The 70,977-nt window shown below is 48.7% G+C and overlaps 3 protein-coding genes across 3 annotated transcripts; 1 reads left to right on the top strand and 2 right to left on the bottom strand.

Moving 5' to 3' along the window:
* Positions 1–28,675: 28,675 nt before the first annotated feature.
* Positions 28,676–32,554, bottom strand: LOC124677654 (protein N-terminal and lysine N-methyltransferase efm7-like). Its single transcript, XM_047213617.1, has 8 exons — positions 32,452–32,554; positions 32,251–32,318; positions 31,215–31,334; positions 31,069–31,142; positions 30,701–30,752; positions 30,499–30,600; positions 30,289–30,397; positions 28,676–29,255 (listed from the first exon to the last, which is right to left on the bottom strand). Exons 1-8 carry the CDS (start codon positions 32,541–32,543, stop codon positions 29,135–29,137), a joined length of 738 nt encoding a protein of 245 aa, XP_047069573.1. The 5' UTR covers positions 32,544–32,554; the 3' UTR covers positions 28,676–29,134.
* A 231-nt stretch (positions 32,555–32,785) lies between these two features.
* LOC124679408 (10 kDa chaperonin, mitochondrial-like) lies at positions 32,786–34,918 on the top strand. Its single transcript, XM_047215169.1, has 3 exons — positions 32,786–32,938; positions 33,634–33,776; positions 34,680–34,918. The coding sequence occupies exons 1-3, from the start codon at positions 32,828–32,830 to the stop codon at positions 34,726–34,728; spliced, it is 303 nt and encodes a 100-aa protein (XP_047071125.1). The 5' UTR covers positions 32,786–32,827; the 3' UTR covers positions 34,729–34,918.
* A 4,895-nt stretch (positions 34,919–39,813) lies between these two features.
* LOC124676215 lies at positions 39,814–46,295 on the bottom strand. Its single transcript, XM_047212289.1, has 6 exons — positions 46,168–46,295; positions 45,025–45,078; positions 44,911–44,950; positions 40,626–40,666; positions 40,145–40,204; positions 39,814–40,068 (listed from the first exon to the last, which is right to left on the bottom strand). Exons 1-6 carry the CDS (start codon positions 46,231–46,233, stop codon positions 40,009–40,011), a joined length of 321 nt encoding a protein of 106 aa, XP_047068245.1. The 5' UTR covers positions 46,234–46,295; the 3' UTR covers positions 39,814–40,008.
* Positions 46,296–70,977: the final 24,682 nt, after the last annotated feature.

Here is a 70,977-nt window from a genome sequence, read left to right as displayed (position 1 = left end):
CATATTCAGTTTTTGATGAATTTGGGCTTGTTTTAAAGATAGAAACAAGCTCCAAAACCTCACATAGAGAAATACCAAGAAGAAGAAAAATAAGGGAATGCAAAGTATGCAAGATATTGAGCTCCCAAAGATGATGTGATCAAGCTACCCAACCAAAAGCCTCTCTTGATAGTGCGGCTATTTATACTAAACCGATCTACCAACAACCACCTTGAGACTGGTAAAAGAAAAACCTAGCAAGACCATACCTTTGCCTTGCGCTCCATTCAAACCAGAATGCTTCACTCGGTCATTGTTGCTTCGTGAAGACTCACAAATTGCTCCCCATACACCACTATGGGATTGCTTCATTAATGAACATCTTCACACGTCCATTATCACCAAATAGATGACAAGGTTAAAGTATATTATGATCTTCTCGAGATGCTCATCTTGAACTTTCCCTTCTCAACCTTGATAACAGTAACCACTAGATGTCATCCTCTCATGGGCTATCTGGGATCTTACTTTTCATGCATGCCCATGAAAACATACCTAACCCACATAGAAAACACGAAGACACACATATGATGTGTTAGTTCACAAAGCATAATTGATAAAGCATAATATACCACAAGATCACATGATCCCATGTGGTATATTCTTTATGTTTCATGTGTTGACCAATTTGAATCCAATCTTCACTCTTTGTATTGGTCAATATTGTATCTTATCATGGTGCTCTATCACATTATCTTGAGGCATATAAAGAACCCCTCATTTGATTGCATGCTCTAAATCTTGGTAAACCATAGCTCAACTCATGAGTCTATCATGACGTCGAATTTAGAGCCATGTCTGAATTCTTCTTTTGAAAAAAGAACACTCAAGATTTGTATAATCCATTGCCTAATACTTTATCTAGAGTGTAGAAAGATTGATTCCCACACAAGAACTCCGTCTTCTTTCTTCGTCTTGATATCATATTCTTATCTTCAATTCGATGATCTTGATGCCAATACTCAAGATATGCCATTATCTTCATGAAATCCATACTTGAATCCAACACATGCACTACATGCATTACCTATGGAATATTCCTTCAAATAAACTTAAAGAAAACATTAATCCATCGGAATTGTCATTAATTACCAAAAACACACATAGGGACAATGTACCCTTACAACAGCTCCATCTCGGTTGCCTATCATGCACATCTCCTAGCCGAGCTTCACCGCTCCCGCATGCTGCAGCTACCACTGCGCCTAATCCCACCACCGTATGTTGCCCCCCAACCTCAAATCCGCCCACTACGCGATGAATTTGAGTGCGATGAGTTGGTGAAGAGCTGGATCTGGCAGCAGCCATGCGGGATGGAGCTTGGAAGGCCAGCGGTGGCATCCATGGAGCGCGATTTCGTGGCGCGATCGGGGGCAGTCGCGCGAGGCAGGAACGGGGAAAAAGACAAAGTGATTGTTATTGGTTGTCGTAGGCACTGGAATAGCCTTTTTTTTGTTTACATCACCTGTTGCATATTTTTGGGCATGCTGTAAAAGTTTTGGGCCGTTTTTTTCTGTTTGCATCCCCTGTTGGAGCTCTTTTTTTCTCCAAGGTGACGTATATAACCTTTTTTTTGCATTTTCATCACCTGTTGGAGATGCTCTTATAACAGGAAATGCATTTGTTGAAACTTGAAAGTACTTTATGCTAGCAGTTTTCCCTAATTTAAAATTCAGGTATTATATTTTCAACAAATCCCTTTCAGGTACTTGAAGATAGAGCCCTTAGAGCATCTTCAGTCGCGTCCCCCCAAACCGTCCTCCAAATGGCGCCGGATTGACCGTTTGGAGGACGTGTTTTGTTCGTGCCGCGTTTGGGGGACGTCGCTCCCCAGTCGCGTCCCCCAAATAAAATTTCAGAAATTTAAAACTTGAGTGAGATTCGATTAAATTCATCCAAACTTGGCATATATTACATAGATTCGAACGAGATTCGACTAAATTTAAACTAAACCTAATCTAGAAGTACTTGCGACGGCCGGAGGCGTCGTAGTATTGGTGGAAGTTATACATGTCGTCGGTGACGACCTCCTGCTTGACGCGCTCGTCGGGCTCGTCGAAGGGCCCGTCCTTCACCAGGCCGCTTGGTCCTGCCTCACCGTCATCGGTGAGGTCCACGAGCGACTTGCCGGTGTCGCGGATGGACATGGCGATCGCCGTCTCGAGGTCGCCCCTCCAGGCGTCCTTGTCGTTCCGCGACGCCAAGTACGCCGCTCGCAGACCTGGGCAGTCCTCGGGGTCGTCGCTGCTGGCGATGAGCCGCTGCTGCCGCTCGTACTCCACCAGCAGCGCCGCCTTCGACGCTTCCTCGTCGTCCTGCTCCTCCTTCACCTCCGGCTTCGGGATGAGGAGGGCGCCGCCGCGCCTCAGATTGACGGGCGTCATCGGCTCCTCCTTCACCACGCGATTGGGGACGGTGTAGGGCACGAAGCAGTACGATGAGGACGGCATCGATTGGGTCGGTCCTGAGGAGGAAGAGTTGGAGGAGGACGAGTACATCCTCCTCGGCTGCCATTGCGCTGCGGGAGACCGTGGCGGTGAGAATGGCGCCTCCAACCTTGGAGCGCCGTTGTGGATGCCGTCGATGATGTTCTGTAGGGTGCGCCCCGGAACGCCCCAGAACAGGGCGCGCTCATCCCTGTTCCAGCTGTTCGGCCCGCCGACGAAGTCGGTGGTGTTGCGCATCTCCATGTCGTACTGCGCCTGGAAGTAGGTGTCCCACCAGGCGTCGTTGTTTTTGGCAGCCCAGGTCGGATCGGCCCGCTCCTCGGCGTCGAGTGTAGCCCGCCGGTGTTGGAGATATACCCAAGAGGCAATAATAAAATGGTATTATAATATATCTTTGTGTTTATGATAATGTTTGCATACCATGCTAAAATTGTATTAACCGAAACATTGATACATGTGTGTTATGTAAACAACAAGGAGTCCCTAGTAAGCCTCTTGTATAACTAGCTTGTTGATTAATAGATGATCATGGTTTCGTGATCATGAACATTGGGTGTTATTAATAACAAGGTTATGTCATTGAGTGAATGATGTCGTGGATGTAACCATGGCAGGTACTACCAGGGGTAGCACTTCGTTGATACGGGGGCAAGGAGACACAGCCATCTGCGGGTCGAGGTGCACAAGACGCAAGGGTTTTACCCAGGTTCAGCCCCTCCGGAGAGTAAAAGGCCTACGTCCTGCTAGATCTTATTGCTTAGTGGAGAATTACAATGGGGGGGGGGGGCTCAGTCGGCGGCTACGCCAAGAGCTTACAGGGAGAGATTGGATCTCTGGTAATGTGTCCTCTAAGGTTTAAGGTCGGGGGTTTATATGGGCACCCCCGATGTAGGGTTACAAGGAGATAACTCCGAATCGTATCAGTTGCTACTAATCCGGGATACGCTGACCCTCTTACAAGTAATCTTCTTATCCAGTCGCACAGGTCTCCTCCTTGGGATCGCGGCCCAGTCGTCTTAGGGCCCAGTCGCCTGGGCGACTGGCGATCCGCCTGGGCCTCCGTCTTCACGGCCAGTGGGACTGGCGACCCACCCCCTATGGGCATATCCCCATCAGTAGTCCCCGAGCGCGGTGGTGATGAGGCGTAGATCCAGAACGAGTCTTGGAAAGGCACGGTGATGGATCAAGGCGAGTCGCCATCGGGCTCCCGAAGATAAAGTTGCAGGGTCGACGCCAGTCTCTAGTCGCCAGTACTTGGTCAGCCAGTCGGCGTTAGCCAGTCGTCGTTTGTCAGTCGGCGTTGGCCAGTCGGCGTTGGCCAGTCGTCGTCTGCCAATCGGCGCGCATTCACCGCAGAGACACGTGGAAGAGCCAACGGCTAGATTTCACGTTGACCAAGGCATGAACCGTTTGCATGTTGTTGACCGTTGGGCCTGATGTGACCGCTAACGGCTAGTTTAACGGCTATTCAGCCGGAGCCGGCGCAGATCTTGACCGTTGATTGCGGGGCGACGATTCCGGGGCGGATTGACGAATGGATTTCCTCCTTACTCCGGATGAGTGCGGGCGGTATAAAGAGCTGCCCCTGGGATTAGGGCTCACCCTTCCTCCGCATTCTTCTCTTATCTTCTCTTCATCTCCTCCTCGCTCCGAGCTTCACACACATCCATGGCGGCGAAAGGCTAGGGCAAGTCGAAGGTCACACGGGAGTCTCTCCTCCCGTACGTCGCCTCCGGGGTTATCCCGGAGTTCAAGAAGGAGCGATGGCGAGTTCCGGCGGCGAACGAGGTGGAACCCCTCCCGCGGCCCGGGGAGTTCGTGATCTTCATGAGTTTCCTCGACCGCGGGTTCGCTCTCCCCACCTCCAATTTCCTCCGACAGCTATTGGCCTTTTACAACATCAAGGTCTCCGACCTCGGGCCGCACAGCATTCGGCAGATCTCGCTGTTCGTGGCGCTGTGCGAATGCTACTTGGGCTGTCCGCCCTACTTCCCCCTGTGGGTATCGATCTTCCACGGGCGAGCGACCAGAGCCAACAAGGGCGACCCGGCGCTCATCCCGAATGGCGGAATCACCTTCCAGGTGAAATTGGGAGAGAGCTTCATCGACATGGCACTCCCGAAGAAGGCGCAGTCGCAGTGGCGCCGATTCTGGTTTTATGCGCAGGAGTACACGCCGCCGGGTGGGGTTCGCCTTCCCCAGTACACGTCCGAGCCGAGCGTCCCTCGGCGCCTCAACGTGCGGTCGTTGCCGCACGACCAGGAGGAAGTGGTAAAGGAGATGCGCTTGGCGATCCAGGCGCTGAAGAACGACGGCCTGTCAGCGGCCGACATGTACAATTGCTGGCTCAGCCGCCTTATTCCCCTGCGCTGCCGAGGGCACTTCATGTGGGAGTATCGGGGGCAAAACGACTGCACCCGATCGACGGCGACTGAGTGGGATGAAGCCGAGTACCGGAAGGCGCTCGCCAAAATCACCACGGCCGCTTTTACTTCCTTCGAGGATGGATTGCAGCCCTTCTCGGAAGACAAGCCAGCGCCTCAGGTAACTTGTTGTCCTTTGTCAATAACTTTTGGGTGCTTGGTTGGAGTTAGAGTCTGCTGACGCGCGTCTCTGCCGGAATGCAGCGGTGGCAGAAGGTCGCCAACCACCTCCCCCCACTCGCGGGGAAAGAGCCTCCGGAGATGACCGAGGGCGGGGACGACGAGGCCGAGGATGAAGGAGACCGCACCGAGTCGGACTCCGAGGTGAGGGACTTCGTCCGACTCCCCCACGGCACGAAGAGAGGGGCGACCTCCTCATCACAGGACGCGCCGGGAGCGAGCCCCCCGGAAGATGACGAGGGGGAGGAGACGACCTCGCCCCCTGAGGGAAAAGGGCCCGCAGAGGGGGGTGGCGAGCCGCGGCCTAAGCGACCGCGTCAGACCATCCTTGAGGGCGCCGCCGAACTGCGGCGCCCCCTGAAGGACGCCCTCGAGGCCGGGGCCCGAGTCGGCCCAGGTGCAAAGGCGATCCCGACGGTGAAGTAAGTGCCCATTCTTGGTCCTTGCTCCACCATCAGGCCGGCGAGGAGCTCACATCGAATTCTTTGTAGGTCGAAGAAGAAGGTCTTGTCGAGGCCGACTCCGATCGGCGGGGTGGCGGCCACGAAGGCCGCCGAGGCGAAGAAGGCGACCGAGCTGAAGAAGGCCGCCGAGACGAAGAAGATGGCGCCTGACCCCGCGAGCATGACATCGTCGCGGGGAGAGCCCGCCACCGCAAGCAAGGCGGTGGGTGCCACCGCCAGCTCAGTCGGGCCGGTCGCCGGGAGCGGTCCTACAGCGAGCGCGAGCAGCAGCGAGGTGGCAAAGACAGGCGTCAACTCGACCGTGGCACGGGATTCAGACGCCACTCCCCTCGCCGTGGAGGAGGAGATAGCAGGCGCCGACTCGGCGGCGGCTCAGAGCCCTGGTGGCGCCCCGCCCGGAGCGAATAAGGAGCAGGGCGCCGCGGAGGGGGGTGGCCTGTCGGCAAAGATGAAGGAGCGCCGAACCAAAGCCGCTCGGGATCATGCTCACCCCATCAGCCCCGAGGCGCCGGCCGAGGAGACGCCATCGACCGAGGCGATGGTGCAGGGGGGCGGGACGCACGAGTCGCGTCGACCTCCGCTGTCATCTTTATCCTTCACCGAGCTTCATACGGCGCTCAGTGAAGTCCATGTGGTAAGTTATTCTATTTGTGGTCCGGTCTCCCCCAGTCCCCGAGGGTCGACTTGGGCTGAAGGGGCGAGTCGAGCCTTCTCAGTTTTTATTTGGATCCGGACTACAACCTTCCCTTTCACTGACGATTGCTTACTTTGTTCGTGCAGGCGGAGGTGAGGCGACTGACGGCGCTTGTGGAGGAGGCAGCGAAGAAGAACCGCCAGCTCATCGCCATTGGCAGTGAGTTTCTTCCCCCCTTTTTTTTGCATTTGACTCTTTATGTTTTCCGCTTGGTGTGGAATTGATCTCACTAGCCTCCGTTTCATATAGCAGAGGCGCAGGAGAAGGCACTTGCCGAGGCCCGCGAGGGGTTCGTGAAGGAGTCCTTCTATCGGGAGGCTGAATTCCGGGCGACCCAGGCCGAGGAGGCGAAGAAGAAGGCAAAGACGGAGGTCGCGGACCTTACCAAGGTCCTGGAGGACAAGGGTAAGGAGCTGGAGGACGTCATCGCCGAGTATAAGGGCAAGCTTGAAGCTGCGGCGAAAGACAGGGACACGGCCCGGGGAGCCGCAGCGGCGCTGCGGGAGGAGATTGCGTCCTTGAAGCAGCAGCATGCTAAGGAGCTCGCAACGGAGAAGGAGACATCGGAGGGTGTTGTCTTGGCCATACAGGCCGAAAAAACCAGCTTCGAGGCCTTCGTCCGCGAGATGTCGCGGCAGCTTCTTGGTGAGTCTTCTTCTTTTGTTCTCGTTTTTCTTTTTGGTGAAAACATATGTCGACTTTCGTGTGGATTCCAACCATGGCGAGTCCGTCTCGCGGGACCAGTCCCCGAGCGTGGCGAGTCCGTCTCGCGGGGCCAGTCCCCGAGCGTGGCGAGTCCATCTCGCGGGACCAGTCCCCGAGCGTGGCGAGTCCGTCTCGCGGGGCCAGTCCCCGAGCGTGGCGAGTCCGTCTCGCGGGGCCAGTCCCCGAGCGTGGCGAGTCCATCTCGCGGGGCCAGTCCCCGAGCATGGCGAGTCTGTCTCGCGGGGCCAGTCCCCGAGCGTGGCGAGTCCATCTCGCGGGACCAGTCCCCGAGCGTGGCGAGTCTGTTTTCTCTTTTTTGTTTTTGTATGACGCTGTCGCTGATGTTGGCTTTGTTTGCTTTCAGGCCAGTGCGAGCTCGTGGAGGCGGCAACCCCGCGGGAGTGCCTGGAGACTGCAACCACGCGCATCATCTCCTGTGCTGGTGAGATCCTGGCGGCGCTCCAGTACCTTAGTCCGCGGGAGGTGATCCCTCGCCGACGCGCCGTTGGTCTTCAAGGCCGTCTCTGACATCCCGGTGGTAGTTGACTGGCTCCGCCAGTCTTCGTGCTGGGTGGGCGTTACCATGGCGTTGAGTATGGTACTCGCCCATTATTCGGAGGGCTTTGATGTGGAAGAGGTGACGGCGGGCTTCCCATCGGAGACCGGCGAGTTCGATGTCGCCGAGGTGCTGCGGCTGATGGAGGTGGTGCGCCCTTATGCCGACCGGGTGCTGGCGACTGCGGACTTGGAGTCGCACATCGTCAGCTAGTCTCCTTCTGAAGACGCGGGGAAGGAGGTGGGTCCAAAGGACTTCCCTGCCGAGCGCCTGTTCCATGCCGCGACCACCAACGCCTTGTCGACGTATCCCGTCGTCCGGTACACGCCCAAGTTCCGCCATGGGGATGATGGAGCCGAGCCGGTGATAGAGGAGAACCCGGGGTCTTCCAAATAGTTGGTCATTTGTGCGGGGGCCCCCTTATGATCTCTATGAAAAAAGACTTTTGTCCCTGCGAGCGTGAGACTCGTGGGTGTTAGTTGTACATAAGTTATTTTCTATTTTGCGCACTGTTATTTGTCGCTTAATGTGTATGCTATTGCGTGTTTTATGTGTGGCGAGCCGACTCTCCGTGGCCAGAGGGGCCAGTCGCGGTGCGACCCCGATGAAGGCTATCGACTTGACTGTTTTCCTTGTCGAGCTGGGCGTCCCCAGTCGCAGTACGTAGTCATTATTAGTACGAATAGCAGCCTCATGGGTGGAGGAGTGGGTCGTTTTTGTCTTGCGCTGTTTTGTAGTAGCGCGCCTCTCGTCGTGGCTCGGTGAGCCAGTCGCTTTGGCGACTCCAAAGGGGTTCTTGGTGTGGTGTTGTTCCTTGGCGAGCCGCGGGTCCGTTTTGCGGAGTCCCTGGTCGAAGTACTTAGCCTTTCAAGTCACCTGCCTAAGGTAGAGGAGGGCATGTTGGCGTGCTGTATAGCATAGCACTGTACGATTGCTAGGGCCCGGAGGGCTGGTTGGGCGGGCGACCCTGCTGGAGGATCCAGTCGCCGTTTTCACTTGTTGGCGTAAGGGACTTGGGGTTGTCCGGACCTGGTGTTGCGACCGGCTTTCCCCTGTCGTGCCCTTGTTAGCCGAGCTACTTGGCTGATCTGGAATCTATTCTGCCAGCAGCAGCAGTCGAAGGTCTCCCAGTCTCGGGTCGTGCGTTTTAGCGACTGACCTTGCTAGCGCGAGATGGGAGATAAAGTTGTATGGCGAATGACGGCGAAGCGATCGGCGAATGCGACTTTTGACATGGCGAGTTTTTATTTGATACTCAGGAAATTCTTTACATGCCTTTTCTAAGTGTAGAACCGACGGAGGAGGTTGACGTTCCACGGTCGCTCGACTTCCCTGGTGAGCGGCTCGCCTTTGTCATCCTTGCGAACATCGGTGAGGTAGTATGAGTCGTTGCCGAGCGCGCGGCTGATGGCGAATGGCCCTTCCCATGGAGGGGAAAGTTTGTGCATGCCCTTCTTCTCCTGTATTAGCCGCAAGACGAGGTCGCCTTCTTGGAAGGAGTGGCTGCGGATGCGGCGACTGTGATAGCGGCGGAGGCCTTGCTGGTAGATGGCGGTCCTGGCGAGTGCGAGATCGCGTGCTTCGTCGAGGAGGTCGACGTCATCTTGTCAAGCGCACTCGTTTTCTTCCTCGACGTAGTTGGCGACTCGTGGCGAATCATAGGCGATGTCCGTGGGCATTATAGCTTCGGCGCTGTACACGAGGAAGAAAGGCGTGAAGCCAGTCGACCTGTTGGGTGTTGTGCGGATACCCCAAAGGACGGAGGGGAGTTCCTCTGCCGAGCATCCAGCTGCGCGCTCCAGAGATACTACTAACCGTGGTTTGATTCCATGGAGGATGCTCTGGTTTGCTCTTTCTGCTTGCCCATTCAACTCGGGATGTGCGACTGATGCGAGGTCGAGTCGGATGCCCTTGTCCTCACAGAAGTCGGCCATTTCTCCCTTGGCGAAGTTGGTGCCGTTGTCCGTGATGATGCTGTGTGGATAGCCGTATCTGTAGATCAGTTCGCGCAGGAATTTGGTGGCCGTTTTACCATCGCACTTCTTGATGGGTTTTGCCTCCACCCATTTGGTGAATTTGTCCACGGCGACCAGGAGGTGAGTATAACTGCCGGGGGCTGTCTTGAACTTGCCCAACATGTCCATGCCCCAAACGGCGAATGGCCAAGTGAGTGGTATGGTCTTCAGCGCCGAGCCCGGCATGTGCGTTTGACTTGCGTACCTCTGGCATCCAGCGCATGCGCGGACGAGGTCGACTGCGTCTTCGAGGGCTGTTGGCCAGTAGAAGCCGTGCCGGAAGGCTTTTGCGACGATCGAGCGTGCTCCTGCGTGGTGGCCGCAGTTGCCTGCGTGGATGTCGCGCAGGATGTTGCATCCTTTGATGTCTACTTCCCCCTCCTTTTCCTGTAGACAGTGTTGGGCCTCCAAGAGCAGAGGTTTGTAGAACAGCAGCAAGTTTTCCCTTAAGTGGATCACCCAAGGTTTATCGAACTCAGGGAGGAAGAGGTCAAAGATATCCCTCTCATGCAACCCTACAACCACAAAGCAAGAAGTCTCTTGTGTCCCCAACACACCTAATAGGTGCACTAGCTCGGCGAAAAGATAGTGAAATACAGGTGGTATGAATATATATGAGCAGTAGCAACGGTGCCAGAAAATAGCTTGCTGGCGTGTAGTTGATGGTGGTGGTATTGCAGCAGTAGTAATGCAGTAAAAACGAGTAAACAAGCGAGCGATAGCGATATTTAGGAACAAGGCCTAGGGATTACACTTTCACTAGTGGACACTCTCAACATTGATCACATAACGAGAATAGATAAATGCATACTCTACACTCTTGTTGGATGATGAACACATTGCGTAGGATTACACGAACCCTCAATGCCGGAGTTAACAAGCTCCACAATTCAATGTTCATATTTAAGTAACCTTAGAGTGCATGAAAGATCAATTCGACTAAACCAAGTACTAACATAGCATGCACACTCGTCACCTTCATGCATATGTAGGAGGAATAGATCACATCAATACTATCATAGCAATAGTTAACTTCGCAATCTACAAGAGATCATGATCATAGCATAAACCAAGTACTAACACGGATGCACACACTGTCACCATTACACCGTGTAGGAGGAATAAAACTACTTTAATAACATTGCTAGAGTAGCACATAGATAAATTGTGATACAAATACATTGCAATCATAAAGAGATATAAATAAGCACTTCACTATGCCATTCAACAGTGAATAAGTATTCTGTGAAATATAGCCTAAGAGACCCACACGGTGCACACACTCGTCACCTTTACACACGTGGGACAAGGAGTCTCCGGAGATCACATAAGTAAAATTCACTTGACTAGCATAACGACATCTAGATTACAAGCATCATCATATGAATCTCAATCATGTAAGGCAGACTTATGAGATTATTGTATTGAAGTACATAGGAGAGAGATGAACCACATAGCTACCGGTACAGCCCCGAGCCTCGATGGAGAACTACTCCTCCTCATGGGAGCAGCAGCGGTGATGAAGATGGCGGTGGAGATGGCAGCGGTGTCGATGGAGAAGCCTTCCGGGGCACTTCCCCGTTCCGGCAGCGTGCCGAACAGAGACTCCTGTCCCCCAGATCTTGGCTTCGCGATGGCGGCGGCTCTGGAAGGTTTCTGTGGGTTTCGTCGAACGTATCAGGGTTTTCGCGACGGAGGCTTTAAATAGGCGAAGAGGCGGCGCAGGAGGGTCGAAGGGGTGCCCACACCATAGGGTGGCGCGGGCCCCCCCCCTGGCCGCGCCGGCCTAGGGTTTGGTGGGCCTGTGCCCCCTCTCTGGCGGCTCTCGGGTGTTCTGGATGCTTCCGGGTAAAATAGGAACCTGGGCGTTGATTTCGTCCAATTCCGAGAATATTTCTTTACTAGGATTTCTGAAACCAAAAACAGCGAGAAAACAGAATCGGCACTTCGGCATCTTGTTAATAGGTTAGTTCCGGAAAATGCACGAATATGACATAAAGTGTGCATAAAACATGTAGATAACATCAATAATGTGGCATGGAACATAAGAAATTATCGATACGTCGGAGACGTATCAGCATCCCCAAGCTTAGTTTCTGCTCTTCCCGAGCAGGTAAACGATAAACAAAGATAATTTCTGGAGTGACATGCCATCATAAACTTGATCATATTGTAAACATATGTAATGAATGCAGCAATCCAAACAATGTAAATGACATGAGTAAACAAATGAATCATATAGCAAAGACTTTTCATGAATAGTACTTAAAGACAAGCATCAATAAGTCTTGCATAAGAGTTAACTCATAAAGCAATAATTCAAAGTAAAGGTATTGAAGCAACACAAAGGAAGATGAAGTTTCAGCGGTTGCTTTCAACTCGTAACATGTATATCTCATGGATATTGTCAACATAGAGTAATATAACAAGTGCAATATGCAAGTATGTAGGAATCAATACACAGTTCACACAAGTGTTTGCTTCTTGAGGTGGAGAGAAATAGGTGAACTGACTCAACATTAAAAGTAAAAGAATGGTCCTTCAAAGAGGAAAGCATCGATTGCTATATTTGTGCTAGAGCTTTGGTTTTGAAAACAAGAAACAATTTTGTCAACGGTAGTAATAAAGCATATGTATCATGTAAATTATATCTTACAAGTTGCAAGCCTCATGCATAGTATACTAATAGTGCCCGCACCTTGTCCTAATTAGCTTGGACTACCGGATCATCGCAATGCACATGTTTTAACCAAGTGTCACAAAGGGGTACCTCCATGCCGCCTGTACAAAGGTCTAAGGAGAAAGCTCGCATTGGATTTCTCGCTATTGATTATTCTCAACTTAGACATCCATACCGGGACAACATAGACAACAGATAATGGACTCCTCTTTTATGCATAAGCATGTAGCAACAATTATTTTTCTCATATGAGATTGAGGATATTGTCCAAAACTGAAACTTCCACCATGGATCATGGCTTTAGTTAGCGGCCCAACGTTCTTCTCTAACAATATGCATGCTCTAACCATAAGGTGGTAGATCGCTCTTACTTCAGACAAGACGAACATGCATAGCAACTCACATGAAATTCAATAAAGAATAGTTGATGGCGTCCCCAGGAACATGGTTATCGCACAACAAGCAACTTAATAAGAGATAAAGTGCATAAGTACATATTCAATACCACAATAGTTTTTAAGCTATTTGTCCCATGAGCTATATATTGTAAAGGTGAAGAATGGAAATTTAAAGGTAGCACTCAAGCAATTTACTTTGGAATGGCGGAGAAATACCATGTAGTAGGTAGGTATGGTGGACACAAATGGCATAGTAGTTGGCTCAAGGATTTTGGATGCATGAGAAGTAATCCCTCTCGATACAAGGTTTAGGCTAGCAAGGTTATTTGAAACAAACACAAGGATGAACCGGTGCAGCAAAACTTACATAAAAGACATATTGAAAACATTATAAGACTCTACACCGTCTTCCTTGTTGTTCAAACTCAATACTAGAAATTATCTAGACCTTAGATATGCAAACCAAATTTTAGCATGCTCTATGTATTTCTTCATTAATGGGTGCAAAGCATATGATGCAAGAGCTTAAACATGAGCACAACAATTGCCAAGTATCACATTACCCAAGACATTATAACAATTACTACATGTATCATTTTCCAATTCCAACCATATAACAATTTAACGAAGAAGAAACTTCGCCATGAATATTAAAAGCTAAGAACATATGTGTTCATATGCAACAGCGGAGCGTGTCTCTCTCCCACACAAGCATGATGTAATCCAATTTATTCAAACACAAACAAAAATAAAAGCATACGGACGCTCCAAGTAAAGCACATAAGATGTGACCGAATAAAAATATAGTTTCAAGAGAAGGAACCTCGATAATGTTGTCGATGAAGAAGGGGATGCCTTGGGCATCCCCAAGCTTAGACGCTTGAGTCTTCTTGATATATGCAGGGGTGAACCACCGGGGCATCCCCAAGCTTAGAGCTTTCACTCTTCTTGATCATAGTATATCATCCTCCTCTCTTGACCCTTGAAAACTTCCTTCACACCAAACTTCTCATAAACTTCATTAGAGGGGTTAGTACATAATCAAAAACTCACATGTTCAGAGGTGACACAATCATTCTTAACACTTCTGGACATTGCTCAAAGCTACTGAAAGGTAATGGAACAAAGAAATCCACCCAACACAGCGAAAGAAGCAATGCGAAATAAAAGGCAGAATCTGTCAAAACAGAACAGTCCGTAAAGATGAATTTTTAATAAATAGTTCCGTTGCTCAGATCAGAAAACTCAAAACTAATGAAAGTTGCGTACATATCTGAGGAATACGCACGTAAATTGGCATATTTTTCTGATTTTTCTACAGAGAAAACAGCCCAGATTCGTGACAGATAGAAATCTGTTTCTGCGCAGAAATCCAAATCTAGTATCAACCTTCGATTAGAGGCTTCACTTGGCACAACAAAACACAAAACTAAGATAAGGAGAGGTTGCTACAGTAGTAAACAACTTCCAAGACACAAATATAAAACAAAGTACTGTAGCAAAATAACACATGGGTTATCTCCCAAGAAGTTCTTTTCTTTATAGCCATTAAGATGGGCTCAGCAGTTTTAATGATGCACTCACAAGAAATAGTATTTGAAGCAAAAGAGACTATCAAGAGGCAAATTCAAAACACATTTAAGTCTAACATGCTTCCTATGCATAGGAATCTTGTAAATAAACAAGTTCATGAAGAGCAAAGTAACAAGCATAGGAAGATAAAACAAGTGTAGCTTCAAAAATTTCAGCACATAGAGAGGTGTTTTAGTAACATGAAAATTTTTACAACCATATTTTCCTCTCTCATAATAACTTTCAGTAGCATCATGAGCAAACTCAACAATATAAGTATCACATAAAGCATTCTTATCATGAGTCTCATGCATAAAATTATTACTCTCCACATAGGCATAATCAATTTTATTAGTAATAGTGGGAGCAAATTCAACAAAGTAGCTATCATCAAATATAGGAGGCATATTGTAATCATAATCAAATTTAACCTCCATAACAGGTGGCAATAAAAGACTACTATCATTATAATCATCATATATAGGAGGCAAAGTATCATCAAAGAAAATTTTCTCCTCAATGCTTGGGGGACTAAAAAGATCATGAAAACCAGCTTCCCCAAGCTTAGAACTCTCTATATCATTATCAACAATGGTGTTCAAAGCGTTCATACTAATATTACTACCAGCATGCAAATAAGATTCCATAGGTTTTTTAATTTTCGCATCAAACAATCCATGTTTTAAATCAGGAAATAGAATAAGAAGCTCATTCTTGTCCATTATGCCAAACTAGTGTAAACAAGAAACAAAAAGATGCAATTGCAGGATCTAAAGGAAATAGCTTTGAGTACTTACAATGCGCCGGAAAATAGCTTGGTAGCCGAGGTCCGGAGTGTGAGTACCTTTTACCTTTCCTCCCGGCAACGGCGCCGGAAAATAGCTTGATGTCTACTTCCCCTCCTTTTCCTGTAGACGGTGTTGGGCCTCCAAGAGCAGAGGTTTGTAGAACAGCAAGCAAGTTTTCCCTTAAGTGGATCACCCAAGGTTTATCGAACTCGGGGAGGAAGAGGTCAAAGATATCCCTCTCATGCAACCCTGCAACCACAAAGCAAGAAGTCTCTTGTGTCCCCAACACACCTAATAGGTGCACTAGTTCGGCGAAGAGATAGTGAAATACAGGTGGTATGAATATATATGAGCAGTAGCAACGGTGCCAGAAAATAGCTTGCTGGCGTGTAGTTGATGGTGGTGGTATTGCAGCAGTAGTAACGCAGTAAAACAGTAAACAAGCAGCGATAGCAGTATTTAGGAACAAGGCCTAGGGATTACACTTTCACTAGTGGACACTCTCAACATTGATCACATAACAGAATAGATAAATGCATACTCTACACTCTTGTTGGATGATGAACACATTGCGTAGGATTACACGAACCCTCAATGCCGGAGTTAACAAGCTCCACAATTCAATGTTCATATTTAAGTAACCTTAGAGTGCATGAAAGATCAATTCGACTAAACCAAGTACTAACATAGCATGCACACTCGTCACCTTCATGCATATGTAGGAGGAATAGATCACATCAATACTATCATAGCAATAGTTAACTTCGCAATCTACAAGAGATCATGATCATAGCATAAACCAAGTACTAACACGGATGCACACACCTGTCACCATTACACCGTGTAGGAGGAATAAAACTACTTTAATAACATTGCTAGAGTAGCACATAGATAAATTGTGATACAAATACATTGCAATCATAAAGAGATATAAATAAGCACTTCACTATGCCATTCAACAGTGAATAAGTATTCTGTGAAATATAGCCTAAGAGACCCACACGGTGCACACACTTGTCACCTTTACACACGTGGGACAAGGAGTCTCCGGAGATCACATAAGTAAAATTCACTTGACTAGCATAACGACATCTAGATTACAAGCATCATCATATGAATCTCAATCATGTAAGGCAGCTCATGAGATTATTGTATTGAAGTACATAGGAGAGAGATGAACCACATAGCTACCGGTACAGCCCCGAGCCTCGATGGAGAACTACTCCTCCTCATGGGAGCAGCAGCGGTGATGAAGATGGCGGTGGAGATGGCAGCGGTGTCAATGGAGAAGCCTTCCGGGGCACTTCCCCATTCCGGCGGCGTGCCGGAACGGAGACTCCTGTCCCCGGATCTTGGCTTCGCGATGGCGGCGGCTCTGGAAGGTTTCTGTGGGTTTCGTCGAACGTATCAGGGTTTTCGCGACGGAGGCTTTAAATAGGCGAAGAGGCGGCGCAGGAGGGTCGAAGGGGTGCCCACACCATAGGGTGGCGCGGCCCCCCCCCTGGCCGCGCCGGCCTAGGGTTTGGTGGGCCTGTGCCCCCTCTCTGGCAGCTCTCGGGTGTTCTGGATGCTTCCGGGTAAAATAGGAACCTGGGCGTTGATTTCGTCCAATTCCGAGAATATTTCTTTACTAGGATTTCTGAAACCAAAAATAGCAGAAAACAGCAACTGGCACTTCGGCATCTTGTTAATAGGTTAGTTCCAGAAAATGCACGAATATGACATAAAGTGTGCATAAAACATGTAGATAACATCAATAATGTGACATGGAACATAAGAAATTATCGATATGTCGGAGACGTATCATCCTTCATCAGCGGTGACGCATCGCTGGAACACTCCAGAGACGCTGCGTTTGTAGAGCTCGTTGTTGATGATGGTGAAGGACTTGCAACGGCGTATGAGCGCACGTGCTTCCGTTTCATCCGCTGGCAGTGCTTGGCGCTGGAGGTAACCTAGGTATGGTGCCGTCCAATCGTCAGTGTCCGAGGCGAGTGCGACTAAGGTAGAGTCGGGTGCGGGTGGTTCGGCGATGTCGATCTCCCGCGGCGCGCGCACCGACGGGTGGTTGAGGATGTCGAGGAAGACGCCGGGTGGTGGCGGGAGTCGCTTGGAGCCGAGCCTCGCCAGTGCGTCCGCTTCCTCGTTCTTGCGTCTGTTGACCCACTCGACGACGTGACCGGCGAAGCTGGCGCCGGCCTGGTCGACCGCACGCTTGTAGGCGATCATGTTGGCGTTGGTGGCGTCGCAGGTGCCGGATGTCTGGCTGGCGACGAGGTCGGAGTCGCCGAGGCAGCGTAGCTGTGTCGCGCCCATCTCCTTCGCGACGCGCATGCCGTGGAGGAGCGCTTCATACTCGGCCATGTTGTTGGTGCAGGGTTCGAATCGGAGTTGCAGGACGTACCTACGGTGTCGCCTTTGGGCGAAGTGAGGATGACTCCCGCTCCCGCTCCTTCGAGGTTTTTGGAGCCTTCGAAGTGCAGTGTCCAGTGCTTGAGGTCTGCGGGAGTGTTTGGCTGCTGGGCCTCCTCCCAATCGGCGAGGAAGTCTGCGAGCGCCTGGGATTTAAAGGCGTGGCGTGACTCGTACGTGATGTTGTGGACGCCGAGTTCGACTGCCCACTTGGCGATCCGACCGGTTGCGTCGCGGTTGCGGATGATGTCGGCGAGTGGCGTTGAAGCGACCACCTTGATGGGATGCTCGTGGAAGTAAGGGGCCAGCCGCCGTTGAGCCCTGAGCACTGCGTATACCAGCTTTTGGTAATGCGGGTAGCGCTGCTTTGACTCGATGAGGGCCTCGCTGATGTAGTAGACCGGGCATTGTGTTAGCTGGTCTTTCCCTTCCTCCTGGTGCTCGACGACCATTACTGCACTGATCGCGCGATTGGACGCGGCGACATATAGTAGCATTGTTTCGTTTGGGAGCGGGGCCGCAAGGACGGGGGCGTTCCGCAGAACGTGCTGGAGTTCTTCCAGGGCTTTCTGTGCTTCGTCCGTCCATTCGAACGACTCTAATTTCTTCAGGAGGCGATAGAGCGGAGTGGCCTTGTCGCCGAGCCGGGGTATGAAGCGACTGAGGGCCGCGACTCGCCCGGCGAGTTTCTGCGCGTCGACCAGGCATGTTGGTTGCTTGGTGCGCATGACTGCCAGAGTTTTTTCCGGGTTGGGCTCGATGCCGCGCTTGGACACGACATATCCGAGGAGTTGTCCGGATGGAACCCCGAAGGTGCACTTCAGGGGGTTGAGTTTTATCTGGTAGCGCCGAAGATTGGCGAATGTCTCGGCGAGGTCGGCGACTAGATCATCTTGTCGAGTCGATTTGACTACCACATCGTCTATGTAGACGTGTACGTTGCGACCGATTTGGCTCTCCAGGCAGTTATTCATGCATCGCTGGTAGGTCGCTCCAGCGTTCCTGAGGCCGAAGGTCATCGACGTGTAGCAATAGGCGCCGAGTGGCGTGATGAACGCCGTCTTCTCCTGGTCTTCTTTGGCCATCTTTATTTGATTGTAACCGGAGTAGGCGTCGAGGAAGCATAGCGACTCCGACCCCGCGACCGCGTCGATGATCTGGTCGATTCGCGGTAGGACGAAAGGGTCCTTGGGGCAGGCGCGGTTAAGGCTAGTGTAATCGATACACATGCGCCAAGTCTTGTTCTTCTTCAGCACTAGGACTGGATTTGCCAGCCATTTCGGGTGCTTGATCTCTATGATGAAGCCGGCGGCGAGGAGCCGGTTCACCTCTTCGGCGATTGCGCGCCGGCGCCCTTCGCCCACGGGTCGCATCGCCTGCCTAACGGGGCGAGCGGTGGGGTCAACGTGTAATTTGTGCTCAGCAAGTTCTCTCGGGACACCCGGCATGTCAGATGGTTTCCATGCAAAGATATCTCGATTCTCACGGAGGAACTTGATGAGCGCGCCTTCCTATTGGGCGGACAGGCCCGTCCCAATGGTAACTTGCCTACTCGAATCATTCTCTACAAGATCTACTTGGCGAGTGTCGGTTGTAGGCTTGAAGGTAGCGATGGGCGAGTCGAGCTCCGTCGGCTTCTCGAGGATGGCGGGGTCGTTGCGGTCGACTGGGTACTTGGCGAGCTCGGCGTTGTGGTCGTGTTCCTCGGCGATGACTGCGTCGGCGAGCTTGGCGCTGTTGTCTATGCACTCCAGTGCCATCTCTGGGTCGCCGTGGACGGTGATGACGCCACGGGGCCCGGGCATCTTCATCATGTTGTAGGCGTAGTGGGGTGCCGCCATGAATCTGGCGAACGCTTGGCGCCCAAGGACGCAGTGGTACGGGCTTCGGAAGTTGACCACTTCAAACGTTATTCGCTCGGTCCGGTAGTTCACCGGTGTACCGAATGTGACCGGTAGCGTGACCTTGCCGATCGGGAAGGCCTTCCGTCTCGGGACGATGCCGTGAAACGTCACCTTTGTGTTCTCGAGGCGGGAATCTGGCAAGCCGAGCCGCTGGAAGGTCTCGTAGTACAGGATGTTAATGGAACTCCCTCCGTCCATCAGTGTCTTCGGCAGCCAGTAGTCGGCCACCTTGGGCCGGACGACTAGCGCCACCCGACCGGGGTACTTGATGCGTGGGGCGTGATCTTCGCGGCTCCACGTGATGCTCTGCTCGGACCAGTTGAGCCAGCGGGGGATGTCGTCGAGGATGACTGCGTGGACGGCCACCGCCCTTGTGAGGACCTTCCTGTCCCGTCGGTCGCCGACCCCGGTGAAGGTATGGAGTGAGCCGGCGCTGCGGCCGAAACCATCTTCCTTATGCTGGTCTTGGTCCTTGGAGCGGTCCTTGTGCTGGTTGTTGCCGTCGGCTTCCTTGGCGCAGCGAGCTTTCTCTATCTACTTCAGGGAGTAGCAGTTTCCCGTCGTGTGTGTTGAGGGCTTGCCCTCCTTGCTGTGGTAGATGCATGGGGCGTCCAGCAGGCTGCGAGCGTCGAATCGTTTGGGTGGAGGCCGATCCCCCTGTGGCGCGCGGTTGTCGCGGCGGAAGGACTTCGGGTCGCGCTGCTCATAATCGGCGTTGGCGACGAGCTCGGTGTGTCCGCCGTCTGCGCGGCGCTTGCCGTTGCTTGACCGGCCGCTGAACCGGTAGTCGCCGCGGCGATTGTCGGGCTGAGCGGGGCGGCGATTGCGCCGCTGCCCATACTCATCGTCCGAGTCGACTGCGGGATCCTCATCGGCGTAGCGCAGGGCGATGTCGAAGAGCTCGGCGATGGAGATGTTGTCTCTGCTGATGCGGCGGAGCTTGGCGCTGAGCGGCTCATACCGACAGCACCGCCGGAAGCAGTAGATCGCCGTGTCCGTGCTGATGCCACTGGAGGTCGTCCACATGTCTTGCCACCGTTGCACCCACCGGCGAGTCGACTCGCGTGGGCCCTGAATGCAGCGATCCAGGTCCTCTATGGTGGTTACCCGGGTGTACGCGCTGGCGAAGTGCTGGATGAACGCGGCGCGGGCTTCCTCCCAGGAATCGATGCTGTTGGGAGGGAGGGTGTTGAACCAGTGGCGATTTACGCCATCCATCATGAGGGGAAGGTAACGGGCGACGAGTAGCTCGGAATGGCCCTGGATGCCCATGGCCATGGTGTACGAATCGATCCAGACCGTGGGGTCGATGTGGGTGTCGTACTTTTCGATGTCGCGAGGTCCCTTGAACCCTACGGGGTAGGACTCGCCTCTGACCATGGGGCCGAAGCACGCCGGGCCGACTCGATTGAATGCGCTTTGGCGCGGGAGCTCGTCGGCGTAGCGGTCATTCGCGCGGTTGCGCGTCCGCCACTCCTGGTCGTTGAGGATATGGGTGCGCGCGTCGATGGGCTGCCCGTTGGCCGCGACCATTACTCGCTTGGGGCACGGCTCGATTCGGTGGTTGGTCGAGTGGGCTGCGCGCGGTGCTGGTGGAGGGCAGTTGTTGACGTTGGCGACCCCGCGATTCGCCGCTGCTGACGAGGCGGCGCGGCTGGAGGAGGAGCGTGAGTAGAGTCGCCCTTGTGAATCGGCAGCGGCATGCTGCTGCTCTAAGGCCTTGGCGACGAGGGCCTTGGCGTGCTGGATGAGGATCGCACCATCTCCAGTTTCTGGAAGTTTGGCGAGGACGGCTTGAGCGGCCGCGACGTTGTCGGCCGGAGATGAATGCAGGGGCAGGCCATTGGCATCGACCTCCGCCCGGGGAGCTTCCGGTGGCGGTGGGGGTGGTGGTGGTGGCGGCGCTCCGTTCGCTGCTCTGCCGGCGGCGGCCCGGCTTGATTCCGGAATGTCGGGGTTCTGGACTCGGGCGACCCGGACTTCCCCGTCCGGGTCGTCGAAGTTGAGGCGGGCGTTGGGGAAGTCCCGCGCGCGGGCGCGCTCCAGGCGCAGGCGATTGCACTGTTGCCGGTAGTGAGACACAACCCTCACCTCATCTTGCTCGAGGCGAAATTTTTGCCGCTCTGCAAGCTCCTTCTTCCTCTGCTCCTCGAGCGCTGTCCGGTGCGCCTCGATCTCGGTCGCGTTGGCGGTTTCTGGGAGTGGCGTGGAGAAGGGATCGTTCGGCGGCACTTCCTCACCTCCCGCCATGAAGTCGGCGGTTGGGTATTGGTAAAGCGCGGCGTCAACGGAGTCCGATTCGGAGTCGCTGCCGAAGAGGGGGAGGACGGAGTCGTTCTCAAAGTCGCTTGGGTGAGAGACTGGAGAGATGGAGTCGTCGACCGATGCCGCCGTGATGGAGCCGGCGACCGACGCTGTGGCGGAGGATTCGGCGACTGATGCCGTGGCGGGGGACCCGGCGACTAGAGTTGTGGCCGCCGAGTCGGCGTCATCCTCCAGGGCCGACTCGCCCTCGACGTAGATTTCGCCGGTGATTGGGAGAGTGGCGGTGAGGAGTTGCCCTGGCGCGAAGGGGTCATGCTGCTGGCCCGGACGGGGCTCAGTGGGGTCGCTGACGCTGGCGAGCCCGACGAAGAGGTTGATAGTGCCAACCGGCACCATCCACGCATGCGTGAGGGGTGCGGAAGCCGGCCGATAAGAGCTTGGCTGGATGTGGAAGAAGCTACCCGTGGCGATCATCCGGCCGGAGGCGATCGGCTGGCGTGGAGGTGAACTTGGCCAGCGTGTAGGCGAGTAGGGCCTCGCCGCAGCTCGAAGGCTTGATGCCCCATGCCCCACGGTGGGTGCCACTGTCGTGGATGTAACCACGGCAGGTACTACTAGGGGTAGCACTTCGTTGATACGGGGGCAAGGAGACACAACCATCTGCGGGTCGAGGTGCACAAGACGCAAGGGTTTTACCCAGGTTCAGCCCCTCCGGAGAGTAAAAGGCCTACGTCCTACTAGATCTTATTGCTTAGTGGAGAATTACAATGGGGGGGCTCAGTCGGCGGCTATGCCAAGAGTTTACAGGGAGAGATTGGATCTCTGGTAATGTGTCCTCTAGGGTTTAAGGTCGGGGGTTTATATGGGCACCCCCGATCTAGGGTTACAAGGAGATAACTCCGAATCGTATCAGTTGCTACTAATTCGGGATACGCTGACCCTCTTACAAGTAATCTTCTTATCCAGTCGCACAGGTCTCCTCCTTGGGATCGCGGCCCAGTCGTCTTAGGGCCCAGTCACCTGGGCGACTGGCGATCCGCCTGGGCCTCCGTCTTCACGGCGAGTGGGACTGGCGACCCACCCCTATGGGCATATCCCCATCAAATGATATAATGGACACACACCCAAATAAGCGTAGCATAAGATCATGTCATTAAGTTTAACTTGCTATTTGCTTTCAATACATAGTTACCTAGTCCTTCGACCATGAGATCATGTAAATCACTTATACCGGAAGGGTACTTTGATTACATCAAACGCCACTGCGTATATGTGTGGTTATAAAGGTGGGATTAAGTATTCGGAAAGTATGAGTTGAGGCATATGGATCAAGAGTGGGATTTGTCCATCCCGATGACGGATAGATATACTCTGGTCCTCTCGGTGGAATGTCGTCTGATTAGCATGCAAGCATGTGAATGGTTCACAAGAGATGATATGCCACGGTACGAGTAAAGAGTACTTGTCGGAGACGAGGTTGAACAAGGTATCGTGATACCGATGATCGAACCTCGGACAAGTAAAATATCGCGTGACAAAAGGAATCGGTATCGTATGTAAATGGTCCAATCGATCACTAAGTTATCGTTGAATATGTGGGAGCCATTATGGATCTCCAGATCCCACTATTGGTTATTGGTCGGAGAAGAGTCTCAACCATGTCTGCATAGTTCACGAACCGTAGGATGACACACTTAAGGTTTGATGTCGTTTTAAGTAGATATGGAATATGGAATGGAGTTCGAAGTTTTGTTCGGAGTCTCGGATGGGATCCAAGACATCACGAGGAGGTCCGGAATGGTCCGGAGAATAAGACTCATATATAGGAAGTCACTTTCCAAGTTTGGAAATGATCCGGTGCATTTATGGAAGGCGCTAGAATGTTCTAGAACCTTCCGGATGAAATCACCATGGAAGGTGGAGTCCCAGAGGGACTCCACCAAACCCAACCAGCCAACCAAGTGGGAGGGTGGAGTCCATGGAGGACTCCACCTCCTTGGCCGGCCAAAGAAAGGGGGAAGGGGAGAGTCCCTGTTCCTCTAGGTTTCGTCCATAAGGCAGTTTTTGAATTGGGGTCTTATTCAAAGACTTTGGGCTAACCCTTGGGGTTCCACCTATATAATGAGGAGGAGAGGGAGGGGCAGCCCATGACTTGGCCGCACCACCTAGGGCTCCCCTGGCCGGCGCCCTAACCCCCTTCTCTCTCTCAAACCCTAGCACACCTCCCTCCTCATACACCTCCCACAGCGCTTAGGCGAAGCCTGCCGGAGATCTCCACCACCACCGTCACCACGCCGTCGTGCTGGCGGGATTCCGAGGAGGATCTACTACTTCCGCTGCCCGCTGGAACGGGGAGAAGGAGGTCGTCATCAACACCGAACGTGTGACCGAGTACGGAGGTGCTGCCCGACTGTGGCACCGTCAAGATCTTCTACGCGCTTTCGAAAGCGGCAAGTGGTCGACTACAGCAACAACGAGATCTAATCACGTAGGCTTTGGAAATCTTCAAGGGTTAGTCTCGTGATCTTCTCGTTGCTCCCATCTACTAGATTGCATCTTGGCTTGGTTTTCGTTCTTGCGGTAGGAATTTTTTTTGTTTTCTATGCTACGAATCCATCAGCCGGGCCCTGATGGTGTCCTTCCAGCGCTCCGTGCCCGGAGTCGGCAGCGGCGGGATGCCTATGCCGTTCACGACCATCTTCCAGCCGTCGCTGCTTGGCAGGCGCATGTCCGGCGGGATGGGATATCCCGCGTGGTACAGCGCCCACGCCTCTTTCACGGTGAGGCTGCCGCGGCCGAAGCCGTTCGCCGCGGCGATCTTGCGGGAGGACGACGACATTGGTTGGAACGGCGAGGAGAAGATTTGGGGGCGGCGATGAGAAGATTTGGGAGCGGCGAGGGATTGGGATGAACCGCAGGGCCTCTTAATGTACATCAGCGGCAGGCGAAGCGGCAGCGGGTGGTTGCACGCAATAACACCGGCGCGGACGGCCACGCGGCCATGCACGACGAGACGCGTCCCTGCGTCGCCTGGAAAAACTGGGACGCCATTAACGTCGCTTGACCAAAGGTAGGCGACGGGGTTTTAGGCTTCCGAGCCGCTGACGCGTCGGTCCCGCCACGCCTCGCCTCGCTTTTCGTTGTGTCCGGCGTGCCCGGAGCGTCCCCTGTGGGGCGGGGACGGGCTCGGGACGCCGAACACCGTATCAGGCCACGCCGGATAAAAAAGCGGCTTTGGGGGACACGGCTGGGAACATATTTTTGTCCGGCCCAAATCGCTTTGGAGGACGGTTTGGGGGACACGACTGGAGATCCTTTTATTAACCACTCCTGTTCAAAACGACTACATGGACAATGCAAGACCAACTATGTACGGAGTCTTGAGCTGATCGAGTCCAGAAGAACATGGAGGAGGTTTGACTAATCAGAGCTGGAGCTGTATGATATTTGGACTCAATCAATCTACTTGTCATTACACTGATGTTTGCATGTACAAAGCGCGTTGAACAGATATACTGCATTCTACGGCCAGACATGGGTCTACACATTACTAACTAACCAATGTTTAGCCCAAAAAAAAAGAATGCCGTTCATATAATTCCATGGCTAGAAAATTAAATCTCAGTCCAAACCTAACATCCTTACTTATATTAGCCTGACAAATCCCTGCAGTTGCAACTAATAAGATTGCTGTTGCTGGCTGTCTACTCATCTACTCAGATCCGCATGCATGTATGCACACGCTACATACACTACAGGTCTACAGCTCATATATGTGAACTTGCGTTGGAGATCACTCACATCAAAGATCTCCTTTTCTTTTCCATTATCAGTTTCTTCAGGCTTAATTAGTCCTATCTCGCTAGCCACTGAACAGCATCAACTCGTTGTCATAATGGCATTGACTTGGCCTAGCCTGCTTGGTGTGTTGCCATCCTTGCATTGAACACCACACCAACCATAGGCAAACGCGGCATGGTCAAATGAGCGTAGGCTCATCGTCCCGTCATCCATGGTTAGTTTCTTAAGCAAACGGAAAGAGTTTTGGTCAGAAGAGCAAAATCACTTTTGAGGTTGTACTTGCCAATGAGCCCCCCACAGGCCACAGGTTGGCAAATGTAAGGTCATAGTTATATCATCACAGTGTTGCATATGTCATGCTCATGCATGCAACCAACAACAACTCCATCAGCTTATGTGTGCTAAGCACATTTGCTTTCCAGATCCTCATGTGTCATCTTCCTGACATTGTTATTCATATCTATCCATGAATCATGATCCATCGCACTAACATGAGCAGAAGAAAACAAGCTTCTGAATCAACCTTTTCTCATGGCTGATCTAAGGCTAACTCAGAGAGACTATCATAACCCAACGAGCCGGCCGGCAGGCTGGCCATCGTCGCCGGGCGGCGGAGAGACGGCGACGGAGGCAGGTAGCCGGGATGTCACCGTGTGTCCCGGGTCAGATGAGATCTCCTTGATGGCCAAGTTGGCATGGCATCCTGCAGAAGTGCGCGTTGTGTATGTACGTATCCTGGTGGCTGGACCATGCTGGTGCTAACTGACAGGGATGTCGCCACCAGCATCGATCAGTTATTAACACTTGTCACAGACTCAGAAACAGACAGACATAAAGACAGAAGGAAATCTTGTATTTATACACCAGTTTGGTCTCTGGTTATACTATTGTTGCTGCTACAAGTAGCTACTAGTACACGCAAGCAAATGTGGATGTGCATTGCCTGCAAACTGTAAACTGAGGATTCTCTAACTGATGCTACAGTGTGGCCCTCATTGTAGTGAGAAGCACGTTTTGGGGGTGAAAAAATGAATCATGCAGATGGTCAGGCAAGAAGGGTCGGATCAGGTAGTATAGACAAATACTACCTCAATTTGCAAACATATGTTATATGTAGGTGCTGTGGAGATGAGTACGGTTATAAGTAGCAAATTAGGCATGCATGTGCATTCAGCTGCATAAGAATTCTCCTCTCATGTGGACTGGATTATGCACCCAATCATTGGGCAGCCAATCAACCGATCTCTATTTTTGTGTGTTAATCTTCTGTTTTTGTGAAGAAGGAATCTCTGCGCCACCACACACATGCATGTAGGCTGTGCCTGCAAAAAGCAAGCAAAGAAGTGAAACCATGAAACGCTGCCAATGGTGTAGAGAGTTGTCACTCTTCTTTTTTTCACTTTTACTTTATCCTCAGCGCATGCGCGACGTGCACGTTTGGAACCTGGGTGCGGGCGCACCCAGTTTTCCAAAAAATGAAAAAAACGCTATTTAAAAGTTTCAAAAAAATGTGAAGTAAAATTTTGCATGTACATATTATGTTGATACTTATTCGTGTGCGTTTTCACAAAAAATATCATTGTATGTGGCCTACACAAAAATGACAAAATGCAAATTTCTATCCCTGCGAATAGTACAATTCCTATTCATTAGTTTCATTTTGGGCATTTTGTCATTTTTGTGTAGGCCACATACAATCATATTTTTTCGTGAAAACGCACACGAATAAGTATCAACATAATAAGTACATGCAAAATTTTACTTCACATTTTTTTGAAACTTTTAAATAGCATTTTTTGGAATTTCTCATAACTAGGTGCGCGTGTACCCAGGTTCCGTTTGGCATTTCCGCAGCGCATGCCCAGTAAATTGCTCTTCTTTTCGTACATCCTTTCAGGTGTTTGGATGGATGCCACTCTTTTCCTGGCCTCCATTTGACCTGACTGACTCGAGCATCGGATGCGGCTGCACAAAAGCTAGAAAGAATCCAATCAATCTTGATGCCTTTTCTCCTCTGATGATGAAGCGAGATAACTGCAATCCAATCATGCTATGTGATGGAGGGGCGTTAATCTAGGTCACACGGGAACAGTTGCCTTGATGAACATGGCTAAGTTACGAACATTTTTCGTTCCTAAATGCAGCCTTTGAGAATGTTTCTTCTCCGTTAAGTGGTGTTGGTGAGTCAAAGTGTGAAGCCGATTTCGATGACCTTAATTAACACGAGCTTATAAAACAAAATAATCGTCATGCACAACCTTAGGACCTCTTTGGTTCGTAGGATTTTAAAGATAGCAATATGAAAAATGTAAAATTAATCACATGTCATTGCATGCCTGAGAAAACAAACAAAGATGAAATAGATCAGAAGAATCCATGAATGTTCTGGAGGATTATGTGCATAACATAGACCGTAGATGTCATCAAAACAAATAAAAAAATTCACATGATCCTTGACCCAACGACAATTTATATTGAACTGCATACTGAAAAGATCAAAGGAAACAATTCTATGTTTTGTAATCTTACAAAATAATAAATTTATAAAAAAAACTCTCATAAGATATAGAATCCTATTAAATTATTTTGAATGTTACCTTAATAGGTGAACAAAAATGAGTCGTAAACAAAGGCTGGTTCCCATCAATTGTCGGGGTTTGATGGGAGGTTGCTAGTTAATAACCTCGATGTTGATTTCGCACACCTAGTAGTATTTTCAAAGTTATGACGCTACACAACATGTCCAAATGGATCTTTAATTTTGTTGGTTGCAACTTAGTGGTTGAACGGTTTCTTGAACTCCAGGGCACTAATCTTTTTCATTTGCTGGGTGGGACCAATTCCAACCTCCAATGGCTAGCCAACCTATGCTCACAAGTAATAAATTATTTAAAACGTTGCAAGACCTTGCTTACGCACATTGTACACTACTAGCAAACATCCTATGATTTGACAGCCTTTTGAATAAGTTTAATGTGCGTAATCTCCTTGTAATCGGGAAAACCCCAAAGTTTTCTGAAATCTACTGTTTTGGAACCAGCCCCGGGGTACATTCAGTTCCGGATTGTAGCTGAAGGTAGGCAGGTCCAGTGCATCGTCAGTGCTAGCACTGTGCCCAACAGTCGCACACAACAATATCCGGTACAGTTTATGGCCGTCTTCTTGGCAGCAGCAGCGACTCCAAATCTGGTCTGCTTCCAAGCTACAAAAGAGCCGATAACAACGCGTCCATTTGCCTCCGTGACAAAGTCCGATCAGGACAGTCCTTGACGAGTTGTCGCGACAAGATTCGGCGAAGAGCAAGAGAAACAGGCTAAAGAACAACGCAGGAATTGGATCCATATCGCATGCATTGGCATTGGCAGCACTGGAGGAACAACATACAGGATGACGAAGATTTCCAGTGTGGTTTTGATGTTTACCTAGGTACACCAAGCACGAGCTCATGGTGACTCAGGGACTTTTCAGGCTGGGAGCATCTCAATCTTACATGATGCCACTGCTTCTGCCAGCCAGCGCTTCCTTCGTTGATTCCCCCAAGGACTTTCAGTGCCTGGTCATCTCACTGGTACCCGTAACATCGACGATGCTCGTGACCGATTCGGGTCTGTCATAATTTAAAATTTTACATTCATCCAGCTAAGGAACTGAAGCAACGTCAGGAATGATGTTAATGTGGCAGTGTGGTATTGTTTCTTTCCTCTGGAAATGAACATTTTTTGCTTTCCCGATAGCAGGTTCAACATATTGCTCGTCGCTAATGGTCGCCCAGGCATTTCATCAGAAGCAAGTCATCTGAGGATGATGCTGAATATGACGCCTTGAAGATGTGAGATGGTGGTTCTTGTCCCGTCCACTTCTTCAACAAGCATTCCACGTTTTTCAGCTTCCTTCAGTACTAGTGCGTCCATGCTGGTCATATGAGAAGGGAAGCAACTTGGTTAAGAGAATATACGGGTCATTTAAAACAATGTATTAATAGAACAGAAAAAAAAGATACTGCGAGAAAAAAATAGAGAAAATCAAATGCAAACATAAAGTGGACTTCTGAAGAGTTGGGGTTGCTCTTCGATCTCACTAGTAGTAGTTATTATAACATCGCAAAACCTCAAAAGGAGTATAAAGGACAACACTGAAATAACCTAATATTCTTTCTGACAAAAAAATATGCCACTTTCTATTGCTGCTGTTCGTGTATTGTGCAAGCTTTGGCAACAGTACATTGGCCATACCTAGTAAATGTCAGTATGCTACCGATTCTAGATGTCAGCAAATGATAATCTAAACTACTCCAAGCCAGCCTGTACATTCTATTTGCTCAGGATTGCATTTGGAAAATACTATCTGCATAAGCGACAAACTGACAAAAGAATGGGCGACATGTCACATTATCTGTCTCTATACTGGCAGCAGTTTTGTAGCTCTACATATACACATTAATCATGCATCATAATGTGTGTAATTTGTACTCATGGGATCAGTGGCTCATTAGCCTACGCAGTGTAGGTTGTTTTGGAGCCATTGCAGTAATTCTACTTAGAACCTTCTAATGTGACTGATGATGTATCTTTAAGCAGTCTACAACCATGCGTACCTCAGCTACCTTTTATACTAAAATATTCAGAATGGCATGACATGCTCTTCATATTGGCTAGCCCAACAATATAAAAATTTGTCAATCCGTATACTGACAAATCGAATAATCGAGTGACTCTTTATTCTAACGAAAATTTAAATTCTCATATAACATAATAATCAACTATAAGGTCATTTTTTTACGCAAAAAAAAAAAAAAAAAAAAAAAAAACTATAAGGTCATTAATTCTTTTTATTGTAATCAGACCAGCATGATGTGCAGCATTTATCTCTATCTTTTAATGAGAAAGTACTCAAGAATTTACTCAGATATGTCTTGGATGGGAACTGAGCTGAAGAAAATACATACACTTTAGCTCGTGATACATAAGCCAGTATGAATCTACATTTACCGCCCTGCATACGAAGAAACTTCTCTACAGTATCAAAGAGACATGGAATGCTAGATTGCTGGAAGCTTTCTGCGAGTCAAGGTCCACGAAACAAACCAATCGCTATATGCATAAGGAATAGAAAGAGAAAGGGTCAGAACTGAAAATTAGAAAAGTTGGAAGGATATAGATATCAGCTCCAACAATGAGGTCAAACCCAACAGGATGTTCCTTCATGATATTGCTTATATGATCATTATTTCCCCACTCCAGCTTCTCAGCCGTCAGCACTGCAACAGAAGTATCAGTTCAGATCCGATCTATGGACAGTTACATTTCAATGAATGCCAGAGCCTGGAATATAATGAGCTGACAGATACAAGTGCTAACCTGCTTCAGCATTTTCAGAAGATGACTGCAACTTTATATTTTTCTTTATAATCTGTGAAATCATTCAATAGGCATAATAGTCATGTCAAAGGAAAGATGCAAGTATGACATGCGCAATGCTTGTATCATTTATGATTGATGATGTCGATTTCTTGTTCTAGCATTAGATGCTATATCAGTACGATGGATGATTGTCACCATACAGACTGAAAAATGCTATTTTTTTATCAGTTGTAAACCCAATGCTAGTATGACATACACAAATTACTAAAACTAGTAGTCAATATCTTAAACTGATGTGGAGTCTTAAAATCCGATCTCAAACTTGAACATATCAACGAAAGATATTCTGAAGGATTGAACCTTGCCTCTAAAACTTCATCATTGTGATCAGTCAATACCACCTCTTTACAGAAACGGCTGCACAATATCCCAGTAATGCCTAGCAAGTCACAATACGTCAGCTTTTGTAAGATTGCAAAACTGAAGTGAACGTGATCGAGAATTATCTCACCAATCCCAGATCCCAACTCAATTATTGAACGTCCCTTCACAGTCTCAGGGTGTTCCGATAGGTATGTGTTCATCAGAACAGCACCTGGCCATACTAACTGTCCAGTAAGGTCATAATCAGCTGCACCAAAATTTAGAATGTATGTTAGCGGCGGTGGCGGCATGCTAAGGAAATAACAAAAATATGGCAACATGAACTATGGAGTGGTATCATGCATGTACCTAAATCCAGCCAGACAAGCTACTGTACTAACCGTGAAGCTTAAATAAGACCATCCACTATCACGATCGCTCACTGCATGGATGCAACGGAACATGAGTGCAGCATGGCCAGATCAAACTTTTTTGTATGGTGGACACTGGACAGAACTGTGGCCATTTAAATGAGAAATACTTTGGTAAGCAAAGCTGTATAGATGTCTGGCTGTAAAACTAGAAATGGACAGAATGAAGAAAGACATAAGAGTCGGCTCTCCTAGCGACAGAAAAATTTAATGAGGGCCTTCATTAGTTTGATCATGTGCAACATGGGCCTTTTGAGATCCTGACATACTAGAATGGCACTATCTGAGTGGAAGGATCCCCAAACAAGACAGGATAAAAGTGGTCCTAAACCACATGACCGTGTAATGAAAACCCGCTCTTGTTACATATGCAGACAACAAGAAGAAAATGCGCAAACCACATGTCACCGGCATGCATTTAACATTTTACCTCAAGTGTTACTGCAACCAGAGACAAGTCTTGTATATTCTAATTCAGAGGTATTAACACTGAGAGATAAAGGTACTACACAAGCGCTGCCGGATCCTAGTTATCCTTATCGACACAAAACGGGAACAATCTGGGCAGCAAACTGTTCAAGTTCAGCCAACCATCCCCTCTTCTGCTCTAGACTAAGGAGAACCTTAACGTTTCCTAGTTGAATTCACACAGAACGAGCTAGCAATAAGATTCCTCTTTACCAATTCACCATTTCCCCGCTTAGGTAGCAAGGAGAAAATGGCAAGGAAGGAGCGAAGGGCAGGGCACTAAACTGGAGGCGGAGCTGGAGCAGAGGAGGTGGAGCACTTGGGAGCCGTAGGTGAAGGTCGTCATCTCGTATCTGCACAAACCGACGAACCCAGCAAAAGAAATCATCAACCACAAATGATTTCAACTGACTGAGGTCAGCAGGAAGCTGACGCGCCACTGCTGCAATTAGAGAGAGAGAGGGTGAAGAGCAAACAAACCCCTACTCGCGATTCATGAAGAAGGACGGATCCAGACAGACGACGTCGTCTTCCTCCTCCTCCTCCTTCCTCTCCGTCTGTGCGCCGGCGTCCGCCATCTCGCTCAGCTCCTCCTCCACCGCGACTTGGAAATTGGACTCGAGTTCCCGGCGGCGCTCCCTCATGGGCTTGAGCCTGCGTAGTGGGCCTCACGTGGGCCCAAACTGGCCCATGCGCGAGAACATTCTAGGGCAGGGCAGGGAGGGGCAGAACCGTCATTTCCGCCGCGCCCGCCGTCGCCCTCTTAAAACCCTAAACCCCACCAACCGTGGAGGCGTTGCGAAGAGTGTAGAAGCTTTGCTTGTTTCCCAAGAAGAAGAAGAGGAAGAGGAGATCAGCGGCGATGGCGGCGATCAAGCGTCTGCTCCCGTCCTTCAACCGGGTGCTGGTGGAGAAGATTGTGCTGCCCAAGAAGAGCGCCGGCGGCATCCTCCTCCCGGAGACCTCCAAGCAGGTATACCCGCCGCCATTTCCCCCCTTTTAGTGCTGCTCATGTTGCTAGTAGGCATGATTGTGTGGCGGAGGGCTTAGATCGTGGTCTGATGCGAGGTGTAGCGCCTATTGGCATCTGCCGAACTGGATATTAGGGCGTGCCTGTTCCTTGTGGGGGAGCAGCTGCAAATCGGATGTGTTTACCGATTGAGAGAATAATTAGTTCAGATTGCAGTGTGGCTAGCAGACTAGGTCTGTTTCAGTTTGCCTTTTTGTAGATTGTTAGCTGGAATTTGTTTAGCTTAAGCAATTACAATTTTGTTTACTGGTTAGGTTGAGCTGTTTGGATTGCCTAGTTCAAATTGTTCGTTTGGTAGGATGATTGGTTCAGATTGCAGTGTGGCTAGGTGTGTCTATTCAGAATTTCAGATTTGGCTTTGTGTAGTCTGTAGATTGTGTACTAGCTGGAATTGTTTAGCTTAAGCAGTTAGAATTTCGTTAGGGAAGTTTCAATCTGATCTGCTTCCACAAAAAGTGAATTCTTACAAATAGTTGTATCTTTTTGGCATTTGGCATGCTACTAGATTCCGTCTTTAGTCCTGTTAGTTCAGCTCAATGATCCCACATAGGTTTCATCATTATACTGAAGTTTTTTCTCTTCTTGTTGCTTTGACATCAAAATTAGTTAATTACCTGAGAATATTGTTGTGAATCCAGCTGAACTCTGGCAAGGTTGTGGCTGTTGGCCCTGGAGAACGTGATAGGGATGGAAAGCTGATCCCGGTTGCCCTCAAGGAAGGTGACCATGTTCTGCTGCCAGAGTATGGTGGACTTGAAGTCAAGCTTGCTCCAGAGAAAGAGTACGCCACAATTTTGGTTTCTTTAGTGTAAATGTTGTACTGTACTGTTTTTCTTTTGGTGCTTGCATCGTACATTTTCTAGGAGCCAGTGTTTTTGTAAATGCTCATTATTTCATTGTTCTATCAACCTAGGGTATTGAATGGTATTAGAACACCAAATGTGACACTTGTGATTTCTAATATCCATAACTTTACGCCCTAATGTGCATATACTTTCAAATACTGCTGGAGTAACTTTGGATAAGACATAGGTAGTACTTGGATACCAGATGGTTATTTGAGTAGACTTGTGATTTATATTCAAGTCTTCCACATGATCTGTGTTATTAGGTCAGACCGTTTTACTTGGATACAGATGGTTACTTGAGTAGCTTAACATCATTACTTTCGTCATTTTATACCTTTGCTATTTCAAGGACAACAGGTGTTCCACTGTTCCTACTAATACCCTGGTCTTAACATGCTCTTTGTTATTACTTACTCCTTCCCATATTAGGATGCATATTAGTCTTGGTCAAAGTCGAACTTTGTAAACTTCAAACAAATGTACAGAAAATTTTATCAACATCTACAACATTAACTCAATATTTTTAGAACCATCATGAAATATATTTTCATATTTTTTTGGTATTATAAAAATTTATTTATTTGTATATAGAGTTAAATAAACTTTATGAAGTTTGACTTTGACCAAAACTAATATGCATCCTAAATTGGGAAGGAGAGGGAGTAGATGAATAGATGGTCACATTCTGTCCTACATTTTTATTTTTGTGACAAAAAATCAACATGTTCTGTTTTTGTTTGTCAAAGATTTTGATAAGCCTAATATACGTCTTATATATTCCCTATCTATCTGTATTTGCTAATGGGAGAACTCAAATCGTCTTTGTGGAATTTCAGGTACCTCCTCTTCAGAGAGAACGACATCCTGGGTACCCTCTCGGACTGATTTGGATAGTCACGAAGTCGTCAATTGCTCTACTGCAGGAGTAGTTGTTTTAGAGTTTTGATGCTATCAGATAAACCTTGAAAAGAAAACTCATTTTATGGCGTGATAGATTTTTGCCTAGAGCATCATGGATTTGATGTTGTTGCCTACTTTATGTTGTGATGCAATTGAGTGAACTTGCGAAAGCTGAGGCGATGCTGTTAATTTTTTTTTTTATGGTTGCTATCCTTTGGCCACCAGCAGCTGCTGATTGATCGTGCAGTCTGCAATTGTTTCTGTTCTGTTCAATTTTGCACCCCTATGATGGTACTACTAGGACGTGGTGGCGCGCACGCCGCGCCTGTGCTGAAAAAACGACTAATTTGCCTCGCGTCTAAATCTAAACCTTGTCAGCCCACTAAACTTCCCCCACCTAACCAGATCCCCAGCACCCACCTTGCACCTCCCGGCCGGTAGCGGCAACACTCCCCTCCCCGGCCCTGCGCGCATCTAGCCAGGATCCCGCACATGGAGGTGCTTCGCCGCCCACCTCGACCGCCCGTCAGCGCCTCCGACGGAAGTTAATAGAGCAGATCTAGGGCGCGGAGGGAGTCCTCCACCACGACTACAGGGCATGTCTCCTATCTCATGTCCGCCCAAAGGGCCTGTCTCCTATCTCATGTCCGCCCAAATCGACTTTTCACAGCCCCATCCGTGCTCCCACACAAGCGAGCTCGCCCCTGCTCCTTCCTCGTCTAGCACGCGGCGCCGCTGTAACCGCGAGGCCGCTGTAACGCGAGCTCTCCAACTCGCCGACGCTCGTACTCCACCTTCCCCGCCGCCCAACGGCCACCCACCGCGCGGGCCTACCACACCGCTTCCGTCGCCCTTGGCCCGGCCTCTGTTTCCGGATTCCCTGCTGGCCCCTCCCAACCCAGATCAACGCGCTGCCGTCGTTGGTGCGTAGCCATGGTTTCTCTTGTCGACCGGCGCCGATATGGCTCTAGTTCTGAACCGGTGTGACCAGCGACCTGTGGAGGGCTGGAGCCGCCCTGGTGGGAGCTTCTGACTGACGGCGCCAGGGGGCATTGTCGATGGTGTCGTGCAGCCTATGCGCGCTGGCGAGGATAATTGCCAGATGAATTCCCGGAGCATGCAGCGTCAAAGGCGTCCAATAGGTGTGTCCCTTTTTCCCCCTAGCACCCGTCCCACAATTTGGGCATTTGGCCTAGGTAGAAAAATTAGTGCTTAATCTGCAGTAGCATTAATTTGGGTGTAATTGCACGACTTAATTTGAAATCGTAGGGCCTTTTGGCAAGAAATTGGAACCTAGGATTTAGCGTGCTGGCAACCTTCAAATTGGTAAGAAATTAGAACCTAGGCTGCAGGTGTGCTTGCTACCTTGAAATCAAATTATGGTCTAATCACATTTGTATGTCCTTTGTCCTCTACAATGAAACGTTACATTTGCATGCTGATGACTCTATGGGTGCAACTATACTTTCTATTATTGACAGTAGCTAATTGGAATTAGCATTTTCCTATTCTTGAGCATAGTGGCAAATGTAAATTGATTTTGAACGTAAACCTGTATTTGTAGCCATAGACTGTTATTTACATGATTAAGCAAAGCTTGCTACCAATTCCTATGACTTTTGTTAGCTAAGAAAACGTTTACATTACAGGGAGAAAACCAAATATTACATTAGTTATGAAACTTGCATATGCAATCTTGTCCAAGCAATACATAGTTTAAGCTGTGTAACATAATAATAGCCTACTCTATTATTCAAGAAAAACTGATGGTTTATTTTGCTTGTACACAACATTAGCTGATTGCCTTCGGTTCTTAACCTTGATGTACTTCTTCGAGGATATAGGTGGAAGTTTCAACAGGTTGGCCGGACAATGGAAGAACAATTGCAGGAATCAAGGTGACATTAGAATACAACAGTTGCAGGTCACCTATGAACAGAGAAGTGGATAAGAAAACGAAAGGTGGTCTCTTTTTCATGTGAATTCTTCTGTCTTTTGGTTTGCTTTACGAAGGGGCTCCTATTCTTGCAAATTGAGCGCGTATCTTCATGATGTTTGTACGGCTCCCACCACCTTTAGCTTATTACCAATAGGGAAACCAAATTATCATTCATTGTTGTTGCCACTGTGAAGTAAATCACTTGCTGCTATGTTGTGGCATGATTCCATGCATGAATTGAAGTTCAATTTTCTTCCTGTATTTTTGTTTATTGTTCCTTCTGTAGAAATCACACAAACTGTAAAAACTGCATGCCATAAGAATTAGACTTTGCCTTTCTACACACACGCCCTCTTTGTCTCTCGGTCTTGTCTGTCTCTACAAATTGCCGGCGTTTCTCTTTCTATCCAAGAGGTAGTCTAGGAATATGTATGAACGTGTATCTTGTTTTGACTACATAATTTCTGATGCTGATCAGGCGTAATAATTCCATAATTCATGTTAATATCTCTGTTTAATTTGTAGAAGAAATAATGTGTAACGTTACTGTTGGGGGTAAAGAAAATATGTGAAGGTGTAGGGACAGCAAAATTATTACTTTACTTCATGCAAGCTGTATATGTATGTTTTGCTGCCTATTTTATTTCCACAATTCTTCATAGAGATTGTTAACTCAGTGCAATGCTATTCAATCGTAACATTTGTTTAAAATGACTTTTACTTTGATTATTATTTTGAAAATTCATTTTTATGGTAGCCATTTAAATAATTTACCTAACACTTGTGTTTGTCTTTTAGACAGACTACCTTGTCTGAGATTGCACGTGTAAAGATATAAAGAAGGCAGCAAGCCTAGAGGATTGAAGAACAACCAGGAAGAGAAATAGTGTTACTAAAAGAAGCACTTCTAGGCTCCGAGAGCGCCGGTCAGAACAGGAAGTTTAGAAGTCACTTGCATGGAAGAGAATAACCGGCAAAAAGGTGGGTAACATGAGCAAAGGTGAAGAAGAAAAGGCCTCGGTGGTAGAGAAAACTTGGAATAACCGGTTACCCAGAAGAATCCCAGGGTTAGTTGGTGACCGAGGGGCTGCGTGAGGCTTTGTAGCGTCCACAGAAAGAAGAGATGCTGGCACACCTCCGGAGCTCCTTCTCAGCTCCAATTTATGGCCGCCGCTATTGAGACCTAAAGGTGAATTTATCTCTTCTGCCTCTACCTTGTTCATTCATGCTTGGTCTAGAATGGGGATGGTTCTGATGTACTTATGGATGTTAGCCAGGGGTTATGTATGTCATATGTTCCCATTTTTTTCGCGGGGATGTGTAATGTGTTCCCAATTTATATGTCCTAGGTTGCCTTTAATTGGTTATGATAACCTGCTTCTTCTATGACTTTATCTTGGTTTCCATGTTAGGGTTGTGCTTGGTTCTAGGAGTTTGTTTTTGATGATCTCAACACTTGCTAGAAATAGATATGGGCTACTTATGCACAACTGGCTGTCATAACAATCAAGTAGTCATGTAAAGCTAGGCTTATATTTTGAGTACAAAAATAACCACAAGGGTATGTCATATTAAGCAAAACATAAAATAGACAATTAATTAATATTATTAGCCTTGATGTATTTTCTTAAATTGATATTTATTTTAACTGTTCTTTAGACTCCTTCAAACAAAAATGGAAGTTAGCTAACCCAAATAGTATTGTGGGCAGGTGTATCCATTTGTGAGCATGGTGCACAATTATGGAAGAGAGAGGCACACGTGGGTGGTCCCAGGAGAAAAAGGTGGAAAGAGGGTGTTACATGGAGGAAAATGTACAACCGGTTGTAAACCAAAGTACCTTGTGGACCCTCAACTGGTTGAAGCAGGGGCAACCGGCTCTATCCGGTGCCAACCAACAGCAAGTGGAGAACAAAAGTTAGTCAAATCAGGCTTTTCAGGGTTGTCAAACCGAGTTTCTCAGCGTCCTGGTGAGGCTTTTCAGGGTCTAGAAAAGCCCACCTTGGACCCAGGTGCATTTGTGGCTAGGAATTAGCCACGTTGCCTAGAATAGGTGCTACTGTAGATAATTCTGCTATCTACAGTGCTTGAAGCGCTCTTGGAGCGTGAAACTGACCACCCTTTATATAGGGTATTATTTGCAGACCTTTCTCCAAACACTTGTAGCGCTTAGATCGTGTCTTGATCGACCGATCAGTATATGTATTGTTTTAGTTCTGCCAGTTTCCCAGGATCGTACTGTGCCGACCTTACTCAAAATACTTGGGTAGTGTTCGGATCGTGTCTTCCCCTCTGTTTTTTGTTTATGGTCTGTATCTGGAGTCGTGGTCATCCCCCGTAAACTTGTACAAATCGTATCCAGTACACTGCATACTATGACATAGTTCATCAACACGCGGCGGTGGAGCATCACTGGTGATGCCAACGCTTCGCACCTCGAACCGGATGTCTTGGAATAAACTGCTGTCCAGCTTGTCGTCGTTCAAGTCGTTGATGCAGCTGCGCCACTGCTCCTCGCGTGCAGCAACATCACGACCTCTTCCTCTTCGAGAGAGATGAAGTCGCTCTCCTCGTCCTCTTTGCTGTTCACAGTGGGCGCGGGAGATCGAAAGTGCGCTGGGCGAGTGCTTGCCTCCCGTGCGCTTTCTTGTGTCCTAACTGAGCGAGTGACCGTAACCTTTCAGTAGTTTTTATAAGGATTTTTCGTGCACCAACCAAAAAATAGAAATCGTACCGTCGCCGCTCTATATACCCATACACATTCCTTCGCCCCAGACTCCCGCTGCTTCCGTCCAGCAATTGCAAGTAGATCTGGCAAGCCAATGGCCGGATCCTGCAGCCTTTCAGATTTTCAGGGAGGAACCTCCCTGGTACCAATAGATCAACATGAAACTAAAATGTACAAGCCCCTAATCAACACCACTCCTACCTCGGTATATGATGGAAACTACTAAGGAAAAAAAACAAGCATCCAGGCAGAGAAATCCTTAAAAGAAAGATCAAGACGAATGCCCCAACATTTTGCAGATACAATTGAATACTATGGTTACTGTGGTTTCACAAAGTTTAGAAAACAGTTGCTTTTATACTTTGCATATCTTTTGAAAAGCAGAGGAAAAAAGATCAAATTGTGATTGCAGGAAAGATTGCATTTGATTTTCCATTGTATGTGTCTTTGAGACAAGACAGTACATCAGAGAAATGCAGCTAATCAACAGCAGATTTCTCTATCACCTTCGCACTAGGTATCACCACCAGTTTACAATGATAAAACCAGGTCGATTGGCACTTGTGGAATGCTCAGCAATATGCGCGACAGTTCATCATCAGTTCTTGTAGACATTCAGGAATCTTTGAGCCGCATCCAGATTCAGTTCTTTGTAAACCTGAACAAGTAGACAATCCTGTAAGATCTCCAGGAAAAAAAGAATATAGATTACAAGTAGGTTTCTGGGTCAGTACAAGTTTGTTGTGGGCTTCTTCAAATGTCTTGCAGAACAATGCTGCCTTTGTTGCTCCAACCTGAGACAGTGAGTAATAACACTGAAATCAGAAATTATGCAACAGAGTAACCGAGATGATCAATTATAACCCCTTATTTGGATATTCATTTCATCTGGTGCCTCAAAACAATAATTGTATTTATATTAAATAGTGCTGCATTAAAGCTATTGCAGACTTCGAAAGGTAATCTAAACTTCCAACCAAGGACAAGCACTTTAACCAATCACAATCATTTTACCAGATTATCTTCTATGGATTCCCAAGTCAGATAATAACATATTACTCTATTTGCATCAATGCAAGAAAATATCTCATTCATTTCCAACTAACTATTAATGTATACAAATGACACAAAAATACCACATAATGCTTTTAAAAAATTTCAGCTTTTTACTGAGTCACTAGCTGCCTGATACAATAAAAGCAAAATAAATAATACCTTTTTTGCAGCAGCCATCTTCAATTTTCTTAGGAAGACATCTGTCAAACATGCAACAGAGTTCATCATTAATATCTTTGTCTGTTATGGGCTTACGGCCTGTTAGCAGACAACTGAGTCTATTCTATGCCATTCCTTCTTGGGTGCAGCATAAAGGAAACACATCCTCTGCTAGCCTGCTGTTAGTACAACAATAGCAACATAACATTTCCCTCTATCAACCGTTCATGGGATGTATCTAATGACCTACAGGGATAGAGTGATTTTTTTTTTGTTGAACCACCGCGCTAGAAAATAGAGAAGCATTTATTTCTCTTCACGGAAAAAATAAGTATCTCAATACCATCTCACCTCCTCAATGTCTTGTTTGACTCTAGGACCGCACTAAAAACTGGCTGCCAACCGTTCATTCACTTTCATATCAGATACATCTAACAATTATGCATACTTTCCTATCTGACTTAGTGGGGAATCCATCTACTGTTCTCTGGTGTCCTGGCTTCCCTAAATCTCAGTTAATCTCTGAAGCTAAAATAATCAAATGTGCAAGAGTCTGTTTGAGCAGTTTTAATTTGTGTTGTACGAAAATAAAGGACTGTATTAGTAACAGTGTGTCTGGTAGTTTGGGAAAATGCAGGTTTGTGCCTCAACTGATACATGTAACTATTGTAGAGTATATGCATACTTTTCTATTTGCCTTAGTGGGAAATCCACCTACTGATTCCTCTGGTGTCCTGGCTTCCCTAAATCTCAGTTAATTAATCTCTAAAGCTAAAATAATCAAATGTGCAAGAGTATGTTTGAGCAGTTTGAATTTGTCTTGTATCTATACCAATATAAAAAGGTACAGAGGGGGCAGATCCAACAAATCGCAGCTGTAAGATCAATATCTAGCGGTTCAAATCCCGCCCACGATTAGCGCTAAAACACCTCCGAACTGACAACTCCACAGCCTAACCAAACTACGTGCTCCAGTTATTAAAAAAAATCCGTTTCCTTATTCAGTTTTCCCCAAACCGCCTAGCCCCACGAACCCCAGTGCCGTCGACGTCCCTGCCGCCGCTGACCGTCCTAGCGTCGCGCCGCGCGGCCGCACGTCACTAGCTCGGACGCCGCCGCGCTGCCCCACGTTGCCGCCCTGCCGAAACGCCACAGCCCTGCCCTGTACTGTCGACGAAGCCGTCCTCCTCCACGACGCCGTGATCCAGGAGGCCGCCGCCGCCGCCCTGCACCTGCGTCGTCCTGCTCGGCGCTCGCCCGGCCTAATACGATAAGACTTGGGTACGCATACGAGACTGGCATTCACGGCCAGTTGACAACCGCCGCCGGCATGCTCTAAGTGGCTTCCCTGCATGCACGATTGTCCTTGTTCGGAGGATTCTGGCCCTGTTCCCTGGTATGGCTTCTCCCAATGTCCAAACACACTTTCTATTTGCTTCCTTGCATAAGTAACAAAAGGAAATGTAAAGAAGTAAAGAAGTACCCTATTCTTTTGGTGGTGCGTGTCCGGTGTTTGTACGAATGCCTAAAATGAAAATTATAGGTCTAGCAGGTCAGTTTTCATGGATTCATTTGTACATGATTGTAGTGAAATGCAGTCAGGCATAGTATTCAGGCATAGTATTCAGATATGACACAAACAATATATAGCACCATTTTATATATAGCACAATTTATGTAGGAATGAGAAGACATTTTGTGATATCTCAACTAACACGACATTTTGTGATATCTCAAGTAACACAAACAATATATAGCACAATATATATTATTATATATATAGCACCATTTATGTAGAAATGGAAGACAGGGATTCCTCAAAGGCTCTCCGGGGTTTAATTGTCAGTTTTTGTGCAGGAAATTAAATGATTGAACACAATTGTGTTATATGCACATTTGAATTAACTTGGTAATTCGGTGATTGTAGTAAAAATCAAGAGAACCTCTCAAGCTTTAGCATTATTGTGCAGGAGATTTAATAATTGAACACAAGGATGTTTTTGGCATAAAGTAGATGTGATGCTCTTTCTATAGAATCTCGGCGCCTCGGCCCATGCAGCTTCCAGATTTTATAGAAGCATGTTCTTTAGTCTATTAGAGTCGACTGCAACGAAGTTGTTCAGAGTTATTGCATTCTGGTTAGAACCAAGGTATGTAATTAAATTGATGGATCAACATTTCAATATTTGATTCTATTTCTGCTATTCCATTTTCAAAACAAAATAAATAAATATTTGTGTATAATTTTTTGACAACAAATTGGTAATGATTCACCGGTTTAGTTTAAATTAAAATAAGTTCATGTGAAGTTTGTAGAACTGCGTTTAGTAGCATCACACAATGATATGTAACGTGCATGTGCACGTGCTTGATTACTAGTGAACATAAAGGACTGTGTTTGTAACATTGTTTGTCTGGTAGTTTATGCAGATTTGTGCACGATGCGTTAACTGATTATACTTTTGATTTTATCAAAAATGGAATTCAATTCTTCAAACCTGTAAGCTTGAATGTAACATTAAATTCTTCGAGGACATAATTCAAACAAGTAATTAAGACGATTTGGGTTGAAGAGAAGTTGATAGGACCAAGTTGTTGCTCGGTTAGCTGGTTCCTGCAGACGGCAGTCAGAGACCAGGTTTGAATCCTGCATACCCAACACCAGGTGGCCTATGGAGTGAAAATGTGGTCCAAAGTTCCAAACCACACGCTTAAAATAAAACAAGAGAAATTGATATAAGGTTGAAAGTAACTGATCCTTACAAGGAACAGAATTTCATGAAGGTAGACTCAGAGTGAGGAAGGATTGCGACGAAAAACGACAAGCCAACAATAACAGGGGCACAGGCTAAATGCCAAGGACCAAATAGAGATAAGGGATATGTGTTCGTTGTCCGAAGCGTAGAAGGCAGAGCTCGCGGAAGCGGTCCCATGGGGGCATGCCGCCCTCGTCCTGCTCGAGGGAGTAATACCATGTCTGGGCGGCGCCGCGGAGGTGGTACGAGGCGAGCCAAGTCCGGTCCGAGGCGAGGGTGCGCTGCCCTCGGAAGAACTGCTCGCATTGGTTGAGCCAGTTGAGGGGGTCCTCGACGCCGTCGTACGTGGCGAAGTCGAGCTTGGCGTAGCGTGGGGGGTTGGGCCGGCGGCGCCCGGCCGGGGGTACTCCGCGCGGCCAGCGGAAGGCTCCGCAAAGCGCGAGTATGCCGGCACCGGAAAGGAGGGCCTCGGAGGGTCCCCGGCGATCGTGTAGACAGGAGGAGGCGCCGATGTGCATGAGTAGACGGGCGGGGGCTCCGTCGCGGTCACCCACGCCGGGAGCCGCGAGGGCGACGGCGGAAACTGCACTCGCTGGATGGGGACACCCCGGGGCAGCGAGGCGAGCCCGGCGCTGGGGGCCGGCTGCCACGACGACCACAGCGGTGGGGGCGGCGAGGCCGGGGGCGGAGTGGGCACGCCCTGGACGGGCGGAAACGCCGGCGCGGCCGAGTAGGCGCTGAGGGCCGGCGGCAGCGGCGGCGTGGTCATCCCCTGAGTGCCGATCAGGTACAGGCGGATGCCTTGGACCGCGCTGGCGAGGTCGCGGATGGCCGTCGAGAGCTCCTGCTGCGAGAGGAGGGGAGCGGCGTCGGCGGCCTCCGCCATGGACGTCGCGTCGCCCGTGGAGGGCGGCGGCGAGCGCGGCGGCAAGTGCGCGGCGGCGGTGGAGGCCGGCGGCGTCTCGGAGGTGGAGGCGATGGTGGCGGCGGGTTGGCCCGAAGACATGATCGTAACCGAGGAAGCTGATACCAAATTGGTAGGATCTGTGATCCTACCAGGCCGGTTGCGTAGATTGTAGGGGTGGAACTGTGCTGGACGAGGGAGAGGAAGGCGGCGCCGGCGGCTGGCTGCCGTCGCGAGGTTGGAGGAAGGCGGCGCAAGGGAAGAAGCGGCGGCTAGGGCAGGGAAGACCGACTCCTCAAGGAGTCGGCAATAACGATCTATAAGATCTGTTTATTGCTTGCCCTTTCACGTAGCTATTACAGGGATATAAATAGGCTAATAACCTAAAGATAAATGGGCTAAGCCCCTAATTTAAGCCCACTAATGGGCTTCTTCCTGCTATAAGATAAACCGGTCATAACAGTTCTACAGGTTAGGAACGCATGCTAGAGATATAAGGCTAAATAGGGAATATGGATGTGGGCCACGAATGGCTCACATGAACAGGGGTGCTTCAAGGATGTTATAATGATAATGGTCGCTATATCAACAATAATGGCATGGCGACAGAATATTGCTGATATACCTTCTGCAGCAGATGGCTCCTTGTTTGTTCCTTTTGTCTCCTGCAAGCAATGGCTACGTCAGCGATAGTTCTGAGTATAATCAGTCAGCACACAGCTGATTACATTGAAAATACCTGAGCTTGTGCTTGCTGTGCATTGCCTTTGCTTGATGATTCCAATTCAGGCTTCTACATTTTGCAAGAAAAGTTTGCATCAGGTTGCGTCCACAAGGTCTTCATCAAAGAAGAAGACAAGTACTTGCCATTATTTCCTTCGGTTACTTTTGCGATGAAGCATTGACCATGAATGTATAGGATTGCATATCAAAATACTAAGTACTGCAATCATTATTGCCGCTTGACCCACTTCCCTATTTATATACTTTCTATTTATATACGTGAGCAGACCCCAATTAACCGTGTCTCAGCCACAGCCCTAAAATTCACCTAACATCAACAGCATTACTATTTAGGAGAGCCGCGCAACCTTATCAATATTGTACAACTAATAGCAGCCGACTTAGGATGCTAAAATTGGCGTATTTGGGTAAATGGCACTGGAGGCACAATCACATGGGTCACATGCTTTCAGGGGCTAGAACTAGGAATTATTGATCAAACCAGGAAAAATTTAAAAGCGTCAACGCATAGACAATCGACCAGTCAAAGAGTTGTGCCAGGACACTAAGGCCCACTTCTTTTGGGCTTCTAGAAGGGCTTCTCCCAGAAGCTACCCTATCTCAGAAACTAATTTAGAAGTCCTAGAAGCCGAAAAGAAGTCCCCCTAATACACTTTTACTGCAATCCCAAATGCTCTCATCGCTAACGATGACCTTATTCATACTCTATTTTAGTTTAAGTTCTTCAACGGGACATGGATGGATATCTTCTTCATTTATTTTCTTTACTTAGAGCAATATCAATCTGAAATACTCATGGATCTGCTGCCGCCTTGCTGAAGTAAGATTTGACATCTTGTGAGCTCCATGGGTTGCTACAAGACAACAACGATCGCATCCAAGATCAGAAACTTTGCCCCATCTAACGGGTCGCCAGAACCAACGCCAAGATTATCCAAATCCAGGCGATATTCCAACCTACGCAAAAGTCGAATCCACGGCCATCGGCACCAAGCTGCCCACTAAAATCGCGATTTCTCTAGTTATCGATTTCAGAACTGGTAAGGGCCGCTACGTACAGCGCCGCGAGCACGCCAATTTCCCCTCCATGCCCTAGGAAACAGGAGAGGGTAAGAGGGAGGTGGAGTAGATGGATTACGCAGTAGTCGCGGGATCGGACGACGGGGAAGAGATCGAGCATGCTCCGGAACTCCTGCTCGTCCATGGCGACGAGCACGCCGCCGCCGCCCCTCGCCGGAGTTGGGCCCCACCTACGCCTTAGCCGACTAGGTAGGTTCCGTGCCGCTCCGACGCCGGTGCGATTTGGTCTCGAACTTGAAGGAGACGACGAGTCCAACCGAGACGACCACGCTACACTTGTGCTCTTAAATATGGGCCTAAAATGGTTTGGGCTTTCATATTCGGGCCGATCGCTGAACCCAAATTTAGGCCCACTATAGCTTAGTATATCTATACATCTGGCACATGGGAGCATATACTCGCTTTGTCAAAGAATACGAAAGAATATGGGAGCACACGGGAGCCTGAGCTGGATTCCGCCGCCGGAGGGGATGGTCAAGGTCAATGTAGATGCTGCCTTATCAAAAAATTCTTCAAGAGCATCGATCGCAGCGACAGTGGCGAGAGGCCCATTTGGCAAGTTCATGGGCACCTCATCGGTTGTGATCGAAGGTATGAATGATCCTGAAACCATGGAGGCGATGTCGTGTAGGGAGGGGATGGCATTAGCAGCCGACTGCTATAGCGCATCAAAGTTGCGTCGGAGTGTATTAATGCCATTCGAAGCATTGAAAGAGAAGGAAGGGGGTTGTATGGCCACATAGTCTAAGAACTCAAAAGCAAGGACGACGGATTTCCAGGTGGTGCGGTTTGTCCACGAGGGGAGATTGTCGAACGTCGACACACACTGCCTAGCTAGATCTTCGATATATCTGGATGTCGGAAGGCATGTGTGGTTTCAAACTCCACGTGGGAGGGTTTGTAATATACAAAAGGCTATATGAATAAATGGGTGTGAGTTTTTCAAAAAATAAATGCTGCCTTTATTTGGAAATGCACCTGACACATTTTGAAATGTTAAAAAATGAAACAAAAATTGTCACTTACATCTTCACGTGTGAAAGTGCATGGATCCCCGCGTGTGGTTTTGGTAATTAATGACAATCTCTATGGCCTAATGTTTGCATTAAGTTTCATTTGTAAGAGTTGTCCATAGGCAATGCTTGAACCATATGTTGATTTCAAGGTTGCAATAAGAAGAAATTGATGAAGAATATCAAGTGACAAGTATGTCTCGAAGAAGAACATTAAGTGATCTCGCATGTGCATTGTCGTTGCCTAATCGACGGTACCTCGGAGGAGGGATCCTCACGAGGGGGAGAAGAAGTAGGGGCCATAGGGCGGAGTGCACACGGGACGGTGGTACGCGAGTTACCCAGCTTCGGAACACCTGCACGATGACAGGGCCTACCGCCGCTTGTCCGGAATTATCTGGGCGCTTTCGCGTTGTTACAATGAGTTGTGGTTGTGCCTCTAGGGCTCCCGGGATCCGGCTTATAAAGGCGCACGGATCTAGGGTTTACATGGAGAGTCCTAGCCGGAATACAAGTTGCCTAACTACGGTACAATGTCTTGCCGTGTACGTCAAGGATCCGCCTTCCTCCAGGTACGTGCTGGATCCGGATACTTCATGGGCCGTCACGGATCCGGCCTCCTTCGTAGGTCGGTAGAGATCCGGCTTCCCGTTCCTGGGCTGGACTTCATCCTTCAGATCTACAAGAATCGGGCCGCCCGATGGGCCACATGCCTCACCACCATCTATGGGCCACCCGGGCTTGCCGGATCTAGGCCATGCCGTTGATATACCCATAAAGTATACCCACAACAAGTAGCCCCCGAAGTTCTCCGAGATTCATCATTCCTCCGACCTCATTCAGCTCGGATCCGAAGAGAATCTTGAAGAGCTTCAAAAACTTCTACTTGATTCCGGGTTCATTCACTCGGAACTCCTTCGTCTTCAGATTAGGTATCACAACGGAGATTCCGCTTTTCCCGCGCACAACTTCCTTTTTTCCCGCGCTAAATTTTCGCAGATGCAAATCTTTAGCCGGAAATTTCGGGGGTGCATGGTCAAATTACCTCCACGTCGTTTTACCGCACTTGACCTAAGACACGTGTCATCCATCCAACGGTGCGACCGTTCCATTTCAACCGTCGGATCCGAATCCCGAATCTCCGCACGTGGCCTATAAATACCCCGTGGCTCGGTAAATTTCCATTCTTTCACCTCTCCTCACCACTTCGTCTTCCTCCTCGCGCCGCGCCGCCCAACGGATCTCGATCCCGGCGAACTTCGCCACGGTGAGCTCCGCGCGCCGCAAGTCCAAGCTCCCCTTCGCGCCAAGATTCTTGCGGTTGAACGGGAATTTCTCCCCGCCGCCGATTCGTGGTCTTCGCGGGGCAGTTTTCCTCAAGTTTGGCGACCTCGTCTTCACCGGAGCTCCGTCGAGCCACCGCGCCATTAGCGGTAAGTGCGCCGGCCTTTTAGAAGATAGACTTAGTGTAGAAGATAGATTAAGTGATCCGGGTACTCAAACTATTTGTATGGGCGCAGCCGGAAGCATGCCACTTGATTCATCGCACTCGTACCGGTAGCTCTCCGAGTAGCCCGGATCCCAATCCAGAGAGAACCAATATGTCCGGATCCCATAGCATTCCTACCACCATATGTTTCCGACATCAAAGCTAGCTCAACCATTTTCCGCATCTTCCAAAGACCGCGCCAAGTCGGATCCCTTCCCTCAAAGAGCTTCAAGAAGAACTCGAGGGACAAGCTAGGATGGCAACCAAAGTACAGGAAACGGAAAACAAGAAGGCATCCAAGGCCCGGATCCGTGAAGGAGAGCGGGGTCGGTGGTGGCTCGCGCAACTACCGATGTGGAGCTTAGAGAGCTCCGAACGAGGGCATGATCTCCACTCACCGGAGCTTCACTCGTGACTCCGACGTCCCCAAGCCTCGAAGCCGGAGAAATCGTTATGACCAAGGCTTGGGTGGAACGCGGACTTTCACTTCCCTCGTTCGGAATTCTTTCTCTCCGTTCTCAACACATACGGGCTCCAGCTCCCACAACATCCGCCCAAACTCATATCTCCTCCCGTCCAACTTCGTAACTCTCTCGCGAAGGGCACCTTGGGATCCGACCGGATATCGGACTATGGCAGTTCTTCTTCCGGTGAAGAAAGAAACCAAGGACAAAGCAATGGTGAACTGCGGGAGCATGACGTTTATGCTCCGGCATAGCCGTATGTATCCTCCCCACGACTCGCACGAATCCGTCCGGTACTGGAACGCCGGATGGTTCTATGAGAAGAACGCTTCAGTTCCGGACGTCCATGAAGGCCTCCTTCGCTCGCCCAAACCCCAATCCTGGAGAAGGCAGCGCGGAGAATCTCCTGGCTAGTCCACGACGGACTGACCGGATCCCAGCTCACACTTAGCTGGTTCTCTCGGAGGATCCAGCCCCTGCGCCACAACGCACGCTTGATGTGCACTTATACCGGGGCGGACGATCTCCTCCGGGTTACCCGCCATGATCTTCCGGCCGACTCCCTGAAGAGAAGGTTCAAGACTTCGGTGAAGATTTCCAGGGGCCAACAGGTCCCGGAACTGATCAAGGACATTTATACAAACGACCAGTGTCCTCCGGTAAGCTTTGTTCTTTTCGTTGCTTCAAACTTCACAAGTTTTTTGGATATTAACTTTAACTTTTATGCATGTTCCTCCCAGCTCAACACTTTGGCGGAGGAAAACTTCCGCACAATCATTCGTGTTCCCGTCAGTGGCGATGCGGTGGAGGAGGTTCCGGATGACGATGAGGAGGAAGAGGAATAGGCAACCCGCAAGGCGGCCCCTCGTCCTTCGAAGCGTCCCCGCGCCAAAGCTTCCGGCTCAGAGGCCGGAGCTAGCGGCGAGGCCTCCGCCAAGAAGTCAAGAACCGTAAAGCCACCTCCGCTAGACTCGAGGAAAGCGGAACGTGCACGCCTGAAAATGCTGGAAACAGCTGGCAAACGCACGCGCCCCGTCATCCCCGGCGCCTCGTAAGTTTCCGAATATGGTGCACCTTTATGTTGGCGAAATTATTTCTTATTCCACCCCTTTCACTTGTTTACGTAAATCCGAGTACCACCGCTACGCGAACCGCCAGCCAAGAGCCCATTACTAAGTACATGAAGAAATCTCCGGCAGTCGGTCCCGCTACTCCAGCCTCCGCCAAGTGCCTCTCACCCTACTCCTCAGCCATCTCCCCTCAAAGCTGATCCGTCTCCCCTCCTCGCCGCAAACACTCCACCGGAAATAATTCCGGTTAGCAGCGAGAAGGTAGGTGGAGAAGATCCAGCGGCCAAAGGCCCCGCCCAAGAAGATGCGGAAGAACAAGGCCAAGGAGAGGCTGAAGTCACTTCTTCCGAGAAGGCCGGAGACGGCGCCGGCGACATCGTCGTTTTTCCGAAGAACTTTGGAGATCCGGCCGACATCACTTCCACCCCCAAGGCGTATGCTACCAAGTTTTTCAACAAGCTGTCCGAGGCGGAGAAATGGGAGCTTGAACAAGACCTGCTCAACGCCATGCTGAACAACGCCTGGGGGAAACCTGACGCCGCGACATCGGAGATCCAAGATTTTAAGAAGGATGTCGGCCAATTCTTCGACAAGCTCATCTGCAAGCAAAAGGTACTCCCCAGTAGCCCCCAAGCATGTATGCGGAAACTCAAATAATAGTTAGCGCTTAGATGCTTAGAGAAAAATTACTTCCGGGAAAGTTTTTAAATTGGACCAGTAGCCCCCAAGCATTATGGCGGAAAGATTCCGGCAATGATGCTTTGAAAGAAACCACTGCTACGAGCGGAATTTTGCTCCCCGCACTCGTTTATGTTTTACAGGAACAAGCAGGCGCCGCATTACGAGCTTCACAAGAACATTGCCCTGCAGCGCCGCGTTACTCTGAGTCAGGCGGAAAATATCCGGACTCTGAAAGATGAGAATGCGGAACTGTCGAAACAACTAGCGGATGCCCAAGGTTGGTTTCCGTCTCATTCTTCATTAGTCATATTCCGACTTTGAACTTGTTTTTAACTTACTTTATTATAGGCGCATCCTCTTCCCTTGCTACAGCCTCATCCGAACTTGAGAACCTGCGCTCCTCGTACCAAGATCTGGAAACGAAACTAAAGGAGGCGGAACTAAAGAGGGAACAGGCCGAGAAGCAGCTGGCGGAGAAAAACTCCGAGCACATCAGGGAAAAGGGCGAGCTGATATTGAAGAAAATGTTGACAGCGAGACCATCAAAAGGCAGCAAAAAGAGCTCAATGGACTCCGGAAGTATATGGAGACCGCGGAACAACGACCGGGATTTGCTCAATGAGAACATCTTGGGTACTTATACCGAAACCTTGTCCAGATATTTGCTCCGACTTTTTACTTTATGCTCAAATTGCATGCTTATATCCTGACTGTTTTATGCAGAGCCGCTTGGGTATCCGGAACAGCGCCGGAATTTGTTCCCGCGGGATGACCTTCTTCAACTTGCAGGCGATGACTGCAAAGATATGCTATAACCTATCCATCAAGAGGAGTCGCACTTGCGACGTTCGCAAGCTTGTTGGAAAGATGGACGTTCTGCCGGAGCTGGTGAAGGATCTTCAAGCATCATCTGCCCGAGGCGCAGCTGCGATGGCCTTGACCATGTGCTTGGCACACAACCCGGAGCTTGATCTTGACCAGGTGACCGCCGCAGTTCCTCGGACACGGATGTCAATGCGCTTTTAGACGCAAGAACGGCTACGACACCCGCATCGCGCGCAGGATCCGGCATGACGAATTCTACGACAAGTTCGTGCTTCCCGCGGACGAGGCCCTCGGAAGCGGAACTTCAAGCGAAGCTCGACGCGGAAGCACGTCCTGCGGAATCCGGCTCCCGGCTTACTCCGGACCAGCTCCAAGGATGCTCCCCAAGAGGAACCCAAGACCAGCGCTGCAGCTGCAGAAGAAGAAAGTGATGAAGACGTGTCGTCTCCGGCCGAAGATGCCGAGAAAAAAGATCCAGAAAGCAAGACTTCTCCGGCCAAGGGGGAGTGACAACTTTTTATTCCTGCGGGAAAAACAATGCATCATTTTGGCCTCAAAGTGGGTTTGTAGTAAGACTTTTAAATTCTTAAGTAGCTAGGAAACGAAACGACTATGCATGGGGCGGAAACACTTATCCTGCTATCCGCTACAGTTATTCGCATGTTTCGTTTTATGTCGGAAAGCAAGTGCTGACTTTGTTGTTTTCCGGCTTGCCCGCTTGACCTTCCACGAGCCGGAAGACCTTAGCCGGAAACGCTCGCCAGCGGCGACGAAGCCCAATGGCAATCCGTCGATAACCGCGGAAACAAGCCCCCAAAGCATAGGTGCCGGAAATCGCTACTAGGAATCCACGAGTTCGCAACGGACAGCAACTTAATCAGAAAACTTAAGCTTACGTCCTAAAGGACGATTTTTGAAAATCACAACTTTTATACACGCCTAGGCGGAAAATATCCAGCTCTGCGGTTTGAGTCGGAAAACATACACGATCTAAAAATGAACAAGTAAAGGAGGTAAAAGACTCAAAGAGTGAACCATAAGCTTTATTTCATTGATCATGTATAACTATTACAGAGTTTGTAACTCGGAAAAAATATGCTAAGTGTAGAAAGGACGTAGCTGTGCGATATTCCAAGGGCGATCCGTTTCATCGTAGATGTCATCCGGATCCTCACGCTTGCGTTTCCGGTGCCAGCTAGCAGTGTCTATCCCTCAGCTCGCGGAAATCGACAAGGTAGTACGATCCGTTGTGAAGTACTTTGCTAACGACGAAGGGTCCTTCCCATGGAGATTGCAGCTTATGGTCTTTCACCTGTCGAAGGCGGAGGACCAGGTCTCCTACCATGAAGGAGCGTTTCCGACCTCGACGACTGTGATAGCGTCGGAGCTTCGCCGGTAGATGGCGGAGCGCCGATCAGCCTAGGTTCCGAGCTTCCTCGATCAGGTCCACAGATAGTTGTCTGGCCTCATCAGCTGTTTCTTCATTATAGGCGGAAACTCGCGGTGAATCGTGGATGATGTCGGAGGGAATCACGGCTTCGGATCCGTATACCAGGAAGAATGGGGTAAACCCTGTTGACCTGTTAGGGGTAGTTCGCAAACTCCACAAGACAGCGTCCGGCTCGTCGGCCCAAGCTCCAGCCTGCTCGTCGCAGCCGGTTCTTCAAGGCGTGGCTTGATTCCCGATAATATTAGACCGTTAGCCCTTTCAACTTGACCATTGGATTGTGGGTGAGCCACGGATGCAAGGTCCAATCGAATCCCCATTGTCTCACAATAATCCTTCAATTCTCCCCGAGCGAAGTTTGTGCCATTATCCGTTATGATGCCGTGTGGGATGCCGAATCTCATCACGAGGTCTGCAGACAAATTTTAGTGCCGTAGCACCATCGGCTTTTCTCACTGGCTTTGCCTCGATCCACTTGCTGAATTTGTCAACAGCGACCAAGAGGTATTCAAAACCGCCAGGAGATGATCTTTTTAACTTACCAACCATATCGAGCCCCCAGACCGCAAATGGCCAGGTGATAGGTATGGTCTTCTGCTCTTGGGCTGGAGCGTTTGGTTGAGTAGCGTAGTACTGACAACCTCGGCAAGTCTTGACTATCTTGTCAGCATCTTCTTTAGCTGTGAGCCAATAAAAGCCTAGCCGAAAAGCTTTTGCAACGAGTGACCTGGGAGCGGCATGATGCCCGCAGTCCCCTGCGTGGATCTCTCTGAGGATTTCAATGCCATCTTGATTGGAGACGCATTTGAGAAACACCCCCGTTGCGCTTCGTTTGTAGAGCTGTCCATCAACAATTGTGTAGGATCGTGCTCGTCTGATGATCTGGCGCGCGAGGACCTCGTCCTCCGGCAACTTCTGATCGATGAGGTAATCCAGGAAAGGCTGTGTCCAAGCCGGAATGGTAGCCAATACCTCTCTGGCCGGAGACACTGCCACCTCTGGGTTTTCCGGGTTAGCGCCCTTCACAGAGGGTATCCGGAGATGCTCCGAGAAGATTCCAGGCGGAATTGGCTTTCTGCCGGATCCGAGCTTGGATAGCATGTCTGTCGCTGTGTTATTGTCTCTCCTGACGTACTTGACTTCGTATCCGAGGAAGCACTTGGCGATCTCATCAACTTCGTCTCTGTAGGCTGCCATGACGGAATTTCTGGCGTTCCAGGTTCCGGCTACTTGTTGTGCCACCAAGTCGGAATCTCCACAAGCATATGATGTGTTTGATCCCAATTTCCTTAGCGATGCGCTGCACCGTGTAGTAGAGCCTCATATTCCGCCATGTTATTTGTAGCTTCGAAGTGGATCTCGCGAACATACCGCAGCTCTTCTCCGGTAGGGGACTTCGTGGTGACTCCGGCTCCCGAGCCTTGATGCTGCTTGGATCCGTCGAAGTGCATGACCCATGTTTCGGTTCCGGCTCCGGACTTGCATCCGGAGCTTCGTCCAATTTGCAACGAAATCTGCCAAGACTTGGGATTTTACCGCAGTCCTTGGCTTGTAAGCGATGTCGAAGGCGGATAATTCAATGCCCCATTTAGCCGTCCGTCCCGTTGCGTCGCCGTTGTTGAGAATTGTTGACAGCGGAGCCTTGCTCACAACTCGTTACTCGGGTGCTCTTGGAAGTAGTGTCTCAGCTTCCGGCTGCCTAGGAAAACTCCATAAGCTAGCTTCGAAAGTGAGGGTATCTTTGCTTTGACTCCGTCAACACCTCGCTTATGTAGTAGACAGGTCTTTGGACGTCATATTCATGACCTTCTTCCTTTCGCTCCACCACGATGACGAGGCTGATGACTTTGTTGGTAGCTGCCAGATAAAGGAGCATTGGCTCGACTCGCTGGGCTGCCAAGATAGGTGGGGAGGTAAGTATTTCCTTCAACCCTCGAAGAGCTGCGTCGACCGCGTCGTCCCGCACAAATTTGTCTCGTTTTCTTCAACAACTTGTACAGAGGTAGCGCCTTCTCGCCAAGACGGCTAACAAACCTATCGATTGCTGCGACACAACCAGTTAGTCGTTGCACATCTTTGAGACAAGTTGGCCGTTTGATACACAGGATTGCCTTGATCTTTTCCGGGTTAACCTCAATGCCTCTGTGAGAGACTATGAAGCCAAGGAGTTTTCCAGCTGGCACGCCAAAGACGCACTTCAGCGGATTCAACATCATCTTGTACCGACGGAGATTCTCAAAGGTTTCGTGAGGTCGCCGATCAAGTCGGATCCTTTCCGGGTCATGACCGCGATGTCGTCGACGTAGGCGTGCACGTTCCGGCCAATTTGGTCCTTCGAGCACCGCCGCATCGTACGTTGGTAGGTGGCACCTGCGTTTTTCAAACCAAAAGGCATAGTAATATAGCGAGTAAGTACCAAACGGGGTAATGAATGAAGTCGCCTTTTGGTCGGATTCCTTCATCCGGATCTGATGGTACCCGGAATACGCATCAAGAAAACACAGAAGTTCCGCCCCCGCTGTCGAATCAATGACTTGGTCAATGCGCGGCAAGGGGAACGGAGTCCTTCGGGCAATGCTTGTTCAAGCCAGAGTAATCGATGCACATTCTTAATATTTCAGTGTTCTTTTTGGGTACAAGGACGGGATTCGCGACCCAATCGGTGTGGATAACTTCTATTACAAAACCTGCTTCTAGTAACTTTGCTAGTTCCATTCCTATGGCGCGGCGCTTCTTATCTCCAAAGCGTCGCATAGCTTGCTTCACCGGTTTAGCCCCCGGATTTATGTTGAGGTAGTGCTCGGCGAGTTCCCTAGGTACTCCGGACATGTCAGAAGGTTGCCATGCGAAGATATCCATGTTAGCGCAGAGGAACTCGACGAGCGCGCTTTCCTATTTGGGGTCCATGTTGGCTCCGACTGAGACCTGCTTGGAATCGTCGCCTTCCTTGAAGTTGACTTTCTTGGTCTCTGTAAGGGTACATTGCCCCTATGTGTGGTTTTGGTAATTAATGACAACCCCTATGGACTAATGTTTTCATTGAGTTTATATGAAGGAATATTCCATAGGTACTACTTGTACTCCATGTGTTGGATTCAAGTATGGATGCCATGAAGATAAAGATATATCTTGTGTATTGGCATCATGATCATCGGTTTGAAGATAAATATGTGATATGATCAACAAGAAGAAATGAAGATGGAGTTCTTATGTGGAACTCAATATTAGCCATGCTCTATCTTAAGTGAGTATGAGAAGATACAAGGTTGAGTCGTGCAAGTTCAAGATGAGCATCTCAAGTGGATCACATGCTTGAAGCTTGCCGTCCATTTGGTAATAATGGACATGTGAAGATGTGCATCAATGGAGCTTTCCCATCATAGTGTATGGGGGAGTATTTGTGAGTCTTCACGAAGCAACATTGATCAAGTGAGGCATTCCGGCTTGTGTAGAGCTTGAAGAGTTATCATCAAGATCAAGCGGGATGCGCAAGGCAAAGGTATGGCCTTGCTAGGTTTTTCTTTTACCGGTCTCAAGGTGGATGTTGGGAGACCGGATTATAGGATAGATAGCCGCACTATCAAGAGGGGCTTTCGGTTGGGTAACTTGATCACATCGTCTTAGGGATCTCAATCCTTTGCATACTTTGCACATTCTTATTGCTTCTTGGTATTTCTCGGTGTGAGGTTCTTGAGCTTGTTGCTAGCTTTACAACAAGCCCAAGTTCATCGAAAACGGAGTTCACATGCATCTTCTATTGCGTTTTCGAGGTTGGGTGATTTTACCGGTTATTCATGATATAAGGTTCTACCTTTTATATTCATGATAAAATCCCCTCCTACAGATTCTTGGGTTTTCACTTTCTATAAGATAGCATTTGTTGTTATCTTCCAAACAAAATTGGTTTCATGTTAATCGGAGTTCGGGAGCAATAGTTATTAAAGAAAAGGTAAAAGAAAAAAGAAAAAGAAAAGAAAAAAGGGGGGGAGGCGGCCGGTTGCCGACCGGCCTGCCGGACCGCATGCCGGCCCACCCGGTCGACCGGCCGGCCACCGGCCCATGCGCCGGCCAGCCCAGCCATCCCTCCGGTCCGACCGGACCGTAACCGGGCCGCTGTCCCATCCGGCCCAGCTACCGGCCTCCAACCGGCCCGCCCGGCTCCCGCCCCGGCCAGGCCGGGCTCCCGCCCGGCTGGGCCTTTGGCGCCCCGGCGGCCCACCTCCCCGGCGCTGTCTTGCTATCCGCCGCCCGTGCGCGCGCCCAGCTCCACCCGGTTGCTGGGCCGGTCCGACCGGACCCTCAGCTGGGCTCCTCAGCTCCCAGGCCGGTCGGCCGGCCTGGCAGCCGGCTGGGCTGTCTGTTTTGCCCGTTTTTCTTCCCCTTTTCACTTGTTTTTTCTCCCAACGGTTCTATTTCCCCCTTAGCTATAAATAGGCTTCTTCCACCTTGAGCCAAACAAGTTCTTCCCATTCTCTCTCCTCCATTGCTACCATTTGAAGAACTTGCTCTTCCCCTTGAATCCTCCAACCATTCTTGCTCATATTATAGGATTTGAGAGAGGGGATCTAGATCTACACTTCCACCAAACCGTTTCTTCTCTAAGTGAGGGAATCTCTTGGGATCTAGATCTTGGAGTCTTTGGTTGACTTTCCCCCTTGTTCTTCCTCTCCAATCTCATCCTAGCATTCGTTGCTTTGGTGGGATTTGAGTGTGAAGGACTTGAACACCTCCGGTGTTCTTGCTTTGCATCATTGCATAGTGTTGAGCTCTCCACCACGATTTGTTCGAGTGAGAGACCGTGAGCTTGTTACTCTTGGAGGGTGACCTCCTAGTTGGCTTGGTGATTGGTGCTCCGGTGATCTCTTCAAGAAGATTGTGAAGAGGCCCGGGCTTCTCCTTCGTGGAGCTTGTGAAGTGGTTGTGGAGCTTGCCATCTCCGGAGCGGAGGAAAAGCTAACCATAAGGAAAGGGCCATTATCCTTCGTGGGTGTGGTTCGGAGAATAGGGTGAGCCTTCGTGGCGCGGGGAATCCTTCGTGGGACCTCCACTCCTCCAAACGTGACGTACCTTGTTGCAAAGCAAGGGAACACGGGAATACATCCTCGTCTCCGCGTGCCTCGGTTATTTCTATACCCGAGCTCTCTTTCCTTGTGATAGCCATCGTGCTTGAAGTACATATATCTTGCTATCACTTGTGCTACATATATCTTGTGCCTATCTTGCTTAGCTCTAGTTGCTATTGTTACATTTAGTTGAGCTTAGCATATTTAGGGTTTGTGCTTGTAAACTAAACGATAGTTTTATTCCGCATTCTTACAAGAAAAATCCGCAAGAATTTGTAATTGCCTATTCACCCCCCCTCTAGGCGACATCTCGATCTTTCAGTCTCTATCGCGGCCCTGAAGGAGTTTTTGTGTTCGGAGATCTGCTTCTTGGTGGTTTGCATTTCATTCGGATCCACCGCGGCTCTGTAGCCTTTCAGCTCTTCTCCGGATATGACAGACTCTGCGAAGGCGGCTTCGCCCAACTCGCACTCGTGAGCCTTTTTGTAGTCTCCGGTTATGGTGATCATACCATTGGGACCCGGAATCTTGAGCTTGTTGTAGATATAGCACGCTCTTGCGTGGAACTTGTGGTAGGTGGGCCTGCCGAAGATGACGTGGTAGGAGCTCTTGAAGGGCACAACTTCAAACGTGATCTTTTCTTCGCGGAAATTATGAACATCGCCAAAAGCCACGGGAAGTGTGATGCTGCCGAGGAATTCGCCTTCTTACCCGGAACCACGCCGTGAAACTCAGTGTTGCTGTGTTTGAGCTGTTCCTTGGTGAGGTTCATCCGTTCCAGAGTCTCCAGGTACATGATGTTCAAGCTGGCTCCGCCGTCCATGAGGCACTTGGAGAAGTCATACCCGTCTATGCGGGGGCTTACAACCAAGGCGTAGTATTCTTTTGGCACAATGGCGGGATGATCTTCCCTGTCAAATGTGCACGGAACTTCCGACCACCTGACATACTGCGGCACAGCCGGAACCGTGGCGTTCAGGATCCGGGTAGCTGATTTTGTAGCGCGGACTGTGGGGGTTCCGAGGAAGGTGTGGTAAGCCCCCACGCTCTTTTTCTCGAAGGGGTTGGATTTACTCGCGGATCCGGCTTTGGGATCCGGCGAGTTATCATCCTCGTCCATCGCCTCGGAACTGTCCTCCTCCTTGTCCTTGTTCTTGCCCTTGCCTCCTTTGCCGCGTGGGCGGTGCTTCGGGCTCGCTTGTATCCTGCCTCCGGGTCGTTCTTTAGGTCGTTGACCCACTTGCGGTTGCGGTTGGTGTGAGTGGACTTCCCCGTAGCCGGATCCAAGTGGGCCGGGCAGGGCATGTCTCGCGTACTCCTCGTAGGTTTGCGGGGCGCGGGATCCGCCAGCGGTGACCTCAGTGCCATGCTGCTGACCCCTGCCGGCTCCGCCTCCGCGGCCGCGTCCTCTTCCGCCTCCTGAACCTCCGCGTTGGAACGCCATGGCGACCATGTCGGATCCGCCACTCTTCTGGTCATCAGGGTTTTTGCGTTTATGGCCGCTGTTGTTACCGTTATCACGGTTCTTCTTTTGTTGGTGCGGGGGATTGCTTGTAGCTGCGATATCACCGCTCGCGTCGTCATCGGCGGCAGTGTGATCACCGGCAATGGAGATCATCTCGTCCAAAGTCGGTTTGTTGGCGTTAGCCAAACATGTAAGCTTATGCCTCCAGCAATCCTCCTCTCTGCAGTCCACCAATGAAGGCGTACATGGCAGTGGTGTGGTCGACGTTTTCGCACTCGTTCATGCATGCCAACCATCGTGTGAGGAAGTTTCTTGAGGATTCTCCCTTCTTCTGGATACAAGCTTGTAAGTCGCTTGCCGTGGCAGGTCTTTTGTAGGTGCCTCTGAAGTGTTTCTCAAAAGCGGTCTTCAGGTCGAACCAGCAAAAGATGGAGTTTTTCTCGAGGTCGCCGAGCCGGATCCGGGCTGGTCCTACAAGGTACAAGCTGGAGCATGCGGCGGGCGATATTAGGGGTTCCTCCGGCAAAGGTTACTGCATTATAGTAATCCTCAATCCGGGTATCCGGCCTTTCGGTGCCATCATAATGCTTCAGATTTCCGGGTAGCTTGAGGAGCTCCTTGGCTTTGGTTCCTCTCGAATCATCCTGCCAAAGCACTTTGGTCCGATGTAGTCGGTTCCGTATTCGTTGAGGCGTTCCCGCGCGTCGCGCGAGCCGTGACGGGGGACCGTGAGCGAGAGCGAGATCTCCGGCCACCGCCTCCGCCTCCACCTCCGCCGCCACCGCTAGGTGGTGGTGAGGAGACCTGCGAGGGGGCCGATCCGACCTCTTGCTTCCGCCTCCGGATTCTCCCCGGCCCTCCCGGCTGCGCTCCGGCTCCTGTGGCTGCCTTCGCCGTGACGCTGGCTGTCCTGGTCGTTCCGGCTCCGGCGGGGCTCCGGGTCGCGCTCCTCATTCCGGCTCCTCCTAGGCTCGGGCTCACGGTCGTTGTTCTGATTCCGGCGAGGTTCCGGCGTGCGCTCCCTGTTCCGGTTTCCGGAGGGCAGCACGTTGTCGCGGATAACAATTCCACCATGCCCCTGAGGCCTGGTGTTTCCGGCTGGACTACGGCGACGAGGGGGACGCGGGTAACCATTAGGCGGAGGAGAGGCGTTGCGGTACTTGTCTCGTCCAGAGTACATTGCATCCTTTCCCTTTCTCGGATCTGACGGTGGCGTCTTTGATGGTACGGGGATCGGATTTGGGTGTTCCCTGGCTTTCCTTCTGTGTTCCGAGGATCCGGTTCGCGATTCGTCATCTCGATGGCGATTGTCGTGGGCGTCCTTCTGCGCAGTGGAGACGCAATGCTCCGGGTTAGATTCCAACTTGCGCGAAGTGTCTGCCTTGCTCTGCTGTTTAATCGCTGAAGCGACGAGCGTGCGCAAGTAGTTGATGTCGATCTCCTCGTCACTTTTCTTCAGGATCTCTGCAGCTTTCGTCATATTGTCCTTTGGGGTTGCGAATGGCTGCTGCTCCGTTGGAGTTGCGAAGGTGATCCTGCGGGGAGCTATCAACTCACGCCGGGCCTTTTCTACCTCTCGATCAGCTTCAACGATCTTGTCCTCCCAATGCTTTCGGAGTTCCTTGACTTTCGCCAATCCTTCGTCCACCTCCTGCTCACGCTGGATGAAGTCTTCCACAAAAACTGCGGCGTGCTTCCTTTCCTCCAGCATGGCGGCTGCAGTGTCCTTGAACTTCTTGGCTGTGGCCAGGAGCTCCACTCTCTTAGCTTCTAAAGCTTCTACGTCTTCGGGAGTGATGGGTTTGTTAAGAATTTCCGAGCGATAAACCGCATCCATGCCTGCTTGTGCGACCATCTCTTCAGGCGACAGGAGGCTCTCCGAGGAAGAATCCCTACGGGGCCGCTCCCGCGACATCGGAGATCCGTGGCGGGATGGCTGGGGGTCGGATTGAGTGCCTGCCTCTTCTGATCCGTTTTCTCCGAGCGCCGCTACAGTTGCAAGTACCTGCTTTGGCTGGACGGAATCGACTTCAGGCTGTTCACCGTATCCGAGTTCCGTCACCTTGCGATCAAACTCTGCAGTGTCCATGGACTGGGTGTCTCCGGAGATTGGGCTTAGATTTCCCAAAATCGACTCTTCAGCCGGAGTTTCGCTTTCTCCGACAGCCTCTTGCTGATCCGGAGCAGCGTTGTTTTCCGGGGCCTCGACCTGCTCGGGACCAGCTCCGGCTCCATGAGGGGCGGTTCCGGCGGTATGGGCCAAGAAGTGTACGAAGTGACACCTTTGCTTCTCTAACACCTGGGAGACCCAGGCGGATCTGCATTGGTCTTCCACCGTTACTTCCTGCTCAGGGGCGGATTGGGTGGGTTTTGATTTTTCAGATCTAAGGCGGAATCTTCGCTAGGAAGTTCCTGCGTCTCAGATCGGATCTTCGCGACTGCGTCCTGCTCGGCGGCGGTCGCGTCAGCGCTACTTACCAGTGGGTTTCCGTCGGAACCGACGGTTTCCCCGATGAAGATGTGTATGCCGCCAACTGGGACGATGGAGAGCTTGACGGGGTCGGTTTTAGCCGGAATCCAATGATACGTCTCCGACGTATCGATAATTTCTTATGTTCTATGCCATATTATTGATGATACCTACATGTTTTATGCACACTTTATGTCGTATTCTTGCATTTTCTGGAACTAACCTATTAACAAGATGCCGAAGTGCCGGTTGTTGTTTTACTGCTGTTTTTGGTTTCGAAATCCTAGTAACGAAATATTCTCGGAATTGGACGAAATCAAAGCCCGGGGGCCTATTTTTCCACGAAGCTTCCGGAAGTCCGAAGACGAGACGAAGAGGGGCCACGGGGTGGCCAAACCCTAGGGCGGCGCGGCCCCACCCCTGGCCGCGCCGGCCTATGGTGTGGGCCCCCGTGCCGCCTCTTGACTTGCCCTTCCGCCTACTTAAAGCCTCCGTGACGAAACCCCCGGTACCGAGAGCCACGATACGGAAAACATTACCGAGACGCCGTCGCCGCCGATCCCATCTCGGGGGATCCGAGAGATCGCCTCCGGCACCCTGCCGGAGAGGGGAATCATCTCCCGGAGGACTCTACACCGCCATGGTCGCCTCCGGAGTGATGAGTGAGTAGTCTACCCCTGGACTATGGGTCCATAGCAGTAGCTAGATGGTTGTCTTCTCCTCATTGTGCTTCATTGTTAGATCTTGTGAGCTGCCTAACATGATCAAGATCATCTATACGTAATTCTATATGTTGTGTTTGTCGGGATCCGATGGATAGAGAATACTATGTCATGTTAATTATCAAGTTATTATACATGTGTTGTTTATGATCTTGCATGCTCTCCGTTTCTAGTAGAGGCTCGGCCAAGTTTTTACTTTTAACTCCAAGAGGGAGTACTTATGCTCGATAGTGGGTTCATGCCGCATTGACACCGGGACGAGTGACGGAAAGTTCTAAGGTTGTGTTGTGCTTGTTGCCACTAGGGATAAAACATTGGCGCTATGTCCGAGGATGTAGTTGTTGATTACATTACGCACCATACTTAATGCAATTGTCCGTTGTTAGCAACTTAATACTTGGAGGGGTTCGGATGATAACCTGAAGGTGGACTTTTTAGGCATAGATGCGGTTGGATGGCGGTCTATGTACTTTGTCGTAATGCCCAATTAAATCTCACTATACTTATCATGTCATGTATGTGCATTGTTATGCCCTCTCTATTTGTCAATTGCCCGACTGTAATTTGTTCACCCAACATGCTTTTATCTTATGGGAGAGACACCTCTAGTGAACTGTGGACCCCGGTCCATTCTTTAATACTTGAAATACAAATCTGCTGCAATACTTGTTTTACTTGTTTTCTCTGCAAACAAATCATCTTCCACACAATACGGTTAATCCTTTGTTACAGCAAGCCGGTGAGATTGACAACCTCACTTGTTTCGTTGGGGCAAAGTACTTTGGTTGTGTTGTGCGGGTTCCACGTTGGCGCCGGAATCTCCGGTGTTGCGCCGCACTACATCCCGCCGCCATCAACCTTCAACGTGCTTCTTGACTCCTACTGGTCCGATTAAACCTTGGTTTCTTACCGAGGGAAACTTGCCGCTGTGCGCATCACACCTTCCTCTTGGGGTTCCCAACGGACGCGTGTCGAACGAAAAGACAATACGTCAACCACGCGCATCAAGCAAATTTACGGCGCCGTTGTCGGGGAGATCAAGACACGCTGCAAGGGGAGTCTCCACTTCTCAATCTCTTTACTTTGTTTTTGTCTTGCTTTATTTTATTTACTACTTTGTTTGCTGCACTTATATCAAAACACAAAAAAATTAGTTGCTAGCTTTACTTTATTTACTGTCTTGTTTGCTATATCGAAAACACAAAAAAATTAGTTTACTTGCATTTACTTTATCTAGTTGCTTTATTTACTATTGCTAAAATGGCCAACCCTGAAAATACTAAGTTGTGTGACTTCACTAGCACAAATAATAATGATTTCTTATGCACACCTATTGCTCCACCTGCTACTACAGCGGAATTCTTTGAAATTAAACCTGCTTTACTTAATCTTGTTATGCGAGAGCAATTTTCGGGTGTTAGTTCTGATGATGCTGCTGCCCATCTCAATAATTTTGTTGAATTGTGTGAAATGCAAAAGTATAAAGATGTAGATGGTGACATTATAAAATTAAAATTGTTCCCTTTCTCATTAAGAGGAAGAGCTAAAGATTGGTTGCTATCTCTGCCTAAGAATAGTATTGATTCATGGACTAAATGCAAGGATGCTTTTATTGGTAGATATTATCCCCTGCTAAAATTATATCTTTGAGGAGTAGCATAATGAATTTCAAACAATTAGATACTGAACATGTTGCTCAAGCTTGGGAAAGAATGAAATCTCTGGTTAAAAATTGCCCAACCCATGGACTGACTACTTGGATGATCATCCAAACCTTCTATGCAGGACTAAATTTTTCTTCGCGGAATTTATTGGATTCAGCTGCTGGAGGTACCTTTATGTCCATCACTCTTGGTGAGGCTACAAAGCTTCTTGATAATATGATGGTTAATTACTCTGAATGGCACACGGAAAGAGCTCCACAAGGTAAGAAGGTAAATTCGTTGAAGAATCCTCTTCCTTGAATGATAAGGTTGATGCTATTATGTCTATGCTTGCGAATGATAGGACTAATGTTGATCCTAATAATGTTCCATTAGCTTCATTGGTTGCCCAAGAAGAACATGTTGATGTAAACTTCATTAAAAATAATAATTTCAACAACAATGCTTATCGGAACAATTCTAGTAATAACTATAGGCCATATCCTTATAATAATGGTAACGGTTATGCTAATTCTTATGGGAATTCTTACAACAATAATAGGAATACACCCCCTGGACTTGAGGCCATGCTTAAAGAATTTATTAGTACACAAACTGCCTTTAACAAATCTGTTGAGGAAAAGCTCAATAAAATTGATATTCTTGTTTCTAGAGTTGATAGTCTTGCCTCCGATGTTGATCTTTTGAAATCGAAAGTTATGCCTAATAGGGATATTGAAAATAAAATTGTTACTACAGCAAATGCCATCCAAGTTAGAATTAATGAGAATATAAGATTAATGGCTGAACTACGTGCTAGGTGGGATAGAGAAGAAAATGAAAAACTAGCTAAAAAGGAAAATGTAGCTAAAGTTTGGACTATTACCACCACTAGCAATGCTAATGATTCATATGTTGCTGCACCTCCTACTATCCATGATAAAATAATTGGTGTTAGCAAAGCTTCTACTCCTAGTGCAAAGCGCGCAAAATTACCTGAAACTGCTAAAACTGCTGAAATTGCTTGTGATAAAACTGCTGAAATTTTTTCCAACCTTGGGGATGATAATCCCATTGCTTTAGATTGTAATGATTTAGATTTTGATGATTGCCACATCTCTGAAGTTATAAAGTTCTTGCAAAAACTTGCTAAGAGTCCCAATGCTAGCGCTATAAATTTGGCTTTCACAAAACATATTACAAATGCTCTCATAAAAGCTAGAGAAGAGAAACTAAAACTTGAAACTTCTATTCCTAGAAAGCTAGAGGATGGTTGGGAGCCCATCATTAAAATGAGAGTCAAAGATTTTGATTGTAATGCCTTATGTGATCTTGGTGCAAGTATTTCGTTATGCCTAAAAAGTCTATGATATGCTTGACTTGCCACCATTGAAAAATTGTTATTTGGATGTTAATCTCGCTGATAATGCTAAAAAGAAACCTTTGGGGAAAGTTGATAATGTTCATATTATGGTTAACAATAACCTTGTCCCCGTTGATTTTGTTGTCTTGGATATTGAATGCAATGCATCTTGCCCCATTATATTGGGAAGACCTTTTCTTCGAACCGTTGGTGCTACTATTGATATGAAGGAAGGTAATATTAAATATCAATTTCCTCTCAAGAAAGGTATGGAACACTTCCCTAGAAAGAGAATGAAGTTACCTTATGATTCTATCATTAGAACAAATTATGATGTTGATGCTTCATCTCTCGATGTTACTTGAGATACACTTTCTGCGCCTAGGCTGAAAGGCGTTAAAGAAAAGCGCTTATGGGAGACAACCCATGTTTTTACCTACAGTACTTTGTTTTATATTTGTGTCTTGGAAGTTGTTTACTACTGTAGCAACCTCTCCTTATCTTAGTTTTATGTTTTGTTGTGCCAAGTAAAGTCTTTGATAGAAAAGTAAGTACTAGATTTGGATTACTGCGCAGTTTCAGAATTCTTTGCTGTCACGAATCTGGGTCTATCTCCCTGTAGGTAGCTCAGAAAATTATGCCAATTTACGAGCATGATCCTCAGATATGTACGCAACTTTCATTCAATTTGAGCATTTTCGTTTGAGCAAGTCTGGTGGCCTAATAAAATCCATCTTTACGGACTGTTCTGTTTTGACAGATTCTGTCTTTTATTTCGCATTGCCTCTTTTGCTATGTTGGATGAATTTCTTTGATCCATTAATGTCCAGTAGCTTTATGCAATGTCCAGAAGTGTTAAGAATGATTGTGTCACCTCTGAACATGTGAATTTTTATTATGCACTAACCCTCTAATGAGTTGTTTCGAGTTTGGTGTGGAGGAAGTTTTCAAGGATCAAGAGAGGAGTATGATGCAATATGATTAAGGAGAGTGAAAGCTCTAAGCTTGGGGATGCCCGGTGGTTCACCCCTGCATATATTAAGAAGACTCAAGCGTCTAAGCTTGGGGATGCCCAAGGCATCCCCTTCTTCATCGACAACATTATCGGGTTCCTCCCCTGAAACTATATTTTTATTCGGCCACATCTTATGTACTTTGCTTGGAGCGTCGGTTTGTTTTTGTTTTTGTTTTGTTTGAATAAAATGGATCCTAGCATTCACTTTATGGGAGAGAGACACGCTCCGCTGTTGCATATGGACAAATATGTCCTTAGGTTCTACTCATAGTATTCATGGCGAAGTTTCTCCTTCGTTAAATTGTTATATGGTTGGAATTGGAAAATGCTACATGTAGTAACTCTAAAATGTCTTGGATAATTTGATACTTGGCAATTGTTGTGCTCATGTTTAAGCTCTTGCATCATATACTTTGCACCCATTAATGAAGAAATACTTAGAGCTTGCTAATTTGGTTTGCATATTTAGTTTCTCTAGAGTCTAGATAACATCTAGTATTGAGTTTTGAACAACAAGGAAGACGGTATGGAGTCTTATAATGTTTACCATATGTCTTTTATGTGAGTTTTGCTGTACCGTTCATCCTTGTGTTTGTTTCAAATAACCTTGCTAGCCTAAACCTTGTATCGAGAGGGAATACTTCTCATGCATCCAAAATACTTGAGCCAACCACTATGCCATTTGTGTCCACCATACCTACCTACTACATGGTATTTATCCGCCATTCCAAAGTAAATTGCTTGAGTGCTACCTTTAAAATTCCATCATTCACCTTTGCAATATATAGCTCATGGGACAAATAGCTTAAAAACTATTGTAGTATTGAATATGTACTTATGCACTTTATCTCTTATTAAGTTGCTTGTTGAGCGGTAACCATGTTTCGGGGACGCCATCAACTATTCTTTGTTGGATATCATGTGAGTTGCTATGCATGTCCGTCTTGTCCGAAGCAAGAGAGATCTACCACCTTCATGGTTGGAGCATGCATATTGTTAGAGAAGAACTTTGGGCCGCTAACTAAAGCCATGATTCATGGTGGAAGTTTCAGTTTTGGACATATATCCTCAATCTCATATGAGAATAATAATTGTTGCCACATGCTTATGCATAAAAGAGGAGTCCATTATCTGTTGTCCATGTTGTCCCGGTATGGATGTCTAAGTTGAGAATAATCAAAAGCGAGAAATCCAAAATGCGAGCTTTCTCCTTAGACCTTTGTACGAGGCGGCATGGAGGTACCCCATTGTGACACTTGGTCAAAACATGTGCATTGCAAAGATCCGGTAGTCCAAGTTAATTAGGACAAGGTGCGGGCACTATTAGTATACTATGCATGAGACTTGCAACTTGTAAGATATAACTTTACATAACTCATATGCTTTATTACTACCGTTGACAAAATTGTTTCATGTTTTCAAAATAAAAGCTCTAGCACAAATATAGCAATCGATGCTTTCCTCTTTGAAGGACCATTCTCTTTACTTTTATGTTGAGTCAGTTCACCTATCTCTCTCCATCCTCAAGAAGCAAACACTTGTGTGAACTGTGCATTGATTCCTACATACTTGCATATTGTACTTGTTATATTACTCTATGTTGACTATTATCCATGAGATATACATGTTACAAGTTGAAAGCAACCGCTGAAACTTAATCTTCCTTTGTGTTGTTTCAATACCTTTACTTTGATTTATTGCTTTATGAGTTAACTCTTATGCAAGACTTATTAATACTTGTCTTGAAGTACTATTCATGAAAAGTCTTTGCTATATGATTCACTTGTTTACTCATGTCATCACCATTGTTTTGATCGCTGCATCCACTACATATGTTTACAAATAGTATGATCAAGGTTATGATGGCATATCACTTCAGAAATTATCTTTGTTATCGTTTTACTGCTCGGGACGAGCAGAACTAAGCTTGGGGATGCTTGATACGTCTCCGACGTATCGATAATTTCTTATGTTCTATGCCATATTATTGATGATACCTACATGTTTTATGCACACTTTATGTCATATTCTTGCATTTTCTGGAACTAACCTATTAACAAGATGCCGAAGTGCCGATTCTTGTTTTCTGCTGTTTTTGGTTTCGAAATCCTAGTAACGAAATATTCTCGGAATTGGACGAAATCAAAGCCCGGGGCCTATTTTTCCACGAAGCTTCCGGAAGTCCGAAGACGAGACGAAGAGGGGCCACGGGGTGGCCAAACCCTAGGGCGGCGCGGCCCCACCCCCGGCCGCGCCGGCCTATGGTGTGGGCCCCCGTGCCGCCTCTTGACTTGCCCTTCCGCCTACTTAAAGCCTCCGTGACGAAACCCCCGGTACCGAGAGCCACGATACGGAAAACATTGCCGAGACGCCGTCGCCGCCGATCCCATCTCGGGGGATCCAGGAGATCGCCTCCGGCACCCTGCCGGAGAGGGGAATCATCTCCCGGAGGACTCTACACCGCCATGGTCGCCTCCGGAGTGATGAGTGAGTAGTCTACCCCTGGACTATGGGTCCATAGCGGTAGCTAGATGGTTGTCTTCTCCTCATTGTGCTTCATTGTTAGATCTTGTGAGCTGCCTAACATGATCAAGATCATCTATCTGTAATTCTATATGTTGTGTTTGTCGGGATCCGATGGATAGAGAATACTATGTCATGTTAATTATCAAGTTATTATACATGTGTTGTTTATGATCTTGCATGCTCTCCGTTTCTAGTAGAGGCTCGGCCAAGTTTTTACTTTTAACTCCAAGAGGGAGTACTTATGCTCGATAGTGGGTTCATGCCCGAATTGACACCGGGACGAGTGACGGAAAGTTCTAAGGTTGTGTTGTGCTTGTTGCCACTAGGGATAAAACATTGGCGCTATGTCCGAGGATGTAGTTGTTGATTACATTACGCACCATACTTAATGCAATTGTCTCGTTGTTAGCAACTTAATACTGGAGGGGGTTCGGATGATAACCTCGAAGGTGGACTTTTTAGGCATAGATGCAGTTGGATGGCGGTCTATGTACTTTGTCGTAATGCCCAATTAAATCTCACTATACTTATCATGTCATGTATGTGCATTGTTATGCCCTCTCTATTTGTCAATTGCCCGACTGTAATTTGTTCACCCAACATGCTTTTATCTTATGGGAGAGACACCTCTAGTGAACTGTGGACCCCGGTCCATTCTTTAATACTGAAATACAAATCTGCTTGCAATACTTGTTTTATCTGTTTTCTCTGCAAACAAATCATCTTCCACACAATACGGTTAATCCTTTGTTACGGCAAGCCGGTGAGATTGACAACCTCACTGTTTCGTTGGGGCAAAGTACTTTGGTTGTGTTGTGCGGGTTCCACGTTGGCGCCGGAATCTCCGGTGTTGCGCCGCACTACATCCCGCCGCCATCAACCTTCAACGTGCTTCTTGACTCCTACTGGTCCGATTAAACCTTGGTTTCTTACTGAGGGAAACTTGCCGCTGTGCGCATCACACCTTCCTCTTGGGGTTCCCAACGGACGCGTGTCGAACGAAAAGACAATACGTCAACCACGCGCATCATCCAACACTCATCCGGAGGGACGATCGACAGATTTCCGGCGTAAAGGACACGCCCCACAACGATGGTGTCGTCGTAGCTTCCCATGGCGGAACCCTCCCGGTTCCGGCCTCCAGACGCCGCAGGCCCCACGGTGGGCGCCAAGCGTCGTTGCCTAATCGACGGTACCTCGGAGGAGGGATCCTCACGAGGGGAGAAGAAGTAGGGGCCATAGGGCGGAGTGCACACGGGACGGTGGTACGCGAGTTACCCGGCTTCGGAACACCTGCACGATGACGGGGCATACTCGCTGCTTGTCCGGAATTATCCGGGCGCTTTCGCGTTGTTACAATGAGTTGTGGTTGTGCCTCTAGGGCTCCCGGGATCCGGCTTATAAAGGCGCACGGATCTAGGGTTTACATGGAGAGTCCTAGCCGGAATACAAGTTGCCTAACTACGGTACAATGTCTTGCCGTGTACGTCAAGGATCCGCCTTCCTCCAGGTACGTGCTGGATCCGGATACTTCATGGGCTGTCACGGATCCGGCCTCCTTCGTAGGTCGGTAGAGATCCGGCTTCCTGTTCCTGGGCTGGACTTCATCCTT

Source organism: Lolium rigidum, chromosome 7 (genome assembly GCF_022539505.1).
Source record: "Lolium rigidum isolate FL_2022 chromosome 7, APGP_CSIRO_Lrig_0.1, whole genome shotgun sequence".
Classification (NCBI taxonomy): Eukaryota; Viridiplantae; Streptophyta; class Magnoliopsida; order Poales; family Poaceae; genus Lolium; species Lolium rigidum.
The sequence above is the reverse complement of the archived record's forward strand: the minus strand, read 5'-3'. Positions and strand labels throughout refer to the sequence as shown.

What these genes read in the sequence shown, in the direction of transcription:
- LOC124679408 (XM_047215169.1), top strand. Translation starts at nt 32,828, where the DNA reads ATGGCGGCGATCAAGCGTCTGCTCCCGTCCTTCAACCGGGTGCTGGTG. An exon ending in TCCCGGAGACCTCCAAGCAG is followed by an intron (nt 32,939 to 33,633) that starts GTATACCCGCCG and finishes TTGTGAATCCAG; the next exon opens with CTGAACTCTGGCAAGGTTGT. An exon ending in AAGCTTGCTCCAGAGAAAGA is followed by an intron (nt 33,777 to 34,679) that starts GTACGCCACAAT and finishes GTGGAATTTCAG; the next exon opens with GTACCTCCTCTTCAGAGAGA.
- LOC124676215 (XM_047212289.1), bottom strand. Translation starts at nt 46,233, where the DNA reads ATGGACGAGCAGGAGTTCCGGAGCATGCTCGATCTCTTCCCCGTCGTC. An exon ending in GGAGCCATCTGCTGCAGAAG is followed by an intron (nt 40,667 to 44,910) that starts GTATATCAGCAA and finishes CATGTTTGACAG; the next exon opens with ATGTCTTCCTAAGAAAATTG. An exon ending in AGATGGCTGCTGCAAAAAAG is followed by an intron (nt 40,205 to 40,625) that starts GTATTATTTATT and finishes TCACTGTCTCAG; the next exon opens with GTTGGAGCAACAAAGGCAGC.
- LOC124677654 (XM_047213617.1), bottom strand. Translation starts at nt 32,543, where the DNA reads ATGGCGGACGCCGGCGCACAGACGGAGAGGAAGGAGGAGGAGGAGGAA. An exon ending in CTGCTCCAGCTCCGCCTCCA is followed by an intron (nt 31,335 to 32,250) that starts GTTTAGTGCCCT and finishes ATTTTGGTGCAG; the next exon opens with CTGATTATGACCTTACTGGA. An exon ending in TATGTATCACGAGCTAAAGT is followed by an intron (nt 29,256 to 30,288) that starts GTATGTATTTTC and finishes TCATATGACCAG; the next exon opens with CATGGACGCACTAGTACTGA.